Genomic DNA, 72,089 nt, shown 5'->3' with positions numbered 1-72,089 from the left:
AATAAGAACGAAGGAGACAAAAAATGAGAGAGAGAGAAAATAAAGGAGAAAATGAGAGAGAGAATGAAAGAGAGAATGAGAGAGAGAGAGAGAGAGAGAGAGAGAGAGAGAGAGAGAGAGAGAGAGAGAGAGAGAGAGAGAGAGAGAGAGAGGGGGGGAGGGAGGGAGAGGAGGGGGAAGAAAGAAAGAGAGAGAGGGGGGGAGAGAGGAGAGGTGGAGATAGAGGATGGAGAGAGAGAGGGGGGAAAGAGAGGGAGGGCGAGAGAGAGAAATTAAAGAAAGAAAAGAAGGAACAAAAAGGAGAAAAGAGAAAGAAAAGATTACATTAAAATTATCTGACTGGTCATCAATATTGACAGTAACCCATACATTTAGTTTCCTCTTACTTTGTTTTTTTTAATTAGCCCACAAATGTGCACTTGTTTCTGCTGTTCTAAATCAGATCTAAAAGGCAAAGAGCTTTGGAGGAAAGAGGGATCCACAAAAGTCAGACTGTCCATCCAGAAGAGAGATGACCCTATATCTATGTCCTGCATCTGGTGTCATATTCTCCGCTATGGGGGAGTTGAAAATACCTATTCTTGCAGCAACAGCGACATCTTGTGGTTATTTCAGAGAATGACTGTTAACTCACCAATCTGAGTCTAAAATAGCATAAAGGGCGTCAGGGTGCCATCTGGTGTCACAAAATGGGTACTACATTCAGATGTAAAGTTTAATTACAATTAATTTATTTATTCATTGTTCTTATTTACAGACTCCTGATTTCCTCAGTCTATGGTACAAAAGGATATCGGGGACCCATGGGATCCTTTCTCCTCCGGCACCTGATGCTGCACCCAATGGTCTCTTCTGTTATAAAAGCTTCTCCCGGTCTGTCAGCATCATAAGCAACTCAGATGACATTTTTGGCACCCCTCTAAAGGTTGCCATAATGTGCTAATATACAGTGAAAATAAACATCCACTTTAAAGATATATAATTTGATGAATTATTAAAAAAAAAAAAAAAAAAAATGTTGAATGGTTGCCTTAAAATATCCCACCTGAAGGGTTCAAATATGTAAATGCAATATACGGTGCATATCAGCAAATTACGACTAACAGCACCTATTTAATAGAAAAAAAAAATAGCAAAGTTTAATTCCCCTTTAAAAGTAATAATAAAAAACATTAAATGCATTAAAAATCTAAAAAAAAATAAAAACAAAAACAAGTAAACCTTAAAAATACAAAAATATATATTTTCACATTTTTGTGCCTTGGTCAGCCTATATATATATATATATATATATATATATATATATATATATATATATATATATATATATATATACACTATATAAAAGTTCTCTAAAACTGTACCAAAAAAAAAAACCTTAAATATATGTATATAAATGACTAAAAGTTACTGTTATAATAACCGATGCATGCTGATGCTGCTATATTTGACCACTTGCCGTGGGGTGGGGGGGGGTGGGGGGCACGCTCTCTGATCACAATGCCTTTGGGACACTGCTGATCACAGATTGAGGTAGAGAGCCAGTTAGCGGCTCTTTACCATGTGATCAGCTGTGTCCAATCACAGCTGATCACAAAGTAAACAGAAGCGTTCCTTTCCTCGTGCTGATAGTGTAAAGGAAGGGAGAAGAGAGATGATAACCAGCTTCTATAAAAGGGACATCTACACTCAGTGTCCTGATTATCAGTGCAGTCCCAACAGTGCCCACCAGTGCTGCCAATTAGTGCCCATCAGTGTCTCCTCATCAGTATCACCTATCATTGCCCCCTGCCAGTGCCCATCATTGCCACTTAGATGAAGAGAAATCACCTAAGAGTTCATTCCCAAAGAACTCCTACCACATCCCATATTACAACACTTTTGGAAAGAGGTACCTTTGCATTCATCCCCCACTTACACTCCTATCCGTACAATCCTTTAAGGACATCTCTTTCCAAAATCAGTGCCCATCAGTGCCACCTCTCAATGCCCATAAGTGCCACCTCTCAGTGCCCATCAGTGTCGCCTATCAGTACCCATCAGTGCCACCTCTCAGTGTCCATCAGTGTCGCCTATCAGTGCGGCCTATCAGTGTTCATCAGTGCCACCTCCTAGTGTCCATCAGTGTCGCCTCTCAGTGCCCATCAGTGCCGCCTCTCAGTGCCCATCAGTGTTCATCAGTGCCACCTCCTAGTGCCCATCAGTGCGGCCTATCAGTGTTCATCAGTGCCACCTCCTAGTGCCCATCAGTGCCGCCTCTCAGTGCCCATCAGTGTCGCCTCTCAGTGCCCATCAGTGTCGCCTCTCAGTGCCCATCAGTGTCGCCTATCAGTACCCATCAGTGCCACCTCTCAATGCCCATAAGTGCCACCTCTCAGTGCCCATAAGTGCCACCTCTCAGTGCCCATCAGTGTCGCCTATCAGTACCCATCAGTGCCGCCTCTCAGTGTCCATCAGTGTCGCCTATCAGTGCGGCCTATCAGTGTTCATCAGTGCCACCTCCTAGTGTCCATCAGTGTCGCCTCTCAGTGCCCATCAGTGCCGCCTCTCAGTGCCCATCAGTGCCGCCTCTCAGTGCCCATCAGTGTTCATCAGTGCCACCTCCTAGTGCCCATCAGTGCGGCCTATCAGTGTTCATCAGTGCCACCTCCTAGTGCCCATCAGTGCCGCCTCTCAGTGCCCATCAGTGTCGCCTCTCAGTGCGGCCTATCAGTGTTCAGTGCCACCTCCTAGTGCCCATCAGTGTCGCCTCTCAGTGCCGCCTCTCAGTGCCCATCAGTGTCGCCTCTCAGTGCCCATCAGTGTTCATCAGTGCCACCTCCTAGTGCCCATCAGTGCGGCCTATCAGTGTTCATCAGTGCCACCTCCTAGTGCCCATCAGTGTCGCCTCTCAGTGCCCATCAGTGCCGCCTCTCAGTGCCCATCAGTGTCGCCTCTCAGTGCCCATCAGTGTTCATCAGTGCCACCTCCTAGTGCCCATCAGTGTCGCCTCTCAGTGCCCATCAGTGCCGCCTCTCAGTGCCCATCAGTGCCGCCTCTCAGTGCCCATCAGTGTCGCCTCTCAGTGCCCATCAGTGTCGCCTCTCAGTGCCCATCAGTGTTCATCAGTGCCACCTCCTAGTGCCCATCAGTGTCGCCTCTCAGTGCCCATCAGTGCCGCCTCTCAGTGCCCATCAGTGCCGCCTCTCAGTGCCCATCAGTGCCGCCTCTCAGTGCCCATCAGTGTCGCCTCTCAGTGCCCATCAGTGTTCATCAGTGCCACCTCCTAGTGCCCATCAGCACACATCAGTGAAGGAGAAAAATTATCTGTTTGCAAAATGTTATAACAAACCATGAAAAAGTTTTTTGTTTTGTTTTTTTTTTTTCAAAATTTTCAGTCTTTTTTCATTTATTTAAAAAAAAAAATAAAACCCCCCAGAGGTGATCAAATACCAACAAGAGAAAGCTCTATTTGTGACCTCCCAGCAACCACCCCATAGACAAGATGATTGGACAGATGGTCTCTGTCCACACCCCTTTGATCCCGAAGAAAAGGGAGATGCCGGGACAGTTCTCATCTACCATCCAATCAGGAACATCGGTCAAGACTCATCGATTGAACTCTGATAACACCAGAGACAGCTGCAAGTATATACTTCCTTCCCAGCCCTGTGCTCTTCCTCTGATGATGGATTATGTCTGGTTCCTGGAGACGCCCCTGATTTCTGTAACATCATTATATGTGCGCCCACTTTATAATGTTACAGAAAAAGTGTTGTTTTTAACTTTACCTAGACGCTGGTCTTTAACTGTGCGATGGAAACCAAACAAATCCCCGTCCCTAGAAGAGTTCTACTATAGTATAAATCTCTGACCGTTCCTGTCTGTGGTGACATTTATTCTAAAATCAGAATTGGAATTTCTAAGGTGAGGAGTTTCCACCTCTCTGTTAAAAGGTGGTGGTGGTAGTGAAAGGGTTATTTGTTTAACCACTTCAGTACTGGGCACTCCCCCCCCCTCCTGCCCAGGACAATGTCCACCTTTCAGCGCTGTCGCTGTTTGAATGACAATTGCGCGGTCATACAACACTGTACACAAACTACATTTTTATCATTTTCTTCCCACAAATTGAGATTTCTTTTGGTGACATTTGCATTTTTTTTTAATTTTTTTTATTTATTTATTTTTTTTAAAGACAGAAAGAAAGAAAAACTTACTTATTTCAAAATTTTCAGTTATAAAATTTTGTAAATAAGTAAGTTTTCTCCTTCACTGATGGGCACTGATGAGGCTGCACTGATGGGCACTGATAAGGTGGCACTGATGAGCATGGATGAGGTGGCACTGATGGGCACTGATACGTGGCACTGCTTTGCAGCACAGATGGGCACTCATAGGTGGCACAGATGGGCACTCACAGGCGGCACAGATGGGCACTCATAGGCAGCACAGATGGGCACTCATAGGCGGCACAGATGGGCACTCATAGGTGGCACAGATGGGCACTCACAGGCGGCACAGATGGGCACTCATAGGCAGCACAGATGGGCACTCATAGGCGGCACAGATGGGCACTCACAGGCAGCACAGATGGGCACTCATAGGCAGCACAGATGGGCACTCACAGGCGGCACAGATGGGCACTCATAGGCAGCACAGATGGGCACTCATAGGCGGCACAGATGGGCACTCATAGGCGGCACAGATGGGCACTCACAGGCGGCACAGATGGGCACTCATAGGCAGCACAGATGGGCACTCATAGGCGGCACAGATGGGCACTCACAGGCGGCACAGATGGGCACTCACAGGCGGCACAGATGGGCACTCATAGGCGGCACAGATGGGCACTCATAGGCAGCACAGATGGGCACTAAAAAGGCAGCACTGATGGGCACTTATGGTTAACACTTATGGGCACTGAAAGGTTGGCACTGATGGGCATGGATGGGTGGATGGGCACTGATATGTGGCACTGATAGACACTGATGAGTGGCACTGATTGGCATCACTGATTAAGGCACTGGCAGGTATTGCTGGTGGGCACTGATTGGCATCATGTGTGGGCACACATTACCACCCATGGCCACCAGGGATGCCATACCTGGTAGTCATCAGTGGTGGCATCCCTAGTGGTTCTGGGTGGGCATCCAATGGGGGGGGGGGCTGTGCTGATAAACAATCAGCGCAGACCCCCTTCCTGTCAGGAGAGCCGCCGATCGTCTCTCCTCTACTCGTGTCTATCAGAAGCGAGCGAGGAAAAGCCGATCAACAGCTCCTCCTGTTTTACATTGTGATCAGCCGTGATTGGACACGACTGATCACGTGGTAAAGAGTCTCCGTCAGAGGCTCTTTACCGAGATCGGAGTTGCTGTGTGTCAGACCGACGCGCCGCAACAACGATCATCGTGCAGCAGCTCGTTATCCTGACCGCGCCGTATGACGTCCAGTAAGGATATCGCGACCACTTTGCCAACGTCATGTTGCTATATGGCGGGCGGCAAGTGGTTAATTAACATAGCCCAGTGACAATCGCTCTCAGGCTGCTGGCACCTAGATTGCAGTCCCGCAAGCTGGAAAATCTTTGTGCCGGGTCCAGCTCAGGGTGGCATTGCTACGCAAGTGACGGCGCAGTGTGAGATTGGCCAGTCCTTCATCTCGAGTTAGTGAGAAAGGAAGAGATCTGATCAGCAGCGGCCCGAGCCCACCCCCCATCCATGTGTCCGGCCCCCTAATCTACATGCAGCGCACCGGATGCATGGACTCCAATTTTTTTTGTTTGTTTGTTTGTTTTTTTAACCACTTCAGCCCCAGACCATTTTGCTGGCCAAAGACCAGAGTACTTTTTGCGATTTGGCACTGCGTTGCTTTAACTGACAATTGCGCGGTCGTGCGACATTGTACCCAAACAAAATTGACGTCCTTTTTTTCCCACAAATAGAGCTTTCTTTTGGTGGAATGTGATCGCCTCTGCGGTTTTTATTTCTTGCACTATAAACGAAAAGATTGCGTTTTTTTTCAAAATTGTCGCTTTTTTTTTTACTTTTTGCTATAATAAGTATCCCCCAAAAAATATATAAAAGAAACATTTTTTCTTTTTCCTCAGTTTAGGCCGATTACAGGGAGCTATGATCAGTGTCCTGTCACTAGGCAGAACGGGGAAATGCTTGTTTACATTAGCATCTCCCCATTCTTCCTCTCCGTGAGACGATCGCGGGTATCCCTGCGAACATCGAGTCCGCGGGACCCACGATCACGCTCACGGAGGTTGCGGGGGCGGGCGTGTGCACCCGCATACTGCTCCTTAAAGGGCAACGTACAGGTACATTAATCTGCCTGTACGTGCCCTTCTGCCGACGTATATCGGCGCGAGCCGGTCAGCAAGCGGTTAAACACGTGATTAGAGCCAAAGGCTCCAATTGGCTTCAAAACATGGTGGGCTGCTCTGTTCTCCGAGCCCACCCAGTCGCAGGGCCGTCTTTAATCGCAGGGCCAAAGGGGCAGCTGCCCCGGGCCCAGTCATTGTTGTGGGGGCCCAAAGTAGCTACCCCTTGAGCCCGCAAATAGTTGATCACTGGATTCGGGAGGGCCCAAGAAAACGTTGGCCCAGGGTCCAATCCATAATAAAGACAGCCCTGCCTAGTCGCGTGACAACAGCAAATTTAATATTTGCTATCGTCACACTGATTCTCCCCCTGGCCGTTCAGGAGGCGGGTCCCGAGACCCGTCACCCCATTGGCTGAAAGGACAGGCGATCCTATTGGACGCCTTAGGAGGAGGAGGGAAGAGACGCATGGCGGAAGCCGCCGTGATGCAGAGGAGGAGGAGACGCAATGGAAGCCCCCACCCGTAGGAGAGCTGCCCGCCTAGATGAGATAAGTGCGGGGGTGGATGACCGACCACGTTGGGTGCCGGTGACCCGACCAACAGCGTGAGGGGGGTTGCCGCCCCAGCAAAAAAAAAAACAGCCGCCGCCGCCGCGTCTGTCATGCCCCTGACTTAGAGGGTCGCAGGCCTGGAACATGTATGCAGGTCAGGACTCTTTCCTGGCTTTTTCCCATGAAACCAATGAGCAATGAACGGGCACTGCCAACAATCAGATCCCTTAATCATTTACTACATTGGATCAAAGGTAGAAGGGAGCTGTATCTTGACCATGCAAGTGATAAAGAGGAGAAGAGAAATCCAGACACGGGCTATCCGAAGGACGCACACTTAAAGGGAACCACATCGAACGTCGTCCTCGGGACCCTTCACAGGTCTGTCAACACACACACAAAGATCCCCCATTACATACAATCTGAAGAGTCATAAAATAGATGTAGATGGGATGACATTTAGTCTGCTATGCTTTGTATCGTATATATATATTGATTTGCTTTATTCTAATATTATCCTATTGTAAAGAATGCTATCCCCCCCCCCCCCCCCAATAATATATCTATTTCTAGGAAATGCAGTACTGTGCAAAAGTTTTAGGCAGGTGGGAAGAAATGCTGTAAAGTTATGCCGCGTGCATACGATCGGAATTTCCATCGGAAAAAAAACATAGATTTTTTTTTCCGACGGGATTCCGCTCAAGCTTGCCTTGCATACACACGGTCAACACAAAAGTTCTCCGAACTTTCGACCGTCAAGAACGCGGTGACGTACAAACACTGCGGCGAGCCGAGAAAAAATGAAGTTCGATGCTTCCCGAGCGTGCATCGAATTTGTTTCCCGAGGGCTTTCACACTGAAGCGGTGAAGCGGTGCGCTGGCAAAAAACTCCTGCAAACCGTATCTTTGGAGCGGTGAAGGAGCGGTGTATTCACCGCTCCTGCCCATTGAAATCAATGGGGCAGCGCGGCTATACCGCGCTATGCGAGCGGTTTTAACCCTTTTTCGGCCGCCAGCGGGGGTTAAAACCGCACCGCTAGCGGCCGAATACCGCCGCAAAAACGACGGTAAAGCGGCGCTAAAAATAGCGCTGTTTTACCGCCAACGCCCCCACCGCCCCAGTGTGAAAGCAGCCTAACTCTAAACTGGTAACCTGTAAAAATTTTCAAAGTGTCGCCTATGGAGATTTTTAAGTACCGAAGTTTGGCGCCATTCCACGAGTGTGCGCAATTTTAAAGTGTGACACGTTAGGCATCTATTTACTCAGCGCAACATCTTCTTTCATATTATACAAAAAAAAAAAAAATCGGGCTAACTTTAAATCGGGCTAAAAAAGGCGTTTGAAAAATTATTGCGCAAATACCGTGCGAGATAAAAAAAGTTGCAATGACCGCCATTTTATTCCCCAGGGTGTCTGCTAAAAAAAAAACAAAAAAAAAAAAAAAAAACATATATAATGTTTGGGGGTTCTGAGTAATTTTCTAGCAAAAAAAAAAAAAAATGCTGATTTACATGTAGGAGAGAAGTGCCAGAATAGGGCCCGGTATGGAAGTGGTTAAGGATGCACATTAGTGTTGCATGGCCAGGAGTGAAAAATGTGGGTGGAGCTCCGCTTTAAGGGTGGGAATGAGGGAGGAAGGAGGTTGGAAAAATAGTAGAGTGGTGTGAGGATAACGATCTGTTCTTGAACACAGGAAAGACCAAAAGCAGGTGATAATAGATTTTAGGAAGAAAAAAAAAACTGTTTTGGCACCACTCTATATTAACGAAGAATCGGTAAAGCAAGTCCCTGTTTTAAAATTCTTAGGTGTTCATATCACAGAGAACTTATCTTTGTCTGTGAATGTAAGAGCCGTCACTAAAGGGTGTCAGAAACGTTTGTATTTTTTTTTTTCCCCAAAAAACAATTAAAGTGGTGTTCCGGCCGAAATGATACTTTTTAAATAAAAATCCCCCTATAATACACAAGCTTAATGTATTCTAGTAAAGTTAGTCTGTAAACTAAGGTCTGTTTTGTTAGTTTATAGCAGTAGTTTGTTATTTTATAAACTTACAGGAGGCCGTGGCCATCTTAAGTGTGGGCATCTGAAACCAGACTATATTTCTTCCTGGATCTCATCCTTGCAGATCTCGCACATGCTCAGTGCAGCACAAGCAGTGTAATAGGTTTCAGGTCAGGTTTCCATAGCAACAGCAGTGTCAGAGGAAGTTGCCGCCCCTTCCCAGAAGGCATTGCAAACAGGAAATGATGCGATGGGCTGCGGCCAGGGAGGAGGAAGTGAAAAATGAATACAGCAGATATACAGTAGGTGCTGAGAAAAAAAATTTAAAAATATCCAATTCGTTTACAGTGCACGGTTTAGTTGTAAAAGTGGGTGGAACTCCACTTTAAGGCTGGCCATACACAGGTTGAATTTTGAAAGAATTTTCTTAAGAAAAATCTGAAAATTAGTGCGTTAATGTGATCCGATGGTGCCACCATTGTTTTCGAAATTCGGCCAACCAAGTATAAGGAGGCACTAATGAAGCGGCACTGATGGGAACTGATGAGGAAGCACTAATGAGGCGTCACTGATGGGAACTGATGAGGAAGCACTAATGAGGCGTCACTGATGGGAACTGATGAGGAAGCACTAATGAGGCGGCACTGATGGGAACTGATGAGGAAGCACTAATGAGGCGGCACTGATGGGAACTGATGAGGAAGCACTAATGAGGCGGCACTGATGGGAACTGATGAGGAAGCACTAATGAGGCGGCACTGATGGGAACTGATGAGGAAGCACTAATGAGGCGGCACTGATGGGAACTGATAGGTGGAACTGATGAGGAGGTACTGATGAGTAAGGATGAGCTGAACACCCCCCGGTTCAGTTCGCATCAGAACATGCGAATAGGCAAAAAAATTCGGACAAACACTGTTAAAGTCTATGGGACACAAACATGAATAATCAAAAGTGCTCATTTTAAAGGCTTGTATGCAAGTTATTGTCATAAAAAGTGTTTGGGGACCCGGGTCCTGCCCCAGGGGACATGGATCAATGCAAAAAAAGTTTTAAAAACGGACAATTTTTTGGGAGCAGTGATTTTAATAATGCTTAAAGTGAAACAATAAAAATGAAATATTCCTTTAAATATTGTGCCTGCGGCGTTCCGAAGCCTGCTGGGCTCGGGAGAACTCGTACACGCTTGGCCGGGTGCCATGGACGGGAGCATGCGCAGTGATGTAATGTCGCTGCCTGGCGCCATTTTTGAATGGCCGGCGCTCATTCTCGGTGGCGCCTCACTGCAGCAGGTCGATGATGCCTGTGCCTGGCCTGGATAGGATTCCGGAACGGAGCACTGACTGACCATACATCCATCCAGGTCAGTCAGACCTCGGATGTGTATTGTGCTGACCTACCTATACTGAGCCAAGTATGGAGGAGGAGGAGGGAGGACAGAGCGACTGAGCAGGAGCATAGCTATCCACAGAGACAGACCCCCTCCTGTACCATGTCCATTGTCTGCACAGCCCCTGACCCCCCTGTACCATGTAAATGAAGAAATATGACAGCACAGCAAAATTACATTTCTAAAGGAAAAAAGTCATTTAAAACTGATCGCGGCTGTGATGTATTGTCGGTCCTGGCAATATAGATAAAACTCAATGAAAAAAATGGCATGCCCCCCCAATCCATTACCAGGCCCTTTGGGTCTGGTATAAATTTTAAGGGGAACCCGGAACCAAATTTTTTTTTAAAAATTGGGTGGGGGGGTCCCCCCAAAATCCATACCAGGCCCTTCAGGTCTGGTATAGAAATTAAGGGGAACCCCGCGCCAAATAAAAAAAAAAAATCCATACCAGACCCTTATCCAAGCATGCAACCTGGCAGGCCGCAGGAAAAGAGGGGGGGCGAGAGAGCGCCCCTCCTGAACCGTACCAGGCCACATGCCCTCAACATGGGGAGGGTTCTTTGGAGTAGCCCCCAAAAGCACCTTGTCCCCATGTTAATGGGGACAAGGGCCTCATCCCCACAACCCTTGCCCGGTCGTTGTGGAGGTATGCGGACGGGGGGGCTTATCGGAATCCGGAAGCCCCCTTTAACGAGGGGACCCCCAGATCCCGGCCCCCCCCCATGTGAAATGGTAACGGGGTACATTGTACCCCTACCATTTCACAAAAAAAGTGTCAAAAATAGTAAAAAAAGACAGGAGACACTTTGGGACAAGATCTTTATTAAAAGATAAAATAAAAATGCCCTACGATGTAAATCCATCCTTGGAAAGGAATGGATGAGCCGTCACACACATTACTGAAGCTGCTAGCAGTGGATATCCAGAGGGGATTTTTTGACACTTCAAGGGACAGGTAGTCCCCACCTCTCTATGTGTACAGCTGGTTTTCTGGATTGGGGCAGCGTGGAAGGAAATTGACACCCACGGGACGGTATTGACAGGATTAACAGTATACGCTCGTACCCCTGCAGGGGTGGAGCACTCCGGTGAGTGCAACCACATTGGGGGGATCATTAGTTGCTACAGCACGGCACTTTATCACTCAAAGAAGAACTTTTGTTGCACTATTTCTATGAACATTTTTGCACTGAATAACATATGGTTTTTTGATTTTTTAGCTGTGACTTTTTAGTTTGCGATTTTCTATCTGCGATTTTGACACATTATTAATGATTTCTTTACTGCGTATGATTACTGCACATTTATATATTGCTGTTTGATAATCACTGCTTCGGGCATTTATCACTTTACACTTATCAAATATGTAAATGTATTTATATTTTATGGTGTTGTTTAAGATTTGCGATTTTTTGCACATATAGAAGCATTTTTTCACTTACTAAGGTGTTTTCACTATAATAAGAATAGTTTTTTCTGTTAAAAAACTTCTGGATCATACCAAAAAATTATTTAAATTAATTCATACATTCAAAAAATTTTTTTTAAATTCCAGTTACACTCCTAACACAGCGCCACTCCCTATACCTTGTACTGTACTATTTGGGGGATCACATAGGTGTCCCCTTCCCATTTAGGGGGGCTGCAGGTGTTAGTTAGTCTAGAAGCGCGGATCCGTTGATATATTTTGCTTTTTCTCGATGACAGCCGTTATGTAGCTGAGTAATATAAACCAAGAAACCAGAATATGCCGCGCTGTCAAAAAAACGTGACAAAGCAGCCAGCACAACAGTGTAAAATGTGACAATAAAAGGAAAGAAAAAAGATGCCGCGCTATAAACAGACTGATGTCGAAAATAATAATTATCAACAATATTGAGAATAAAAATGGTCAAAAAAAAAAAAAATGTGAAAATATTGTCAGTGACAAAATCAATGGAAAATATAATGACATATAATCAATATAAAAAATATATAAAAATATTGAAAAATACAATGATATAATTCAATAATAGGGATGAGCTTCGAGTCAAACTCATGTTCGCCTCGAACATGGGCTGTTCGCCAGTTCGCCAAACAGCAAACAATTTGGGGTGTTCGCGGCAAATTCGAATGCCGCGGAACACCCTTTAAAAGTCTATGGGAGAAATCAAAAGTGCTAATTTAAAGGCTTATATGCAAGTTATTGTCATAAAAAGTGTTTGGGGACCTGGGTCCTGCCCCAGGGGACATGGATCAATGCAAAAAAAAGTTTTAAAAACGGCCATTTTTTCGGGAGCAGTGATTTTCATAATGCTTAAAGTCAAACAATAAAAGTGTAATATCCCTTTAAATTTCATACCTGGGGGGTGTCTATAGTATGCCTGTAAAGGGGCGCATGTTTCCCGTGTTTAGAACAGTCTGACAGCAAAATGACATTTCAAAGGAAAAAAAGTCATTTAAAACTACTCGCGGCTATTAATGAATTGCCGGTCCGACAATACACATAAAAGTTCATTGATAAAAACGGCATGGGAATTCCCCACAGGGGAACCCCAAACCAAAATTAAAAAAAAAAAAAATGACGTGGGGGGTCCCCCTGAATTTCATACCAGGCCCTTCAGGTCTAGTATGGATATTAAGGGGAACCCCGGCCAGAATAAAAAAAAAAAAAAATGCGTGGGGTCCCCCTCAAAATCTATACCAGACCCTTCAGGTCTGGTATGGATTTTAAGGGAAACCCCGCACCAAGATTTAAAAATAAAATGGCGTGGGGTACCCTCAAAAATCCACACCAGACCCTTATCCGAGCAAGCAACCTGGCAGGCCGCAGTAAAAGAGGGGGGGACGAGAGATCGCCCCCCCCCCCGAACCGTACCAGGCCACATGCCCTCAACATTGGGAGGGTGCTTTGAGGTAGCCCCCCAAAACACCTTGTCCCCATGTTGATGGGGACAAGGGCCTCATCCCCACAATCCTTGCCCGGTGGTTGTGGGGGTCTGCGGGCGGGGGGCTTATCGGAATCTGGAAGCCCCCTTTAACAAGGGGACCCCCCGATCCCCGCCCTCCCCCCTGTGAGAAATGGTAAGGGGGTACAAAAGTACCCCTACCATTTCACAAAAAAATGTCAAAAATGTTAAAAATGACAAGAGACAGTTTTTGACAATTCCTTTATTTAAATGCTTCTTCTTTCTTCTATCTACTTTCTTCTGTCTTCTATCTTCCTTCAGTTTCTTCCTCCATCTTCTTCTTCTTCTGGTTCTTATGGAAAATGGGAAACCCCCTAACGGGGCTTTAATGCAGCCAATGATGTGATGTGATGTAATGCGAAGTAGATAGATAATCAAAAGTAATTTTTATTAGTACAAAAAGTATGGATAATAAATTCTGACATTAAAAAGTCAGGACATGAACTGGAGTACAAATTTAATATCCATGACAGGTGGCAGTGTACAATAAAATAAACCATAGGCAACAAAGATGTAATAGCACAAAGTATAAAATGTAGAAACTGATGCGTTTTGACCCCAGTGGGTCTTCTTCAGAGGATAGGTATATAACAACTGTAGGGATGTAAACATGCATCAAAAAATCTTTCAAAACAAAACAAGAGAATATATATATTATTATATGCATGAACGTATCCATATAATACATCATTACCAGTCACGTTGCACTTAATGATTATAAGCGGCCATGGTATGAAGGAGTTGCCCTCTCGTATATCCTTAATTTCCCAGAAAAGTGGGCCGGTCCCATGGGGAGTAGGTATCGAGCACGTGTGCCTTACGAGGGATCACACATAGATGACCCCCAGGAGTTGGAGGAGAGGAGGGGCGTGCACTGCACCTGCAATAAGGTAAAAATTGTACTAAGTAAAGGATTCAAGCAAGGAGGTTTTTTCCCAAGGCAATGGGGGGAGTAGCATAATATAATGATTTTTGGAATATAAACAAGCATGGGTTGAGAGTGGGTCCATAAATACAACACACAAGGAACGCAATACAGGTGGGGTAAGGGAAGAAATGGGAAGGAATAATGGGGAAGGAAAGAGGGGGGTAGGATAGAAAAAAAAAAAGGGGAGAAAAGGAGGGAGGGGAGGGAAAACTAGGAAGGTGAAAGGGAGAAGAGAAAGGACCGTGGGGAATCATGAGTGACTAGGGGGGGGAATAAGGGGAGAACCCAGGAAAAGCAGTGCAGCAAAAGTGACACAAACAAGGACATAGACAAAGAAAAAATGTGTGTATATACATATGGACCAACTCCCATCATGATGGGTAATGACGATGGTTATAAGTGTATAATAGTGAAATGCCACAAAATCAATCAGGTGTAGGGGAGGCCCAGCGTCAAGCCGGGGGGGGGGGGGGGGTAGGGGTGGAACACGTGACTAAGTAAAAAAAGGGGAGGTAAACCAAACAAACAAAACCAAACAATGCCAGAGTGTGGAGAGTGAGGTGTGAGTGACACATGGTTAAGGCGGGACAAGTTACCTTAGATATAGAGTACAGTCAATCGAATCAGAAAGCGGAATAGGCGAATTTCTGAAACATTATAAGTGTATAAGGGTCAAAAATGGTTGAATGAGAGCGAGGAGTGAGATAAACATGATGTGAACCACACATCAAAGGGGATGTGTGAAAGGTACATGAATTCCTACGGGTCAATCTGTAGAGCTGCAGCACAGGAGCGTCCAGTGGGAACAAGCAGTACCACTGAACCTCCCATGCCGCCGAAGTAATTTATGGGGAAACTAATTGCCCAAAGGTATCGCAGGTGCAGGCACTTGTCCCCTCCCATGTCTAATCCCCCAATTGGGGGGGGGGGGAAGCGACGCATTGGCGGCACTCCCTGTGTGACCCCCCCCGGCATTCCGGAGGAGTATTCCTCCCGGATCTACCGTCACTTCTGCCGCATATGCACAGGCACTGTGACGTCGCGCGCGCGTGAGCACGGCGTCCGGAAGGGATCCAGAATGCTGCTGGCAGGGCAGAAGATAGCGCCCAATCCTGGTGCTGCCACCTGGTCATCTGGGGTGCTGGTCACCCAAAATCGCTGTCTAAATATAGATATGTGAAGCCCCCTAATGAGCAACAGCTCTGGCGTTCGTATACAGTTCATCTGTGTTTACTTCTGGTTTCGGGCAAGATGGTTGAAAAGATTTGGTTGTCCGCCCCGCGGATAAAGGGGGGGTATTGTTGTACAAGACCAACTTGATTATGTTAATGAGATGTACCGGATACCTAACAATCACGACACTTTTAAGGAATTACCCAACAATCTAACTTCAGTACAGTATTCAAAAAAGAATTGGATCAATTGATTTTAAAGGGTTTTAACTCACATATTTTAAATCATAAAGAGAGAGCTTACCTTGTACCGATTGCACCTAGGATTCCAATTATGTATTACTTGCCAGAGATCCATAAGGATTCTTCCCACCCACCTGGACGCCCAATCATAAGTGGGATTGAATCGGTCGCTATGTGGATTTCTATCTCCAAGCTATTGTGAAACGTACTGCTTCATATCTGAAATACACTACGGACACTCTTAGACTTTTGGAGAATATTAAAATACAGGATGATCTGATATTGGCCACTGCTGATGTGGCGTCCCTGTATACTTCATGCCAGAGGTATAGAGGCACACATTTCCTTTGACGCGAGGACTCCCTCACTGATCAACAGAAGGAATATGTGGTGGAACTATTATGCCGCGTACACACGGTCGGACTTTTCGTCTACAAAAGTCCAACGGACGCTGACGGACTAAAGCTGGCTGGTAATCCGATCGTGTGTGGGCTTCTCCGGACTTTCAACGGACTTTTTTAGCCTCAAATCCGACGGACTTTAGATTTGAAACATGCTTCAAATCTTTACGTCGTAAGTACGACGGACCCCGAAATCCGCTCGTCTGTGTGCTAGTCCGACGGACAAAAACCCATGCTAGGGCAGCTATTGGCTACTGGCTATGAACTTCCTTATTTTAGTCCGGTGTACGTCATCACGTACGAATCCGTCGGACTTTTGTGTGGTCGTGTGTAGGCAAGTCCGTTCGTAAGAAAGTCTGCCGCAAGTCCGCCGAAGGTACGTCGGAAGTCTGTTGGACAGGCTGTCGGACTTTTGTAGACGAAAAGTCCGACCGTGTGTACGCGGCATTAGAATTTGCTACAACACACAATTACTTCTGGTTCAACCAGAAGTTATTTCTACAACAAAAAGGCGTTGCGATGGGGGCTAAATTCGCCCACAGCCTCGCTAATCTTTTCATGGCCAAATGGGAGGAGGATGTCGTCTATTCGGAACACAGACCCTCTCTTGTTCTGTGGGCCAGATATATAGACGACATCCTCCTCCTATGGAAAGGCACCCCTGAATCTCTGCATGATTTCTTTACTGCTCCTAATGATAATGACCGTGGCATCTCATTGTCTTATGAGTCTAGTTCTACGAAAATACACTTTCTAGATCTTGTGATTGAAATCTGTTCAGGACAGTTTAAGTTTCAGATTTATTTTAAGAGCACAGATCGAAACAGCTTTATCCCTATGGACAGCTGTCATCACCGATCATGGCTCAAATCTGTCCCTTGCAGCCAATTCCTTAGGCTACGTAGAAATTGTACTGATGTCAATACATATCTAGTTCAAGCATCCACTCTCAAACAGAGGTTCATTGAAAAGGGATATGATGAGGTATCACTCAATTCCGAAATACAACAGGTGGCAATGATAAATAGATGCTCTCTCCTTACACCTAAACCAGGCTCCATGTGAATTAGACGATTCATATATCAAGTATTCTATGCTTACTACATTTTCTGTTCAGCATAAGGAAATATTGAACATCATTAATTGTCATTGGGGCATTCTTAGACATGACCATATTTTGTAAACATTGCTCCCTGAACGACCTAAAGTGATCTTTAGAGACGTACCCTCACTCCAAGCCAAAATTGCTCCTAATACCATCAATCCCCCCACAGGTCCCTCCTTTTTTCATAATACGGTCGGATATTTTCCTTGCAAAAAATGTGTGGCCTGCCAACATAATGTCTGTGGGAGACGTAAAAGTTCACAATTTAAATCTAATGTCACTAATAAAACTTATTCCATCAAATCATTTTGCATCTGTGCCACTACACACATTGTATATATGATTACCTGCCCTTGCGGAAAACAATACGTGGAACGCACTATTTGTGCATTTTCCGTAAGGGTAGGAGAACACGTTGCAAGGATTAAGGGTGGTGACACCAAAAATAATCTACCCAGGCATTACAGAAAACATCACGGTCGAGACCCTAGAGGTTCCCAATTTGTCATTATTGATAAATATACTCCCCCATGGAGAGGGGGCGCAGAAACTAGGGGTGTTTCCCGTCTGTTATTATACTTGATCACTTCCTGTTCCGGCTCATCATAATGAGGCTTGGAACACAGGCGGCCGCGCTATCTTGCCTCAATACCCGGAAGTGGTCTAGATAACAGCCTGGTTATACTTCCGGTTTCCAGAACGGGGCTTGAGACGCACACGGCGGCGCCATCTTGCCCGAAACCGGAAGTAAACACAGATGAACTGCATACGAACGCCAGAGCAGTTGCTCATTAGGGGGCTTCACATATCTATATATAGACAGCAATTGTGGGCGACCAGCACCCCAGATGATGCCTGTTTAGGCGAAACGCGTCGGATTCCACGCTGGTCCACAGTTACTGTCTCTCTTTAAAGCGCTTGTTATCTCATTGGCAAATGTAAGTGCAATTCTTATGTTTTTATCCTAAATAAATATCCGCTACAGAATCACGCTGTGTGCCCCGTTTTTCCTCTTTACCCATGATTTGGCTAACCTGCCTCTGTATGTAAGCTACATTCACCCTGTTGAATCCATCACTTCCGAATGTCCACCCGGAGGCTGCATCCTACGAATCGAATTGGTGCCTTCCTGGTTACCTTCCAAGCCTGATTGGCTTATCAGGTGTATACCTGTATAAGTCCAATCTTTCTGGTAAGAGATTGGTACTTCTGGTGGTGGATTCCTTATGTTACTCACCATTCACTCTGACGCTCGATCAAGATCTTAGTGATTTTCACGTATTTGTCTTGGATCACTCATATTTGGAACTTATTGGGATCTTATATGGTCCCTCATTATCACATATGGACACTCACCTTTATTGAATTATATCATTGTATTTTTATATATTTTTTATATTGATTATATGTCATTATATTTTCCGTTTATTTTGTCACTGACAATATTTTCACAATTTTTTTTTTTTTTACCATTTTTATTCTCAATATCGTCGATAATTATTATTCTCAACATCAGTCTGTTTATGCACATTTTTTTTACTTTTATTGTTATATAGTTGAGGGCGGGGCCACTCAGTGATGTAAATGGGTGACCCCGCCATGTGACATCAGAGGAAGGTGGGGTCGCCCGTTTACGTTACCAAGTGGCCCCGCCCTCAACTATATAGCGGCTGTCATCGAGAGGAAGCGTCACTCAGCGGGAGCCTCCCACGGAGGCAGAGCTGTTGCGGCTTTTTTTTTTTTTTGTTTCTTTTTTCGGCTTGCGGGCGGCGTGAGATGGATTTACACCTTCCCGGCCAGAAGAACACAATGATTACTGCTAATAGCTATGGCTGCCAACAGCAATCAAATGTAAACAAAATCCGACAGGCTGACTGTACCCAAGTCGACCGATGGGTACAATCAGCCTGCCCGTACATGGATTAAATCTTAGCCAGGCACCTGCTGAACTGAATTAATTCTGATCTATTCATGCCCGGCTTTACACCTCCCCCCTAATGGACAGTCCGGATGCAGTCAACAGCACAATATGGGATCACAGTCAGAATCACAGCGATTCTGCCCGCATTCCCAAATCACAGCGATTCTGCCCACATTCCCAAATCACAGCGATTCTGCCCACATTCCCAAATCACAGCGATTCTGCCCACATTCCCAAATCACAGCGATTCTGCCCACATTCCCAAATCAAAGAGATTCTGCCCACATTCCCAAATCACAGCGATTCTGCCCACATTCCCAAATCAAAGAGATTCTGCCCGCTTTCCCAAATTGTGTAGCAATTGCAGCACAACGTGATGTGATTCTGCCACGATTGTCACATGCCAAACCGTATCTTTATAAATTGCATGAAGCTTGTCGCCGAAAAAGGAACAGGAGCTGGGCCACCCCATGCAGAATCGTGCAAAAATCACTTGTGAGCGGGTACTAATGCACAATGAGAAGCTGAGATGGTCACAGATAGGAAGGATTCCCACTCTGCAGGTGTCTTACAGCCAACAACTCCGACTCCCTGCCTTTCAGCTGGAGTCAGTGCAGGACTTGAAGGTCGCACATATGGAGATAGGCGGAGGGAGGGCTGCACACCTCCCAGAATACCAACTAATATGTCAAGGACAGCAATACACACAGAAAGGGACTTTACCCCCTACTTCTAATCAAATGCTAGGAAGGAGGCTGAGCAGTCACATGACTGCAGAATCGTACATCACAAAAAGGTAATAAACATTTCGTTTTCACAAAACCTTAACATGAATAGTGTTATTATGTAATATTTCCTGGATTTATCAATGTTTTTGTTTCAGTGCGTTACCTTGAACCACTTGCTGCACAATCACATAGATATATATAATAATATAAATGAGCTGCGGATGAGGTGTACAGGGGGTGCAGAGATGAGCAGCGGATGAGGTGTACAGGGGGTGCAGAGCTGAGTGGTGGAGGAGGTGTACAGGGGGTGCAGAGATGAGTTGTGGAGGAGGTATACAAGGGGTGCAGAGCTGAGTGGTGGAGGAGGTGTACAGGGGGTGCAGAGCTGAGTGGTGGAGGAGGTGTACAGGGGGTGCAGAGCTGAGTGGTGGAGGAGGTGTACAGGGGGTGCAGAGATGAGCAGTGGATGGGGGTACAGAGATGAGCAGCGGATGAGGTGTACAGGGGGTGCAGAGATGAGCAGCGGATGAGGTGTACAGGGGGTGCAGAGATGAGCAGCGGATGAGGTGTACAGGGGGTGCAGAGCTAAGTTGTGGAGGAGGTGTACAGGGGGTGCAGAGATGAGTTGTGGAGGAGGTGTACAGGGGGTGCAGAGCTGAGTGGTGGATGAGGTGTACAGGGGGTGCAGAGCTGAGTTGTGGAGGAGGTGTACAGGGGGTGCAGAGCTGAGTTGTGGAGGAGGTGTACAGGGGGTGCAGAGCTGAGTTGTGGATGAGGTGTACAGCAGGTGCAGAGCTGAGTTGTGGAGGAGGTGTACAGGGGGTGCAGAGATGAGCGGCGGATGAGGTGTAAAGGGGGTGCAGAGCTGAGTGGTGGAGGAGGTGTACAGGGGGTGCAGAGCTGAGTTGTGGAGGAGGTGTACAGGGGGTGCAGAGCTGAGTGGTGGATGAGGTGTACAGCAGGTGCAGAGCTGAGTTGTGGAGGAGGTGTACAGGGGGTGCAGAGCTGAGTGGTGGATGAGGTGTACAGCAGGTGCAGAGCTGAGTTGTGGAGGAGGTGTACAGGGGGTGCAGAGCTGAGTGGTGGATGAGGTGTACAGGGGGTGCAGAGCTGAGTTGTGGAGGAGGTGTACAGGGGGTGCAGAGATGAGTGGTGGATGAGGTGTACAGGGGGTGCAGAGCTGAGTTGTGGAGGAGGTGTACAGGGGGTGCAGAGATGAGCGGCGGATGAGGTGTAAAGGGGGTGCAGAGCTGAGTGGTGGAGGAGGTGTACAGGGGGTGCAGAGCTGAGTTGTGGAGGAGGTGTACAGGGGGTGCAGAGCTGAGTTGTGGAGGAGGTGTACAGGGGGTGCAGAGCTGAGTTGTGGAGGAGGTGTACAGGGGGTGCAGAGCTGAGTTGTGGAGGAGGTGTACAGGGGGTGCAGAGCTGAGTGGTGGATGAGGTGTACAGCAGGTGCAGAGCTGAGTTGTGGAGGAGGTGTACAGGGGGTGCAGAGCTGAGTGGTGGATGAGGTGTACAGCAGGTGCAGAGCTGAGTTGTGGAGGAGGTGTACAGGGGGTGCAGAGCTGAGTGGTGGATGAGGTGTACAGGGGGTGCAGAGCTGAGTTGTGGAGGAGGTGTACAGGGGGTGCAGAGATGAGTGGTGGATGAGGTGTACAGGGGGTGCAGAGCTGAGTTGTGGAGGAGGTGTACAGGGGGTGCAGAGATGAGCGGCGGATGAGGTGTAAAGGGGGTGCAGAGCTGAGTGGTGGAGGAGGTGTACAGGGGGTGCAGAGCTGAGTTGTGGAGGAGGTGTACAGGGGGTGCAGAGCTGAGTTGTGGAGGAGGTGTACAGGGGGTGCAGAGCTGAGTTGTGGAGGAGGTGTACAGGGGGTGCAGAGCTGAGTTGTGGAGGAGGTGTACAGGGGGTGCAGAGATGAGTTGTGGAGGAGGTGTACAGGGGGTGCAGAGCTGAGTGGTGGAGGAGGTGTACAGGGGGTGCAGAGATGAGCAGCGGATGGGGGGTACAGAGATGAGCAGCGGATGAGGTGTACAGGGGGTGCAGAGATGAGCAGCGGATGAGGTGTACAGGGGTGCAGAGCTGAGTGGTAGAGGAGGTGTACAGGACAGAGGCAAATATTGGACGGGGAGTGCAGAGCTCATTGAGAGAACAATCTGTTTGTCATGTCTATTTAAAAAAAAAAAGTTTATTCCAAGTAATCCAGCCAATTCTAACAACATTTTATCTTTATATACAGAGAGGTAACATGTCAGATTACCACATCCGGCTCTACAAGGACTCTGATTATGACACAGTGAGGGACATCTTTGCTCGGGGTTATTCAGAACCTTACCCCGTGTCCTTTCGTCATACGCTCAGTCTTCCCCGAGTTTGGATCCTCCTTCTTGCCGTGTTCCTCCTTGCCCTGGTGACCACAGGCTCTTGTACAGTCTCGTGTATAGTGGTGACCACGGTCATACTTGCCTTGTTGCTCATGAACCGGGATGTATTCTTTTCCTATGCTAGGAGATGCCTGGCTGCTGACATGTTGGATATCAGGAAAAATTATCTTCAGCGGGATGGTTGCTGCTTCTGGGTGGCAGAATCAGGAGGAGAAATTGTGGGCATAGTGGGGGCTGCCCCATTTCCCCATCCTGGCGGACAGAACCAAGTGGAGCTCAAAAGGCTGTCGGTTCCCAAGAAACATCGGGGTAGAGGCATCGGCAAAGCTTTGGTTAACACCGTCATTGACTTTGCACAGATGTCTGGATATCAGGCCATCATCTTGGAAACTACAATGTTCCATATGGATCCTGTACGTCTGTACAAGAGGCTGGGCTTCAGGATAATGGACATCCTTCATCCAAATGAGTATTTTGCCAGATTTATAGACTTTAAAGACATTTTTTTCCTGTATGATCTTTCCAAACAGCAATAAAGATATCATATCTTCTGTTTCTTACAAAGAATCAAGTACAACTGTGTATCCTCAATGTGTGCCGGGCACATGGGCTCCAACGGGGATGGGGTCCACCGTGCACTCACTGACTGCACACACTGTGAATTGGCTACTTGCGGTCTTTGTGTCTTCCCCATTCAGTCTCCAGCACAATTCCCAATCCATCAGTTTCAAGAACTCCGAGGGGCTCAGACATAAAGAGAAAACTCTGGTGTAAGGGGGAGCAGGGCCATCTTAACACACGGGCACCCCTGGGCAGTGCCCAGAGGCCCCAGGTGTATGGGGGTGTCTGCAGTTTCTGGCACTTTGTAGGGGTTACGGGCATCTTACTACTGCCACCACTTGTATGGACGGAATGCGTATGGCTCCAATCCCTGCTGGTCCTCCCCTCCTATTTATACCCTGTGATTGGAGGAGTATGCATCCTGCCCACACAAGAAGCAGCAGTACAATGCTCCACCTCGGGGGTTTTCCTTTAACCCCTGCAAGGTGCCAACACCTGTGTGTGGAGGGTGGGGGTAGGTAGAGAGGGAAATGTAATTTTGATTGTACATTTATCACCCTGACAGAGTGCCAGAAGAGTGAAGATCTGTGACAGCAGCTTCCCAGCGCTGCTATGCTGGAGGAGACCATCTTCGTATTATACTCTTCTGCTCCCCCTGTACTGGGCCCTCTTGACCCCCCCCCCCCTATACAGGGCCGTCCTGATTCCCCTGTACAGGGCCCTTCTGACCGCACCTGTACTGAGCCCTCCTGATTCCCCTGTACAGGGCCCTTCTGACCGCACCTGTACTGAGCCCTCCTGATTCCCCTGTACAGGGCCCTTCTGACCCCCCCTGTACTGAGCCCTCCTGATTCCCCTGTACAGGGCCCTTCTGACCCCCCCTGTACTGAGCCCTCCTGATTCCCCTGTACAGGGCCCTTCTGACCCCCCCTGTACTGAGCCCTCCTGATTCCCCTGTACTGGGCCCTTCTGACCCCCCCCTGTACTGGGGCCCTCCTGATTCCCCTGTACAGGGCCCTTCTGACCCCCCCCTGTACTGGGGCCCTCCTGATTCCCCTGTACAGGGCCCTTCTGACCCCCCCTGTACTGAGCCCTCCTGATTCCCCTGTACTGGGCCCTCCTGATTCCCCTGTACTGGGCCCTCCTGATTCCCCTGTACTGGGCCCTTCTGACCCCCCCTGTACTGAGCCCTCCTGATTCCCCTGTACTGGGCCCTTCTGACCCCCCCTGTACTGAGCCCTCCTGATTCCCCTGTACAGGGCCCTTCTGACCCCCCCTGTACTGAGCCCTCCTGATTCCCCTGTACTAGGCCCTCCCGACCCCCCCCCGTACAGGGCCCTCCTGCTCCCCCCCGCTATACTGGGCCCTCCTGACCCCCCCCGCTATACTAGGCCCTCCTGTTCCACCCATACTGACCCCCCCCCCGTATGGTGCCCACCTGACTTCCCTGTACTGTGCCCTCTTGACTGCTGTACTGTACAGATATGAAAGGGGGACTCTATTGAGGGGTGGGTTCTGATGTGAAAGGGGGCTTGGTTGCTGGGATGCTTTGGTGTGAAGGCGGGGTTTGATGTGCAGGGGGGCTCTGGTGTGAAGGGGGGGGGCACTCTGGTGTGAAGGTTGCTTGGTTGTCTCTGGTTTGCTGCTTGGTTGCTAAGTATTTTTTGATGATGTTATGCATAAGGTAGGTTGAAAAGCATATTTAATGGAAGGGTTTTATTTTATTTTTTAAAATGATTGTGCTGAGTGTTGTTGAGGTCTGTTAGACTCAGTTTGTATTTAACCATGTCCCTTTAAGACCTTTGAACTGTTGAAGATGTGGCCACACCCAGCATTTGGCGTGGCATGCTGCACGCTCCTCTTTATTACTAAGAATATTTTTATTGTATAGGGGTGTTAATAATAAGCATACATGTAGGTGACTGGGGTGTGCCATTTTGTGGGTTCACAGGGGGCCCAACTTCTGATTCTGTACACAAGCCCACCGCATTCAGAAAATACCTCCTGAAATGAAAGTAGCTTGCCTTTAGGTCTTTCCCCTTCACTTGACTGCAGTACATTAAAATTGACATTCCTGGATAGAAGCTGAGGATTTATGTTTTGGAGACTACAGATCACTGCACACCCGCTGGGACAATGTAGATGGAAAGCATCTTCTAAAACTTGGAAATAGGACCATGACCAAGGAGGAGAGCTGACACTCAAATACTATGAGAAGCTTGTAGGCAGGTGCAGTCTGTACTCCCTACTGTAGGTGGCGCTTAACCGAAGCGGCGATGCAGAAGGGGAAGGAGGGCATGAAGAACTTACTTTCCTCTATGACCTCCTGTGTTCACCAAGGAGACAGCTGTCTGACTGGGCGCTGGTGCCCCACGTGACCTTGGTGGCCATCTTGGGTCAGGGCGCAGACTATTTAAAGTGGAGTTCCACCCAAAAATGGAACTTCCACTTTTTGGAATCCTCCCCCCCTCCGGTGTCACATTTGGCACCTTTCAGGGGGGAGGAGGAAGCAGATACCTGTCTAATACAGGTATTTGCTCCCACTTCCTGGCATAAATCACCGCGGTGACCTGCGCCACTTCTGGCGCCTACTCTGTCCTCCCCCGCTGTCTTCTGGGAGAAACACAGGTCCCAGAAGACAGCAGGGACCAGTGAGGATGCGCAGCACGACTCGCGCATGCGCAGTAGGGAACCAGGAAGTGAAGCCGCACAGCTTCACTTCCTGATTCCCTTACCGAGGATGGCGGTGGCAGCAGCCGAAAGCTGACAGACAGATTGGCTTCGACTGCCGACATCGCGGGCTCCCTGGACAGGTAAGTGTCCATATATTAAAAGTCAGCAGCTGCAGTATTTGTAGCTGCTGGCTTTTAATATATTTATTTTTTTCGGCGGACCTCCGCTTTAAGACTCTGGCTCCCAGGTTTGGTGCGCTTTGTGAACGTGGTTAGTGTAAGGACAGGACGCCTGGGAGGGGGAGTGCATAGCGGCAGGGAAAGGCTCCTGAGGAGTAGAAATAGCGCAGGCACTATACTATCTCAATGTAGTAAGCCTCAAGTTTGTGTGTGGATTGGCCAGGCTGCATTACAGCTCCCCGCTGCAGAAGCTGTCAACATCATTTCAAGATCATGATACTCTGCTACTGTTTGTATGTGGCTCCAGATGGCTGTGCCTACCAACTGGGCTTGATTGTACATTGCTGGAACTCTCTCAGTATAATGCTCTCATCCACCTTGGTCTCTGAGTGTATTCTTTGCTGCCGTTGCACCCTACCCACAAGTTAGCAAAAAATGACTTTCACTTTAGACATTTTATGAGGAACACAATAAATAGTTACCCCATATGGCCAAACAATCCTTTACATCTATACCTTGCATTGTGATATGGCTCACCATTGTGTTTGCTTCTGTTTTTCATAAATTCCTGCCAGCCGTGGCCTACAGAACTTTATACCCACCAGTTTCTGAGAGCTGGGTGGCCCCTGGTTTTCAAAGAGCAGATACGGCTACTCAACTACCCAACCCTGTCAGCTACCTGCCCCTTGCATGCCAACAATTGTGGATCATTGGTTACTGTGTTTCTGTGTGTAGCACCCTCTACCTTAGGTAGGTGCTAGAGTGAGATTTTTCTCTGCAGTGCAGGCAAATTTAAGCAGGCCTAGCCAAAATCTAGGCCTGTTTGTTTTGATCTGTGGGCTGGAAGTGGCCTAAAGTAAGCTGGTGACTCACAGCTAGTTTTACCTTTCGGTTTCCTCCCTTCTGCTTCTAGAGGCTTCTAGAAGGACGGTGGGCAATAAATGTGGAGATGTCTGGGGTGTTCTATGGAGCCCTGACCAATCCCCAACCTAGATTGGCAGGGGCAGGCCTCCTTAAATACCTAGAGTCAGCCCAGCTGGGGAGGAGTTGTTCGGGTGGAAGAACTGGAGATGGGGAATTAGGCTGTCACGGGCTTTGAGAAAGCTCCCCAGTCTAGGGGGGTGGTGACCTTGGGCCAGGGGCTCGGAGCTGAACAGGAACCCCATACAACCCAAGGGGTGTCCTAAACAAGAGCAGGAGAAGACAGCAGGGAATAATGCCAGGCAAGTCTCCAGGAGGGATCCACCAGGTGTCGGTGAGTGACAGGCACAGTCGGGAGAGCTGAGAGAGGCATGCCGGAGCAGACTGGGAGTGTGCAGTCCGAGATGGATGTGGAGCCAGTGGGAGAGACTGTGATGTTACTGGCAGTGAAGTCGGGCCGCTGCAGTTGGGAGGACTGTCAGGGCCTGCAGAGGGCTGACTGTGATCAGTAGTCCACCAAAGCGGGCAGCTAGCACCAGAAATTTCTTTGCTACACCATAGGGGCCCGCGGTCCCTGCCTGTGATAAGGTACTTTTGCTAAGGCCTGGCTGGAACCAGTGTAAGGCCTAGCCATGTGCTAGCTGCACCTGAAGAATTGTGCTGGAGGGAGAAGGAGAGATAATCTGCAGCAGGTGTTGTGCAGGAGGAGAGTATCTACATCGTCCCAAGCCATTCCAGAATCTTTCTGGGCATCCCATAAATTCCTTAACACCATCCAAGTTTAATCAGTCGATAAAATACAAAAACAAAGCTGATGGACTTTTCATTGTCTTGGAGTGTCTGCAAGTGAATGTCGGGCTGGGCAGGGTGACAGGTGGGCCATATCACTCGGCAGCCCCTACGGGGGTACCGCTACATGTGTTTGAGATGTAGTGGGCATTATTGTGTGCAGCACATTTTGATTCCTCCCACCCAATGATGCCCCATTGACATGAATGACATTTCAGAGGCACCTGTCAACACACTTGAGCTAAAAGCAAAAGAGGTGGAGGAACAAAATTGTCAGGTAAGACTCAAAAAGGCAGTTCTGGTTTGCAAGATGCCATGCCCAAGAGTTCACTGTAACCCCTCCTATATTAAAATATGATCATCTATGCCCGATAAACACCCACATGGGGTTTCTATAAGAACAGAACATGCACAGAGCAGAAATGCACTACTAAAAAATGATTAAAACAAGGACCAGCAATATTGGAGGTCTGGGTGTTGAATTGTACATTGTATATTGCTGCAAAGAATATGCTAAGACTTAAAGGCCCATAGCCTGCCCATAGGTTTACCTTCTGGCTCAGTTTCAGGCACACCAAAAACACTGCCTCCCAGCTCTATTTAACCACTTGCTTACAGGGCACTTAAACCCCCCTCCTATCCAGACCAATTTTCAGCTTTCAGCGCTGACGCACTTTGAATGGCAATTGCGCGGTCATACAACACTGTACCCAAATGGAATTTTTATCATTTTTTTCACCACAAATAGAGCTTTCTTTTGGTGGTATTTGATCACCTGTGCAGTTTTTACTTTTTGTTAAAAAAATGTAAAAAACTGAATTTTATTTTTTTTTTTTTAATTTATTTTTTTATATTTTGTTATAAAAAATTTAAAACGGGTCATTTTTCTCCTTCATTGATGTACGCTGATGAGGCGACAGTGATGGGCACTGATGGGCGGCAGTGATGGGCACTGATGGGCGGCAGTGATGGGCAGCACTGCCGGGTGGCACTGATTGGCACTACAGGTAGGCATTGATAGGTGGCACTTGTGGGTATTGATAGGTGGCACTTGTTGGCATTGATAGGTGGCACTTGTGGGCACTGTTAGGTAGCACTGTGGGCAGTGTTAGGTAGCACTGTGGGCAGTGTTAGGTGGCACTGATGAGGCAGATGTGCCTCTTCCACTTGGGGACCGATGTCCCTGACATCCGAGCCGGTGACGCTGTCAGCGCGAGTAAAAAAAAAAAAAAACGATTACCGATCTTTTGTTTACATCATGTGATCAGCTGTCATTGGCTGATAGCTGATCACATGGTAAGAGGCCGGGACCGGCCACTTACAAGGATTGGTGATCAGCCGAGTCTCAGTGACCGGCGCAATGCTTTGCTTAATGTCCGCCACACAGTTCACCCAACATGTAGCAATTAGCAGGTAAGAAGCCTGCCGAGTGCTACACAGTCAAGTAAAAGTCATAAATGCCCCAGAAACGCATGCAATGCACATGGTTGCGACACGTTTGCTAGCAAGAATGGGGTTAACACAGGTGATGAGGAGGCTTCTTGTCACTTTCTTACTGCCTGTCAGTAGCCTTTGGAGTGCAATCTGAATTATGATTGGGCTTCAGCAGCAAGGGAGATTTAGTTGCATGTCTAGTTAGTCTTAGTTCTGCACTCCTGGTGGATGTTAGAGACCTTGCGATCCTCCACCTTCTATTTGAAGATGCCCCACAGATGCTCAATAGGGTTCAGGTCTGGATACATGCTTGGCCAATCCATCACCTTTACCCTCAGCTTCTTTAGCAAGGCAGTGGTCATCTTGGAGGTGTGTTTGGGGTCGTTATCATGTTGGAATACTGCCCTGCGGCCCAGTCTCCGAAGGGAGGGGATCATGCTCTGCTTCAGTATGTCACAGTACATGTTGGCATTCATGGTTCCCTCAATGATCTGTAGCTCCCCAGTGCTGGCAGCACTCATGCAGCCCCAGACCATGACACTCCCACCACCATGCTTGACTGTAGACAAAACACACTTGTCTTTGTACTCCTCACCTGGTTTCCACCACACACGCTTGTCACCATCTGAACCAAATAAGTTTATCTTGGTCTCATCAGACCACAGGACATGGTTCCAGTAATCCATGTCCTTAGTCTGCTTGTCTTCAGCAAACTGTTTGCGCTTTCTTGTGCATCATCTTTAGAAGAGGCTTCCTTCTGGGATGACAGCCATGCAGACCAATTTGATGCAGTGTGCGGCGTATGGTCTGAGCACTGACAGGCTGACCCCCCACCCCTTCAAATTCTGGCAGCACTCATACGTTTATTTCCCAAAGACAACCTCTGGATATGACGCTGAGCACGTGCACTCAACTCAGTTTCAGGGTCTTGGCAATCTTCTTATAGCCTAGGACAGTGATGGCGAACCTTGGCACCCCAGATGTTTTGGAACTACATTTCCCATGATGCTCAACTACACTGCAGAGTGCTTGAGCATCATGGGAAATGTAGTTCCAAAACATCTGGGGTGCCAAGGTTCGCCATCGCTGGCCTAGGCCATCTTTATGTAGAGCAACAATTCTTTTTTTTAGATCCTCAGAGAGTTCTTTGCCATGAGGTGCCATGTTGAACTTCCAGTGACCAGTATGAGAGAGTGAGAGCGATAACACCAAATTTAACACACCTGCTCCCCATTCACACCTGATCCCTATTCATACCTGAGACCTTGTAACACTAACAAGTCACATGACACCGGGGAGGGGAAATGTCTAATTGGGCCCAATTTGGACATTTTCACTTAGGGGTGTACTCACTTTTGTTGCCAGCGGTTTAGACATTAATGGCTGTGTGTTGAGTTATTTTGAGGTGACAGCAAATTTACACTGTTATACAAGCTGTACACTCACTACTTTACATTGTAGACAAGTGTCATTTCTTCAGTGTTGTCACATGAAAAGATAGAAGAAAATATTTACAAAAATGTGAGGGGTGTACTCACTTTTGTGAGATGATGTATGTGCAGCAGGGCCTGGAGGGGTGGCCAGGATATTGGTAGTCAGTTCCCCTTTTAATTTTTTTGTGAAAATGTGAACTTACCATTTAAACACTTCCTACCCTGCCCATAGTCAAATGACATCCGCATGAGGGATCTCCCATCCTGGGTGGGCGTCATATGACATCCTCGGCTTCCCAGCCATCTAGAGGGCTCACGCGCCAGCCGCATCGGTCGGGAGCCGATGCGCGTGCCCAGCGGCGTCCACCAGACACCTGTGATTGCCGGTAACAGAGCAGGGGCGCACAGTAAACACACAGATCCATGTCCTGTCAGGAGAGAAGAGACAGATCGTGTGTTCCCAGTACAGAGGAACACCAATCGGTCTCCTACCCTTGCAAGTCCCCGCCCCCTACAGTTAGAACACACACCTAGGGAACATATTTAACCCCTTGATCGCCCCCTAGTGTTAACCCCTTCCCTGCCAGTGACATTTATACAGTAATCAGTGCATATTTAAAGCACTGATCGCTGTATAAATGTGAATAGTCCCAAAATAGTGTCAAAAGCGTACGATCTGTCCGCCGCAATGTCGCGGTCACAATAAAAATCACAGATCGCCGCCATTACTAGTAAAAAAAAAAAAAAATAAAATTACCATAAATCTATTCCCTATTTTGTAGATGCTATAACTTTTGTGCAAACCAATCAATATACGCTTATTGCGATTTTTTTTTTTTTTTACCAAAAATATGTAGAAGAATACATATCGGCCTAAACTGAGAAAAAACGTTTTTTTTTTTTTAAATTGGGATATTTATTATAGCAAAAAGTAAAAAATATCGTGTTTTTTTTCAAACTTGTCACTCTTTTTTTTTTTTGCTTATAGCGCAAGAAATAAAAACCGCAGAGGTGATCAAATACCACCAAAAAAAGCTCTATTTGTGGGGAAAAAAAAAAAAAATATCATATGGGTACAGTGTTGCATGACTGCGTAATTGTCATTCGAAATGCGACAGCGCTGAAAACTGAAAATTGGCCTGGGCAGGAAGGGGGGTGAAAATGTCCAATATTGAAGTGGTTAACCACTTCAGCCCCGGAAGGATTTACCCCCTTCCTGACCAGAGCACTTTTTACAATTTGGCACTGCGTCGCTTTAACTGCTAATTGCGCGGTCATGCAATGCTGTAACCAAACGAAATTTGCGTCCTTTTCTTCCCACAAATAGAGCTTTCTTTTGATGGTATTTGATCACCTCTGCCGTTTTTATTTTTTGCGCTATACACGGAAAAAGACCGAAAATTTTGAAAAAAAATGATATTTTCTACTTTTTGTTCTAAAAAAAATCCAATAAACTCAATTTTAGTCATACATTTAGGCCAAAATGTATTTGGCCACATGTCTTTGGTAAAAAAAATGTCAATAAGTGTATATTTATTGGTTTGCGCAAAAGTTATAGCGCCTACAAACTAGGGTACATTTTCTGGAATTTACACAGTCTTTAATTTATGACTGCCTATGTCATTTCTTGAGGTGCTAAAATGACAGGGCAGTACAAAACCCCCACAAATGACCCCATTTTGGAAAGTAGACACCCCAAGGAAATTGCTGAGAGGCATGTTGAGCCCATTGAATATTCATTTTTTTTGTCCCAAGTGATTGAATAATGAAAAAAAAAAAAACAAAAAAACAAAATTACAAAAAGTTGTCACTAAATGATATATTGCTCACACAGGCCATGGGCCTATGTGGAATTGCACCCCAAAATACATTTAGCTGCTTCTCCTGAGTATGGGGATACCACATGTGTGGGACTTTTTGGGAGCCTAGCCGCATACGGGGCCCCGAAAACCAATCACTGCCTTCAGGATTTCTAAGGGCGTACATTTTTGATTTTACTCCTCACTACCTATCACAGTTTTGAAGGCCATAAAATGCCCAGATGGCACAAACCCCCCCCAAATGACCCCATTTTGGAAAGTAGACACCCCAAGCTATTTGCTGAGAGGCATGTTGAGTCCATGGAATATTTTATATTTTGACACAAGTTGCGGGAAAGTGACAATTTATTTTTTTTTTTTTTTTTTTTTTGCACAAAGTTGTCACTAAATGATATATTGCTCACACAGGTCATGGGCATATGTGGAATTGCACCCCAAAATACATTTAGCTGCTTCTCCTGAGTATGGGGATACCACATGTGTGGGACTTTTTGGGAGCCTAGCCGCGTACGGGACCCCGAAAACCAATCACCGCCTTCAGGATTTCTAAGGGTGTACATTTTTGATTTCACTCTTCACTGCCTATCACAGTTTCGGAGGCCATGGAATGCCCAGGTGGCACAAAACCCCCCCAAATGACCCCATTTTGGAAAGTAGACACCCCAAGCTATTTGCTGAGAGGCATGGTGAGTATTTTGCAGCTCTCATTTGTTTTTGAAAATGAAGAAAGACAAAAAAAAAAATTTTTTTTTTCTTTTTTTAATTTTCAAAACTTTGTGACAAAAAGTGAGGTCTGCAAAATACTCACTATACCTCTCAGCAAATAGCTTGGGGTGTCTACTTTCCAAAATGGGGTCATTTGGGGGGGGGTTTGTGCCACCTGGGCATTCCATGGCCTCCGAGACTGTGATAGGCAGTGAAGAGTGAAATCAAAAATTTACGCCCTTAGAAAGCCTGAAGGCGGTGCTTGGTTTTCGGGGTCCCATACGTGGCTAGGCTCCCAAAAAGTCTCACACATGTGGTATCCCCGTACTCAGGAGAAGCAACAGAATGTATTTTGGGGTGTAATTTCACATATTCCCATGGCATGTTTGAGCAATATATCATTTAGTGACAACTTTGTGCAAAAAAAAAAAAAAATAATAATAATTTGTCTCTTTCCCGCAACTTGTGTCACAATATAAAATATTCCATGGACTCGACATGCCTCTCAGCAAATAGCTTGGGGTGTCTACTTTCCAAAATGGGGTCATTTGGGGGGGTTTGAACTGTCCTGGCATTTTATGCACAACATTTAGAAGCTTATGTCACACATCACCCACTCTTCTAACCACTTGAAGACAAAGCCCTTTCTGACACTTTTTGATTACATGAAAAAATTATTTTTTTTTGCAAGAAAATTACTTTGAACCCCCACACATTATATATTTTTTTAAAGCAAATGCCCTACAGATTAAAATGGTGGGTGTTTAATTTTTTTTTTTCACACAGTATTTGCGCAGCGATTTTTCAAACGCATTTTTTGGGGAAAAAACACACTTTTTTACATTTTAATGCACTAAAACACACTATATTGCCCAAATGTTTGATGAAATAAAAAAGATGATCTTAGGCCGAGTACATGGATACCAAACATGACATGCTTTACAACTGTGCACAAACGTGCAGTGACAACAAAATAAATACATTTTTAAAAGCCTTTAAAAGCCTTTACAGGTTACCACTTTAGATTTACAGAGGAGGTCTACTGCTAAAATTACTGCCCTCGATCTGACCGTCGCGGTGATACCTCACATGCATGGTGCAATTGCTGTTTACATTTGACGCCAGACCGACGCTTGCGTTCGCCTTAGCGCGAGAGCAGGGGGGACAGGGGTGCTTTTTTTTTTTTTTTTTTTTTTTCTTTATTATTTTTTTGCTTTTTTATCTTATTTTAAAACTGTTCCTTTCATTTTTTTTTTTTTTTTAATCACTTTTATTGTTATCTCAGGGAATGTAAATATCCCCTATGATAGCAATAGGTAGTGACAGGTACTCTTTTTTGAAAAAATTGGGGTCTATTAGACCCTAGATTTCTCCTCTGCCCTCAAAGCATCTGACCACACCAAGATCGGTGTGATAAAATGCTTCCCCAATTTCCCAATGGCGCTATTTACATCCGGCGAAATCTAAGTCATAAAATGCTCGTAGCTTCCGGTTTCTTAGGCCATAGAGATGTTTGGAGCCACTCTCGTCTCTGATCAGCTCTATGGTCAGCTGGCTGAATCACCGGCTGCATTCTCAGGTTCCCTGTTGAGACAGGAGAGCCAGAGAAAAACACGGAAGACGATGGGGGGGGGGGGGGGGGGGCATTCTCTCTGCTTGTAAAAGCAGTCTAGAGGCTAATTAGCCGCTAGGATTGCTTTTACATGAAAGCCGACCGCTGGCTGAAAAGAATGATACCAAGATGATACCTAAACCTGCAAGCATCATTCTGGTATAACCACTCAAAGTCGTGAATGCTGTACCTGAAGACAAAAATATGGCTAACAATAAAGCACAGTAAACGGTAAAGTATAAAAAACTGCATACCTGAAAAGCAAACATGATAAAACATAATAACAATAAAACATTGCAGAATAGAATACAGTAAAAAAGAGCAGAACAATAGAGAGAATAGAGAGAGAGAGAATAGAGAGAGAACAATAAAACGACAACTATTATTTTTTATTTTATATTTTTGTTTGTGTTTTTTTTTTTTTTTTTTTACACTTTTTTTGTAACTGTACCTTTTGTAACTGTAACCGGTTCCAGGTTCGGGTCTCTCAAAATGCGATGGCATCTTGGGAGACCCTGTGAAAGTGTTCCTAGTCTGTGCAATGCTGTACCGTACGCTAATACTCAACTAGTGAATGGTAGCGTTCAAAACATTCACCAATGCAAAGACCAGGATTGTCAGGACAGGAGGGACAATAATAGTGGGTGTCATGCCTATATCCGCGCTTGCTGCAGACACAACATCTTTTTTGGGGGGTTCGTTGGGTAGGGGTACTCGGGAGGACATAAAAATGCCTCTCATGCAGCCGACTGCATTTGGTTGGGGATGTGAATGGGGGAAGTACGGGCGCTGCAGAAGCGGTAGGTTCCCAATTAGGATTGGCGAATGCAGCAGGAAGGGCATTATGGGCACGACGGGCCTGTGTTTGTCTTTTTGGTGGCAGCCGGACACTACTTGTGCTTGCCACCTCACCAGCTTGAACTGCACTTATGGGACTCGCCACGTCACCAAGTGTTACTGCAGTGCTGGTTTGACTACGACCGGGGTGTACTAGGCCGCTGGCGCTTGCCAGTTCACCAAAACGCTACCAAAAAAACTGTTAACGATCGCAGGGATCAGGCCTGACTCTGCGAACGCTGCAGTTATGCATTTAGTGTTTTGTAAGTGACAGTGATCGATCGATACTGCACTTGGGTGGGCTGGGCTGGGCCGGGCGGAGGGGCAAAACGCAGGTGCTAGCAGGTATCTGGGCTGATCCCGCTAACACTGCGTTTTTGGGAACCCTAAACTGCTGGGGACGCCAGTATAGATCTGATCGGATCAGATATTGATCAGTTCAGATACTATACCACTAAGGGAGGTGTACAGTGCGTGCGTGGGTGTTAGCGCTACTGGCACTAACCTGACGCTGCCTGGGGCTGGTGCTTGCCAGTTCACCAAAACGCTACAAAAAAAACTGTTAGCGATCGCAGGGATCAGGCCTGACTCTGCGAACGCTGCAGTTATGCGTTTAGTGTTTTGTAAGTGACAGTGATCGATCGATACTGCACTTGGGTGGGCTGGGCTGGGCCGGGCGGAGGGGTAAAACGCAGTTGCTAGCAGGTATCTGGGCTGATCCCGCTAACACTGCGTTTGTGGGAACCCTAAACTGCTGGGGACGCTAGTATAGATCTGATCGGATCAGATATTGATGCGTTCAGATACTATACCACTAAGGGAGGTGTACGGTGCGTGGGTGTTAGCGGTACTGGCACTAACCTGACGCTGCCTGGGGCTGGTGCTTGCCATTTCACCAAAATGCTACCAAAAAAACTGTTAGCGATCGCAGGGATCAGGCCTGACTCAGCGAACGCTGCAGTTATGCGTTTAGTGTTTTGTAAGTGACAGTGATCGATCGATACTGCACTTGGGTGGGCTGGGCCGAGCTGGGCGGAGGGGCAAAACGCAGGTGCTAGCAGGTATCTGGGCTGATCCCGCTAACACTGTGTTTTTGGGAACCCTAAACTGCTGGGGACGCTAGTATAGATCTGATCGGATCAGATATTGATGCGATCAGATACTATACCACTAAGGGAGGCGTATGCTGCGTGCGTGGGTGTTAGCGGTACTGGCGCTAATCTGACCCTGCCTGGGGCGACGCATATCACCGTCGGGCGATCAGGGGGCTAAATCTTTATTCGGTAATAAACGGCGGGTGCCCTGACACTATAAAAAATAAACAAACTAACCAGCGTCACCCGTAACGGTTATACAGTGATCAGTGGTGAAAGGGTTAACTAGGGGGCAATCAAGGGGTTAAAACATTTATTAGATAGTATATGGGGGTCCCTGTCGCTATAAAACTCTGACGGCGAACCTAAATATTTACGTCCCTAACTAGCGTCACCAGCGACACTAATACAGCGATCAGAAAAATGATCGCTTAGCGACACTGGTGACAGGGGGTGATCAAGGGGTTAAAACTTTATTAGGGGGGGTTAGGGGGGTACCTTAGACCTACAGGGGGCCTAACACTCACTGCCCTGACACTGTAACTGTCACAAACTGACACCAATACAGTAATCAGAAAAAAAAAAAAAAAAAAAAAAACCTGCTGGTGTCAGTTTGTGACGGGGGGGGGGGTGATTGGGGGGGGATCGGGGGGCGATCGGGGGGGGGATCGGGGTGTTTTGTGTGCCTGGCATGTTCTACTGTGTGTGTAGTGTTGGTGCACTTACATTGCAGTCTTCTCTCCTCGGCCCGGAACGGAAAATACCGAGCCGAGGAGAGATGACATCATTTCCTCTGCCTCTGTGTACAATACAGAGGCAGGGAAATGATCCCATTGGCTGAGAGCGATCGCGAGGGGGGGGCCACGAATGGATGGCCTCCCCCTCACCTCCGATCGCCGGGGGAGATTTGCCGACCGCCGCAGGCACCGGGGGGGGGTCCGATCGGACCCCCCACCCGCGGGCAGGCAAGGACGTACATATACGTCCTTTTGCCTGCCCGTGCCGCTCTGTCGACGTATATAGTCGTGCGGCGGTCGGCAAGTGGTTAAAAGAGAAGTTATTTTTTTTTTTTTTTTAGATTGATACTTACCTGGGTAGATGCTGCATCTGTCCTCGGCGGCAATGTCACAGTCACGATAAAAATCGCAGATCGCCGCCATTAATAGTAAAAAAAAAAAAAAAATACATAAATATGCCATAAATCTATTCCCTATTTTGTAGACGTGATATTTTTTTGCGCAAACCAATCTATATACGCTTTTTGCATTTTTTTTTTTTTGTTTTTTTTTTAACAAAAATATGTAGAAAAATAAATATCAGCCTAAACTGAGTAAAAACTTTTTTTTTTCTTTTTTTTTAATTGGGATATTTATTATAGCAAAAAGTACAAAATATTGTGGTTTTTTTTCAAACTCCCATTTCTAAGCTGCATCCATCAACACTAACCACACACACTGCATACCGCATACTGAGCATTAAAGTAGTTAATCATTTTTGATACATCAACATTTGTTTTATCATTTACAAGATTTATTATGTATAGAAAAATAACACTGACTTTAAAAGATATAAATCTCCACCACCTGTATATAAGATTACTATTGTCCAGATGTAGTCTGACACCTAGTGTTGGTTTAGGGTCACTACAATTGGTTTACTTCTGTGATTTGGTATCTCTCTTTCTGTTTAATGTTAGTAAATTCAGTCCTAGCTGGACCCCTCCCTGTTTTTTTTTTCCATGTTCCCTCAGTCAGTGTTAGTTCTTTGCAGAGATAGGGATTAAACAAAGTCATTGTCTTCCTATGCTTCACAAAACTGGATATCTTAACTGGATTTAAGTACAACCCGTGTGCTTCATTTAAAGTCCCAAACTCCCCCTCTATTATTCTACATTAACTGGATTTAAACCCTCGTTTTTATGTTTTTTTTAAAATAACAAACATATAATACAAACCTCCTTTGTGCAGTTGGTTTTGCACAGAGTGGCCCCCCGATCCTCCTCTTCTGGGGTCCCTCAGTGGGGCGCTCGTGGCTCCTCCTCTTCTGGAGTGCCCCCGTTGGAGAAGCGCTCTCCTACGGGACACAGACAGCAGGACTCAGCCCCGCCCCCATGTCATTGGATTTGATTGACAGCAGCGGGAGCCAACGGCTGTGCTGCTATCAATCTATCCAATCAGGACATGGGACACAGGCCCGGAGCTGGTGCGCTTGTTGCCGTTGTGGGAATTACGGGGCTCGGGGGGGCAGCTGCTGCATGAAAGGAGGTTTTTCACCTTAACGCATAGAATGCATTAAGGTTAAAAACCTTGAAGGTTTACAACCCCTTTAACGTCAATGTCTTACTGAAGGGTTAAAGTGTTAATAAACCCAGGAGCCTGCATTCACTATATCTGGTCCCCCCCAGAACACGAAAATACAATTATTTTAGTAAATATAAACCGCTAAATACCTTTTCTCATCAGCAGTCTTGTGACTTCCATCAGTGTCTTGTTAAAACTTGTAGGAGGAGTTTTCATTCTACTCTGACTGTCCTATGAGGCTGCAGGACCCCTGACCCTCTGTCTGGACAGTGCTGATTGGCCCTGTGCTGATCACATGCACTCTTCAAGGATAAAAAACAAAAAACAAAACAACACTCTAGCAATACACACCAGACTGAGCATGTGCAGAGTGCCCCCAATGCTCTGTCTTATCAGGAGATGGATTGGGGACAGTGGAAGAAGGGGAGGATCAGAGAAGACAGGATCAAACAGCCTTTTTTTTACACAATGCAGAGGATTAACCCCTTTAGGTTCCACAGTGAGTATAACAAGCATGCTTTACTGCACATACAGACTAATTATACTGTTGTGGGTTTAGTAACACTTTAACCACTTGCCAACCGCTGCATATACGTCGGCACAATGGCAGCGGTGGGCAAATGGACATCCCCTTTAATTGGCGGGGCTAGTGGGTGCATGCGCACCCGCCACTTACAGCGTGACCGTGCCCGCAGGCACAATGTCCGCCGGTGTCCCGCGATCGTGTCACGGAGAGGAAGAATAGGGAGATGTCTATGTAAACAAGGCATTTCCCCGTTCTGCCTAGTGACATGACAGGGATCTACTGCTCCCTGTCATCGGGGTCAGTGTTCGCTGTCATGTGAGTTGAAGCCCATCCCCCCCACAGTTAGAATCACTCCCTAGGACACACTTAACCCCTTGATCGCCCCCCTAGTGTTTAACCCCTTCACTGCCAGTGTCATTTGCATAGTAATCAGTGCATTTTTATAGCACTAATCGCTGTATAAATGACAATGGTCCCAAAATAGTTGCAAAAGTGTCCGATGTGTCTGCCACAATATGAAAGAAAAATTGCAGCTCAAAAAGCTCCAGACCCGTTGAAGATACCCGCCCTAATACGATCCTGCAGGTGCTGGCCCTGCTCCAATGTAAAAGAAAATTAAAAAATCCTGGACGGCCGCACGCCGCTAAAGGCATCTTTATTGAACAATTAAAATCCAAAAACAGTCATATCCTGTGCATAGAAAACAGGGAAAAACAGCTAAATAGTGTCCGCCATAATGTCGCAGTCACGATAAAAATCGCAGATCGCCGCCATTTAAAAAAAAAAAATAATAATAAAAATGCCATAAAACTATCCCCTATTTTGTAGACGCTATAACTTTTGCGCAAACCAATCAACATGCGCTTATTGCCATTTTTTTTACCAAAAATATGTAGAAGAAGAATACGTATCGGCCTGAACTGAGAAATAATTTTTTTTTTTATATATTTTTTGGGGATATTTGTTATAGCAAAAAGTACAAAATGTGTTTTGTTCCAAAATTGTTGCTCTTTTTTTGTTTATAGTGCAAAAAATAAAAACCGCAGAGGTGATCAAATACCACCAAAAAAAAAACTCCATTCGTGGGAAAAAAAAAAAGTATGTCAATTTTGTTTAGGTGCAACGTCACACGGCCGCGCAACTGTCAGTTTAAAGCGGCATAGTGCCGAATCGCAGGAAGGGGGTAAAATCTTCCGGGGTTGAATCAGTTAAGCTGCCTGTGGATGGTGCCAAGTCAGCGGGTGACCAACTTGTCCTGATGGACTTCATCAATGGAGGTATGTCAATACATAAAGCGGCATTTGAAACAGAACAAACAAGAATGACACTGGCTGTATAAATAGTGACAAATATTACAGTCAGTCACAATGAAAAGGTAGCAGAAATCTACAATAAATATATTTTTACATCCAAAAGAAACCTATGAGAATAGAAATGTAGATAACATTGCTTATATTAAAGCTGAAGGATCCAAGGCTGTCCTTCAAATCCTGGCTTCGTTACCTAGTCTGTCAATGACCCCAAACAAGCATAAAGTCATTAAAATCAGAACTCCTGAATCCTTGTTCTATGCCCGTAGACATACTATGTAATAGAGAGGATCAGGATGAAGAAGACAGGTCTGAATCCATCAGCTTTACAAACAGGTCAATGATGGTAGCTCCTGTCCACTGCTAGCTGAGTATTCCACCAATATCACCATCTCTGGGCAGACCTCTAATGCCCCGTACACATGATCGGACTTTCCGACAACAAAACCGCGGATTTTTTTTCCGACGGATGCTGGCTCAAACTTGTCTCCCATACACACGGTCACACAAATGTTGTCGGAAATTCCGAACGTCAAGAACGCGGTGACGTACAACACATACGACGAGCTGAGAAAAATTAAGTTCAATAGCCGGTGCGGTTCTTCTGCTTGATTCCGAGCATGCGTGGAACTTTTGTGCGTCGGACTTGTGTACACACGCTCGGAATTTCCGACAGCAAATTTTGTTGTCGGAAAATTTGAGAACCTGCTCTCAAACATTTGTTGGCGGAAAGTCCGACAGCAAATGTTCTATTGGACTTTCCGACAACAAGCTCACATCCAACATTTGTTGTGGGAAAGTCTGATCGTGTGTACGGAGCATTACACTGTGTTCCCCCCAGATATCTTTATACAACCTTCCAATACATATAACCCAGCATGGAGGGGCTCAGTGAAGGTGGTGGTGAAGGTGTGGAGGTGTCGGATCGGGACACACAGATCATAAAAGGAGATCCTCCCAGCCTCATAATCCAGATCTATCCTGACTATGTTACTGGAAACATTGCTGAATAATCGGATCCCCTTCCCATCATGTGTTGCTAAGTACTGATTATTCCATAACCTCTCCAAACACCAGGACTTGCTATTATAGCCCATCCCTGACTGAGGCCATCCCCTCCTGTCCATACTGGGGTAACACATCCCAACTCTCCAGTACTCTGCCCCCCTGACATCTACATCCCAGAAATGTTGCCCAGAGGAGAAACTCTGCCTGCTTAACACCTGAGGATACTGAAATCTGTTTGCTGTTTCTGGACGGTTTTGTCCGTCTTCTGACCAGGTTGCAGTTTTCCCATCATCTGATATATGAAGATCATTACCAGCAGTGTTTACATCCAGTAATGAGTCTGTAAACCCCGACAGCCCTGATGGTTGATGTACAACCCCAATATTTGGTCCTCCAGCCTGCCAGTGTGAGTGTTGTACAGTAGAGGCTGGTTGGTGGTGTTGCCTGGATGGTCCATCTTGTTGGTGGTATGGTCTGGATGGTTCATCTGGTTGGTGGTATGGTCTGGATGGTTCATCTGGTTGGTGGTATGGTCTAGATGGTCCATCTTGTTGGTGGTATGGTCTGGATGGTCCATCTTGTTGGTGGTATGGTCTGGATGGTCCACCTGGTTGGTGGTATGGTCTGGACGGCCTATCTGTTTGGTGGGGTGGTCTGGATGGTTCAGCTGATTTGTGATGTGGCCTGGATGGTTCGGCAGCATTGTGAGCCTTTTTCTTTGGACTAGAATGTGGATAGACATGTGTGCCTGTACATGTTTGTACATTTACCCCAGACATTATATCAGATAAACCCGTCTGTAATGTGTGTGAGATCCCCGCCACATCCAGATCTTCTCCATCCTGGAGTTTATCACATCTCTCATCTCCATCCTCAGGATCACATAGGTTACCTGTGTCTGAATTCTGTAAGAAACTCACTGGGTCAGTCATGTTACACAGATTCTTAATGTGAGCCATCTTCTTGGACAGCTCATCCTTCTTTTTTTCCAGCTGCCCAATCACATCAGACAATGAAAGGCAGACCCGCTCTGTCTGCCCGCAGACCTCACTAAGGACTCTCTTCTCCAGGTCTTCCAGCTGTCTCCTGAGATCTCTGAACAGGGTAGTAATGCGCTCTATTTCATCATCTGCTTTTCCTTGTACTTTTCTCCTCTGTTCCTGCAGTCTCTGGACTCCGTTCCCAGTCTCCTCTGTTTTTCTCATTAGATTTGGCAGAACATTTCTCAATGTCTTCTTCTTCATCTCAAAGGCCACATCCAGAGACTCCACCTGGTGTCCCCGATGTTCTCCAACCAAAGAGCAGGACACACAGATACAGGTGGAGTCCTCAGTGCAGTAATACTTCAGTAGTTCCTTATGAATGGAGCATTTCCTGCTCTCCCAGGAAGTGTTGGGGTCACATAAGACATGTTCTGTTGATGTGCTGTGGACTCTCAGGTGATTGTCACACAGAGAAGCTTCACAATGCAGACAGGATTTAACAGCGGGTACAGGAGTGTGAATACAGTAAGTACAGAAGACCCCAGTGTCCTCCTGATCTGGATGGGTAGACTGGAAATTCTCCACTATATTACGCAGTTTCAGGTTCCTCTGAAGTGCAGGACGTTTCCTGAACCTTTGTTGACATTCAGGGCAGGAATAATCTCCAGACCCCTTCTGTGTAGCCAGCACACGATCAATACACTCCCGGCAGAAATTGTGTCCACAATTCAGTGTTACAGGGTCTGTATAAAAGTCCAGACAGATGGAACATTCCAACTCTTTCTTCAGATAAGCAGACGCCATTGCCGACAGCAGAAGAGAGAAATGAAACTGAAAGTATCTGACACTCATTAACCAGTCTGACTGCTTTTTTTACATTCATACGTAGGGGGAGGTTGAGACTCATATTCATAGGGGGAGGTTGAGACTTGTATTCATGGGGGGGGGGGGGGGGGTGATACTCATATTCATAGGAGTAGGATGAGACACGTACTCATTGGGGGAGGTTCAGACTTGTAAGGAGAAGGTAGAGACTTGTACTCATAGTGGGGAGGTTAAGACTCATATTCATAGGGAGAGGTTAAGACTCATATTCATAGGGAAAGGCTGAGACTCATATTCATAGGAGGAGGATGAGACACATACACATTGGGGGAAGTTCAGACTTGTATTCATAAAGAGAAGGTACAGACTCATACTCATAGGGGGGAGGTTGAGACTCGTATTCATAGGGGGAGGTTGAGACAAGTATTCATAGGGGGAGGTTTAGACTCGTACTTGTAGGAATCCTTATACGGAAGGACACAAATGTATATACATACAGTGAGGATAGAAAGTATTCAGACCCCCTTAAATTTTTCACTTTTTGTTATATTGCAGCCATTTGCTAAAATCATTTAAGTTCATTTTTTTCCTCATTAATGTACACACAGCACCCCATATTGACAGAAAAACACAGAATTGTTGACATTTTTGCAGATTTATTAAAAAAGAAAAACTGAAATATCACATGGTCCTAAGTATTCAGACCCTTTGCTCAGTATTTAGTAGAAGCCCCCTTTTGATCTAATACAGCCATGAGTCTTTTTGGGAAAGAGGCAACAAGTTTTTCACACCTGGATTTGGGGATCCTCTGCCATTCCTCCTTGCAGATCCTCTCCAGTTCTGTCAGGTTGGATGGTAAACATTGGTGGACAGCAATTTTTAGGTCACTCCAGAGATGCTCAATTGGGTTTAAGTCAGACCTCTGGCTGGGCCATTCAAGAACAGTCACAGAGTTGTTGTGAAGCCACTCCTTCATTATTTTAGCTGTGTGCTTAGGGTCATTGTCTTGTTGGAAGGTAAACCTTCGGCCCAGTCTGTGGTCCTGAGCACTCTGGAGAAGGTTTTTGTCCAGGATATCCCTGTACTTGGCCGCATTCATCTTTCCCTCGATTGCAACCAGTCGTCCTGTCCCTGCAGCTGAAAAACACCCCCACAGCATGATGCTGCCACCACCATGCTTCACTGTTGGGACTGTATTGGACAGGCGATGAGCAGTGCCTGGTTTTCTCCACACATACCGCTTAGAATTAAGGCCAAAAAGTTCTCTCGGTCTCATCAGACCAGAGAATCTTATTTCTCACCATCTTGGAGTCCTTCAGGTGTTTTTTAGCAAACTCCATGCAGGCTTTCATGTGTCTTGTACTGAGGAGAGGCTTCCGTCGAGCCACTCTGCCATAAAGCCCCGACTGGTGGAGGGCTGCAGTGATAGTTGACTTTTTTACAACTTTCTCCCATCTCCCGACTGCATCTCTGGAGCTCAGCCACAGTGATCTTTGGGTTCTTCTTTACCTCTCTCACCAAGGCTCTTCTCCCCCGATAGCTCAGTTTGGTCGGACGGCCAGCTCTAGGAAGGGTTCTGGTCGTCCCAAACGTCTTCCATTTAAGGATTATGGAGGCCACGGTGCTCTTAGGAACCTTAAGTGCAGCAGAAATTTTTTTGTAACCTTGGCCAGATCTGTGCCTTGCCACAATTCTGTCTCTGAGCTCTTCAGGCAGTTCCTTTACCTCATGATTCTCATTTGCTCTGACATGCTGGACTCAAATGAAGGCGTAGAACCAACTCAAGGATGATCAGAAGAAATGGACAACACCTGAGTTAAATATATGAGTGTCACGGCAAAGGGTCTGAATACTTAGGATGGGGTGATGTGTGTACATTAATGAGGAAAAAAAAATGAACTTAAATGATTTTAGCAAATGGCTGCAATATAACAAAGAGTGAAAAATTTAAGAGGGTCTGGATACTTTCCATCCCCACTGTATAGTATATATAGTCGTGGCCCTATGACTGAGAGAGATGTGGATCACATAAACACGTGACAAGACTTACAACATAAATAGACTTGAAGTATGCCTTGGTGGTCTGGTCAGTATGTGTCGGTAAAATTCCATTCTCTCACTGATCAGTCAACTCTGGTCATGTTGATTAGAAGACAGATTTATTACAAATGTATCGATACACAGGGGTGAGCTCTGTTCACAGCAAGGAATTTCAGCAGAGTCACACAGGAACCCTTTTACACATGTCATTTTATAACAGTATTTGGCAAGCTACCATTGGCTAAGGCACACTGGTGACTCATGGTGCATCGTCAGCTTTATTGTCAAAAACAGTGCCCTTTCACAATATGGCCTAATATGGTAAACTTTTGCTAGTTCTTTTAAGTATGGTTCAAGGTGTTAGTCGGAAATAAGCAGGTTGCATAAAAAATAAGTCAGCACCATTTTAGCTAGGAAAAAAGCATATAAGGAACAAGGCAAGTATCAATATCACTTGTAATTCTTTGCATATTTCTTATCATTCCCTCCTCTGATATCTATATGTGCTTCCTCAATTTATTACTTCAATGAGGGTCCGTTCCACAACTGGGTTTTCAGACCTTAGCAAGTCCTTGACCTTGGCAAGTCCAGTCCATTTCCCAAACCAATCTTCAAGCCAATTTGTGAATGGATCATCAGTACCTGAGTTTTCCGCTAATTCATTCGATAAAGCTGTCAATCCTTCGAGGGCTCTAGTCACGGTTCCTCCAGGAGCTGTAATGTTAGAAATAAAAAGTGAACCACATACTGTACTACCAAACATTTTACAGACCCCTCCTCTTTCTGCTAGGACCATATCTAATGCCATCCTATTCTGCCATGCCGTCAGAGAGGTAGGGGCTAATTGCTCTGTCAATCTCTTAACTGCATCCCTGGTGTAGTTTACAAACCTTTGTTGGTTATAATATATATATATATATATATATATATATATATATATATATATATATATAGTTAATCCAGTCAACATTTTTTTTGTTTACTGTCACCCACCAGAGAAGAGACTCAAATCCAGCTGCCACTTGATTCCTAGCTTTGAACTCGCTCGGCACTCCACGCGGAACCCCAATCTCATCTATATAGATCTGGGTCAAAAGACCCCGCAGGAGAGGTGTCCCTTCTGCTCCTCCTGTGACCCGTCTTCCAAGGGGACTCTGGCGGTAAGCGCAGAGGCATTGCCAGCTGTACCAGGGCACAATCCCCTCGAGAATTGGCTGGGATGCTCGCTCTGAGCCTCTTGTCTCCGCATAACCACCAGACGTCCGCCCTCTGGGTGTCGTGCTCAACCCAGTTGTCACCCTCTCCCTTTACTATTTTGTTAATCCTCTCCATGCAGTAGTCATCCGGTAAAGACCCCAAATTTTTGCCACTCTCATTCCCCGGAAGTGCAAAACAAGTAAAGTTGTCAGGGTATGCCGTGACAGCAGGGGGTATCTGAGGTCTCTGAACCTGGGGAAACAACAAACTTAATGTATGACAGGGAGTGTTGGAGTCAGGTTTGTATGTTTCTTGATATAGCTTTAGCATACACCCTAACCCATCTGGATCTATATTGTTATTTAAGGGAAAAAGCACTGTAGCCAGCTGGGGTCTGGCCCCTGCACAGACCAAGCAGTTCTCTTTTTTTTTTAGGATGTTAGCAGTATAGATTAACCATTTAAGCCATTCATTCTTATCCTGGTATCCTGTTTCTAATGTTATAGCTTCTTCCACTGTGAGATTGGTGAATCTCACTGTGGATCCTAATACCTTTAATTTAAGTCGGTCCTCATTATCGAATTCTTTCTTCTTGTTTGTCTCATTCTTTGGTTTGACTTCAAGAAAGAATTTTCCCAAAGGGTCAGTTCCTGATATCCAAGCTCCTATACGATATAACCTCTGATCTTCTAGTTTTGGGTCCTTCAGGGAAATCAATAATATATTACAATTCTTTGATTCTGTACAGGGAGAGTGGTCCGCTTTAGTTATGGTTAATCTATTCTTTAAATCTCCTGCTGCTGGGATCTCATATCCCCAATCCTGCTGCAGTTGTCCACATGACTGAATCCCAAATAGTACACCTGGTAGTTCCAGCCAGGTAGCACACGTATTTATCTGCCCAGGTCAGTTTACTTGCTTCTACCTTATCTCCACAATCTGTCATCTGGCAGAAATCCACCTATATAGTACTGGTGGTTCCTTCAACAAAGGTGAGGTTCAATGCTCTTCCTGTCTCTTCCCAATTGATTGGTTCCACTATCCTCCTGTGTCTCCTACCTCCCCGTATAGAGGCCTCTCCTAGAGTCACCAATACTCCCACAAGGAACAAAATCCCTACCATCCTATCTGAAGTGAGGGGGGCCTATATAGGGCCTTTTCTTCACCAAGGTTGAGACAAGCAGACCTTTTATCTGCCTCCCTTTGTATTTGGACTTTCCCCCTCCTTCAGTCTTTCTGTCCCTACTCTGCCTATATTTACCTTTTTACAGTGGGATTGGTGAATCCAGATAGTCCTTTCAGCAATTCTTACTGCAGTGGGAGTAGTAAGGAGTACTTGATATGGCCCGTCCCACTTAGGGGAGTGCCAATGCTTCTTTTTGATCACCTTGATGAGCACCCGATTTGTACTTTGTCTTCTCCTATGGGCTCTCCTTCTGGAATGGAACACTCTTGGTTAATTTGTTTCTGTTTTAATAACCTTGACATGTATTCTGCTAAGGTTCTCTCCCCTTCCTCTGTGTGGGTTTCATTTGGTAATAAAGGTATTTTATAAGGTCTACCATACATCATTTCAAATGGACTCAGCCCCTCTTTAGTGGGGGTGATGTGCATGCTTAAAATAGCTAGTGGGAGACAGTACATCCAATTTTTCCCTGTCTCTTCCATAGCCTTTTTTAGCTTGCTCTTTAATATCCCATTATGTCTTTCTACTAGCCCTGCTGACTGAGGGTGATATGCACAGTCGTTCTTTTACTTCTATACCCATCACTTCTGTTAGGTGTTTTATAGTCTGATTTACAAAATGTGGACCATTATCGCTATAAATCTTCTCTGGTATCCCAAATTGTGAAATGATATCTTTTAGTAAGGCTTTGGATACTGTTAAGGCGTCAGCACTTCCTGTGGGGAATATCTCTACCCATGTGGTCAATGCATCAATGATTTCCAAACAATATTTCTTCCTTTTCACATTTGTCTAATTCAATAAAATCCATGCAAATGTGTTGGAATGGATATTGCGGTGTGGGGAACTTCCCTTTTTGTGGTCTTATGCCTCCCTGAGCATTGTGTCTTGCACGTATAATGCATTGAGAACCAAAAGTTTTTTTTAGTAGTTTGTGAAGCCATAGGCTGTACATACCTTATTTAACATCTCAGTCATCCCCCTGTTTGACACATGAGTTACTCCATGTGTCAATACTGCTGCATACCTAAATAAGGATTTTGACAATACCAGCTTTCCTTCAGGTGATGTCTAGATGTTATCTATTATTGTACAACCGATATTGTTTCTCCCCAGGGGATACATTCTGCTGTATATCAGTAAGGACTGTATGATCTATCTCTATGATTTCCTGTTCTGTCATATGTCACTTCTGCATATCCAGTTACACTTGTGCCATCTGGATTTTTCGTACTGGAGCCATCAACAAAAAGTGTCATGTCAGGATTAGATAACGGTACTTTCCGATATTGTTAAGTGAGGTTGTCTCAAAAGTATTGTCCTACAGGAAAGGTGTCGTGCTGGGCTCAACTGTATGGACCAACGGGGCGCGGTCAGTATTGAATACCCAGAAATCCAAGCTCTACAAAAATTTGTCATGCCCAAAAAAAACATCATTTGTTTCTTTGTTTCTGGCTTCGGCACCTGGTGGAGGGCTCAAATTCTCTCCTCATCCAGGTGTCGACCTTCTTTTGAGATATTATACCCTAAGTATTTGACCTGCTGTTGCCACAACTGGAGTTTAGTTTTATTTACCTCATGCCCTTGATATAACTGCCTGGTTAACAGCTTGTAAATCCTGTACCATTCTATTGCAGGGGCTATACCCTCCTCTGCTTCCTTCTTAAGGGGGTATCTCCTTCATCACCTTGCACAAAAACTTTACTTTCCCATTTTTTTTTTCATCACTTTCAAATACTTCTCAGAATGCTTAACATATTGCAAAACATCTAAAACTGATGCAGTTCAGTAAGTAACCAAGTTTTTAACAATGTAATCCTTATGATCCTGTTTTAATCCATTAACAAAAGCTATCTTTAGCTGTTGTTGATATGCACCATTCACATCCTCAGCTTCGGGGAGCCCAGAGAACACTTTAAAAACTTCTCGTAGTTTATTTAGATAATCACTGACACTTTCCTTGTCTTCCTTTACAGTCATATTAATCTTTTGCCAGTCAGTTCGTTATACCCATCGGAGATTGCATCTCTGATAGAAGGCAGTCAATCTGTCTGTCAAATCTTTGCTATCAAGGGCCAGTGGTTCCCCTCTTTGTTGAGGGGGCACTGTGGCTACACAGGGGTCCCAATTTCCCTTTACTGATGCCCAATCTGATCCTAGAACCCTCCTTAACCACTTAAGGACCGCCTCACGCCGATTTACGTCGGCAAAGCGGCACGGGCAGACAAAATCACGTACATGTACGTGATTTGCCTCCCGCGGGTGGGGGGTCCGATCGGACCCCCCCCGGTGCCCGAGGCGGTCCCGTTCTGTTCCCCGGCGATCGGAGATGAGGGGGAGGCCATCCGTTCGTGGCCCCCCCCTCGCGATCGCCGCCGGCCAATGGGAACACTCCTTTGCTGCTGTATGCTAAACAGCAGCAAAGGAAATGATGTCATCTCCCCTCGGCTCGGTAGTTTCCGTTCCGGCCCGAGGGGAGAAGACATCACTGTGAGTGCACAACACTACACACACACAGTAGAACATGCCAGGCATACAAAACACCCCAATCCCCCCCCCGATCCCCCCCCAATCACCCCCCCCCCTGTCACAAACTGACACCAAGCAGGTTTTTTTTTTTTTTTTTTTCTGATTACTGCATTGGTGTCAGTTTGTGACAGTTACAGTGTTGGGACAGTTAGTATTACCCCCCTTTAGGTATAGGATACCCCCCTAACCCCCCCTAATAAAGTTTTAACCCCTTGATCACCCCCTGTCACCAGTGTCACTAAGCGATCATTTTTCTGATCGCTGTATTAGTGTCACTGGTGACGCTAGTTAGGGACGTAAATATTTAGGTTCGCCGTCAGCGTTTTATAGCGTCAGGGACCCCCATATACTACCGAATAAATGTTTTAACCCCTTGATTGCCCCCTAGTTAACCCTTTCACCACTGATCACCGTATAACCGTTACGGGTGACGCAGGTTAGTTCGTTTATTTTTTATAGTGTCAGGGCACCCGCCGTTTATTACCGAATACAGGTTTAGCCCCCTGATCGCCCGGCGGTGATATGCGTCGCCCCAGGCAGCGTCAGATTAGCGCCAGTACCGCTAACACCACGCACGCGCCTCCCTTAGTGGTATAGTATCTGAACGCATCAATATCTGATCCGATCAGATCTATACTAGCGTCCCCAGCAGTTTAGGGTTCCCAAAAACGCAGTGTTAGCGGGATCAGCCCAGATACCTGCTAGCACCTGCGTTTTGCCCCTCCGCCCGGCCCAGCCCGGCCCAGCCCACCCAAGTGCAGTATCGATCGATCACTGTCCCTTACAAAACACTAAACCCAGATACCTGCTAGCACCTGCGTTTTGCCCCTCCGCCCGGCCCAGCCCAGCCCACCCAAGTGCAGTATCGATCAATAACTGTCACTTACAAAACACTAAACGCATAACTGCAGCGTTCGCAGAGTCAGGCCTGATCCCTGCGATCACTAACAGTTTTTTTGGTAGCGTTTTGGTGAACTGGCAAGCACCAGTGGCCTAGTACACCCCGGTCGTAGTCAAACCAGCACTGCAGCAACACTTGGTGACGTGGCGAGTCCCATAAGTGCAGTTCAAGCTGGTGTGGTGGCAAGCACAAGTAGTGTCCCGCTGCCACCAAAAAGACAAACACAGGCCCGTCGTGCCCATAGTGCCCTTCCTGCTGCATTCGCCAATCCTAATTGGGAACCCACCACTTCTGCAGCGCCCGTACTTCCCCCATTCACATCCCCAACCAAATGCAGTCGGCTGCATGAGAGGCATTTTCTTTATGTCCTCCCGAGTACCCCTACCCAACGAGCCCCCCAAAAAAGATGTCGTGTCTGCAGCAAGCGCGGATATAGGCGTGACACCCGCTATTATTGTCCCTCCTGTCCTGACAATCCTGGTCTTTGCATTGGTGAATGTTTTGAACGCTACCATTCACTAGTTGAGTATTAGCGTAGGGTACAGCATTGCACAGACTAGGCACACTTTCACAGGGTCTCCCAAGATGCCATCGCATTTTGTGAGACCCGAACCTGGAACCGGTTACAGTTACAAAAAAAGTGTCAAAAAAAATATATATATAAAATAAAAAAAAATAGTTGTCGATTTTAAAGCATGTCATGTTTGGTATCCATGTACTCGGCCTAAGATCATCTTTTTTATTTCATCAAACATTTGGGCAATATAGTGTGTTTTAGTGCATTAAAATTTAAAAAAGTGTGTTTTTTTTCCCCAAAAAATGCGTTTGAAAAATCGCTGCGCAAATATTGTGTGAAAAAAAAAAATGAAACACCCACCATTTTAATCTGTAGGGCATTTGCTTTAAAAAAATATATAATGTTTGGGGGTTCAAAGTAATTTTTTTGCAAAAAAAAATAACTTTTTCATGTAAACAATAAGTGTCAGAAAGGGCTTTGTCTTCAAGTGGTTAGAAGAGTGGGTGATGTGTGACATAAGCTTCTAAATGTTGTGCATAAAATGCCAGGACAGTTCAAAACCCCCCCAAATGACCCCATTTTGGAAAGTAGACACCCCAAGCTATTTGCTGAGAGGCATGTCGAGTCCATGGAATATTTTATATTGCGACACAAGTTGCGGGAAAGAGACAAATTTTTTTTTTTTTTTGCACAAAGTTGTCACTAAATGATATATTGCTCAAACATGCCATGGGAATATGTGAAATTACACCCAAAAATACATTCTGTTGCTTCTCCTGAGTACGGGGATACCACATGTGTGAGACTTTTTGGGAGCCTAGCCGCGCACGGGACCCCGAAAACCAAGCACCGCCTTCAGGCTTTCTAAGGGCGTGAATTTTTGATTTCACTCTTCACTGCCTATCACAGTTTCGGAGGCCATGGAATGCCCAGGTGGCACAAACCCCCCCCAAATGACCCCATTTTGGAAAGTAGACACCCCAAGCTATTTGATGAGAGGTATAGTGAGTATTTTGCAGACCTCACTTTTTGTCACAAAGTTTTGAAAATTGAAAAAAGAAAAAAAAAAAAAAGTTTTTTCTTGTCTTTCTTCATTTTCAAAAACAAATGAGAGCTGCAAAATACTCACCATGCCTCTCAGCAAATAGCTTTGGGTGTCTACTTTCCAAAATGGGGTCATTTGGGGGGGTTTTGTGCCACCTGGGCATTCCATGGCCTCCGAAACTGTGATAGGCAGTGAAGAGTGAAATCAAAAATTTTCACCCTTAGAAATCCTGAAGGCGGTAATTGGATTTCGGGGCCCCGTACGCGGCTAGGCTCCCAAAAAGTCCCACACATGTGGTATCCCCATACTCAGGAGAAGCAGATAAATGTATTTTGGGGTGTAATTTCACATATGCCCATGGCCTGTGTGAGCAATATATCATTTAGTGACAACTTTATGCAAAAAAAAAAAAAAAGTGTCACTTTCCCACAACTTGTGTCAAAATATAAAATATTCCATGGACTCAATATGCCTCTCAGCAAATAGCTTGGGGTGTCTACTTTCCAAAATGGGGTCATTTTGGGGGGTTTTGTGCCACCTGGGCATTCCATGGCCTCCGAAACTGTGATAGGTAGTGAGGAGTAAAATCAAAAATTGACACCCTTAGAAATCCTGAAGGCAGTGATTGGTTTTCGGGGCCCCGTACGCGGCTAAGCTCCCAAAAAGTCCCACACATGTGGTATCCCCATACTCAGGAGAAGCAGCTGAATGTATTTTGGGGTGCAATTCCACATAGGCCCATGGCCTGTGTGAGCAATATATCATTTAGTGACAACTTTTTGTAAATATTTTTTTTTTTTTTGTCATTATTCAATCACTTGGGACAAAAAAAATAAATATTCAATGGGTTCAACATGCCTCTCAGCAATTTCCTTGGGGTGTCTACTTTCCAAAATGGGGTCATTTGGGGGGGTTTTGTACTGCCCTGCCATTTTAGCACCTCAAGAAATGACATAGGCAGTCATAAACTAAAAGCTGTGTAAATTACAGAAAATGTACCCTAGTTTGTAGACGCTATAACTTTTGCGTAAACCAATAAATATACGCTTATTGACATTTTTTTTACCAAAGACATGTGGCCGAATACATTTTTGCCTAAATGTATGACTAAAATTTAGTTTATTGGATTTTTTTTATAACAAAAAGTAGAAAATATCATTTTTTTTCAAAATTTTCGGTCTTTTTCCATTTATAGCGCAAAAAATAAAAACCGCAGAGGTGATCAAATACCATCAAAAGAAAGCTCTATTTGTGGGAAGAAAAGGACGCAAATTTCGTTTGGGTACAGCATTGCATGACCGCGCAATTAGCAGTTAAAGCGACGCAGTGCCAAATTGGAAAAAGACCTCTGGTCCTTAGGCAGCATAATGGTCCGGAGCTCAAGTGGTTAAGGCCCTTTCCACTTCGACCCCGTTAAGCCTATAACTGTTCCTCAGACCTTCCATATTTTCAATGATTTCTGGGGCCCCAAACTTAGGATGTTTAATATGCTCGGTAGCCTTCTGCACGTCACTCTCAGTCCATGGTTTAAAAACAGTCATAGTTAGGGGCTGACCGTTTTGTCTGCCTCTTTGTCCACTAGGGGCAGTTGGGCTTGGCATTTCTTTTTTGTTCTCCTTCCTTCTACTCTAATTCTAACGTGCTCAAACCAGTATTCCGCCATTTCTAATCTTTTACTTCTTTTTTTTTTTTTTTTTTCTGTCTTTAGGTCCTAACAATTTAAGCTTATCCACCAACTCCTGACACCCTTTCACAGTTAGTTTACCATTGAATCCCAACTTCCTTTCCCACTTAGCACAATATTTAACAGATTTTGGTTATTTGCTATGCATACATTTCTTATCTCCTTCTAATGGGGAAACTATTCCCCATGTCTCTATTTTTTTTCCTTGAGTTTAGAATACAAGACTGGTAATTCTACTCTCGAACTTTGCCAGAATCTATATAAAACAGCAAACAAAGTCTAAACTCTCCAAACAGGAAATAAACATATATATGTGAGTGAGTCCAGTTTTTTTTTTTTTTTTAACCACAAGTTTGCAGCCAGACAGATCATAAAGCAGGCCTTTTATCAACCTGTAAACCACCAGACTAGCAACCCTTGGATCACAGAAAAGCAAAAATATCAAGTTAGCAGTTATGTTAAACATGAGGAGGAAAGAGTGAGAGTTAGCCTCATGATTTAACAAATGCAGTACAGTGCCGGCATACTTAATAAAAACCCAAATCACCTCAAGTAGAAGAGAAAAGAAAAGAAAAGAAGAGAAAAGAAAAAAAATCTGTCTTACCTTTCACAGACTCGGAGGACCAGGGCTGGACTGGGACAAAAATTTGGCCCTGGACTTCACCCAGAGCAGCCCACTTTAATTTTGCAAACATGCACAAAGACAGTATATAAAACTATACGCAGTTGCTCGATATGAATACTTATTGAGTTTGGGATGGATTTGAGGGAAGCGGTGCGGCCTTTGTATGGGCCATCAGAGCGACCTGGGGGAAAATTGACACCTTGCCCCTCAGTAGGGTGACCATATTTCCAGACTGCCATTCAGGGACAATTTTGCCAAGGACCAGGGGGGGAGGTAGTCTCAGGGTTGACGGGGAATTTAGCGGTGGGGGTGATTTGTCGGGTAAATGGCTGGTGCTGAAAACATCCTGACACCATGCTTAATATGGTGTCAGGATGATCAAATCACATTATTTCTATTACTACATTGTAATACATAATGAAATAGTTCAACTCACCAGAATGCAGAATCAGTGGGAACCATTGCTTGTTACCAGATGAAGCATGTCATTTGCCACCGCCACCAGATGCAGCGTGTCACTTTCCACCATCGCCTGCCACCAGATGCTGCATATCACTTGCCACCACATGCAGTGTGTCACATGCCACGTCAGAGAGAGAGAGAGAGAGAGAGAGAGAGAGAGAGAGAGAGAGAGAGAGAGAGAGAGAGAGAGAGAGAGAGAGAGAAAGTGGAAGGGGCAGAGAGAGAGAGAGGGGGGGCAGGCAGAGAGAGAGGGGGGGGCAGGCAGAGAGAGAGGGGGGTGGAAAGAGAGAGAGAGGGGGGAGAGAGGGAGAGGCAAATAGAGAGAGAGAAGAGGACATGCAGAGAGAGGGGGGACAGGGAGAGAGAGAGGGGGGACAGGGAGAGAGAGAGAGAGGGGACAGGGAGGGAGGGAGGGAGAGAGTGAGAGAGAGAGAGAGAGAGGACAGGGAGAGAGAGGGAGGGGGACAGAGAGAGAGAGAGAGAGAGAAAGAGAGGGGAGGGGGGGCAGGGAGAGAGAGAGAGAGAGAGAAAGAGAGGGGGACATGGAGAGAGAGGGGGAGGGGGATAGGCAGAGAGAGAGGGGGACAGGGAGAGAGAGGGAGGGGGACAGAGAGAGAGGGGGGAACAGGGAGAGAGAGGGGGGCAGGGAGAAAGAGAGAGAGGGGGGCAGGGAGAGAGAGGGGGGCAGGGAGAGAGAGAGAGAGAGGGAGAGAGAGAGGGGTGAACAGGGAGAGAGAGGGGGAACAGGGGGAGAGAGAGAGGGGAACAGGGGGAGAGAGAGAGGGGAACAGGGAGAGGGAGGGGGAACAGGGAGAGAGAGGGGAGGGGGCAGAGAGAGGGGTCCGGGTCTGGTCAGTGACAGTGCTCAGCTCACTCACTTGAATGGTGCAGGAGGGGCTTTAATGTGGCTGTTGACTACTTGTTTAATCTTCCCGCTCCTCTTGCTCTTCATCGATGTAACGCACAGGCAGGGAGAGAGGGGCGGGAAGCAGTGTGTCACAAGCTGGCTCATTTACAGCTGAACATAGCAGTGTGCGAACCCCCTCTTCTAGGGCAGCTGTACCTAGTCGCTGCCTACACACTGACACCAGGGATGTTCCGGAGGATGCAGCGGCCGTCGGAGGACTTCTGTCCCCGCCCACCAGCGTGACCTTTCAGACGCCTATTGCAGCAGCAGAGCCTATCGGCTCTGTGCAACAGGTGGTGGGCGGACCGGAAACAGAAACAGTGATACACTGAAGCACTATCCCGACCCAGTCCACTCCTGAATTGCCGCCCCGGTCCCATGGTAGGGCCAGCCCTGGGCAGTGCAGCAGTGCTCAAAATAATGGCTGTGCGGGCTGCGCATCCATTATTTTGACAGGCTGTCAGTGATACTGGCCCACTGAGCCATCGGCCCACCGGGAAACTCCCGGTAGTCCCGATGGCCAGTACATGCCTGCGGAGGACTGAATCAGAAGTCCAGGAGTAGAAGTCAGGTGTGGATCCCGGAACCGACCAGCCTCTTTTTACCACTTAATTTGAGTGGGAGGACCTAGGTCTCGGCGAGAGGGAGTCTGATACTCACCGATATTTTGGACGGAATCGTTCGATCCACCACCTAATCCTTACTTCCGGCACGAAAGGACCATGATGTCGGTAAAATTCCATTCTCTCACTGATCAGTCAACTCAGGTCATGTTGATTAGAAGACAGGTTTATTACAAATGTATCGATACACAGGGGTGAGCTCTGTTCACAGCAAGGAATTTCAGCAGAGTCACACAGGAACCCTTTTACACATGTCATTTTATAACAGTATTTGGCAAGCTACCATTGGCTAAGGCACACTGGTGACTCATGGTGCATCCTCAGCTTTATTGTCAAAAACAGTGCCCTTTCACAATATGGCCTAATATGGTAAACTTTTGCTAGTTCTTTTAAGTATGGTTCAAGGCGTTAGTCCGAAATAAGCAGGTTGCATAAACAATAAGTCAGCGCCATTTGTGCTAGGAAAAAAGCATATAAGGAACAAGGCAAATATCGATATCACTTGTAATTCTTTGCATATTTCTTATCAGTATGCCAAGAAAAGGGGGCATACCCAAGGTAAGTAATGAAGAAGGATGTGCTGAGAAGTGCCCTGAAAAAGGGCGGGAGGGTTTCGCACACTGGAACCCGACAAAGAACATGGGCGAGTGGGCTGCTTAAATACCCTCCTGGCTCCTCCCATAAATTCAGGCCACCATACTGGCCTTCTTATTTATGGTTGTGGCCCTATGACTGAGAGACTGGATCACATAAACACGCGACAAGGCTTACAACATAAATAGACCTGAAGTGTGCCTTGGTGGTCTGGTCGGTATATGCCAAGAAAAGGCAAAACACTCAGATAGGGGAATAACTCTTTATTGATTCTTGTGGTTATTGAGCCAGACTTCCACCAGCCTAGTTTCTTGATTACGTGGTCTGGTGAGGCTGCTCCAAACTAGGAGGAATGTCCAGAGAACTGATTGGGGTTGAAGCCCAAGTTGCTTAGGAGGATCCTGACATGATTGATAATCTGGCTGCCACTCAGAGGGCTGGTTAGAAAGGGTAGCAATGAGCTACCATCAGATTGGCTGGGTAGATGGGACAGTAGTCGGTCGAGCATCATCACTGGGCACCAGGAGTTGTTAGTCTAAAACAGGGCCAGTTTGTTGCATTTTGCAGACTGTGAGATGATGGGTGTAATGGTTCGGAAAGGGAGTCAGGTGGCGTCGGAGGAGTGTCTGACTGCCGGAGGCAATGACGGTAAATTCACTAGGTCATAGGAAACCGTAGAAGGCCTGGTAGATGGCCCGCTTGGATGACTAGGCTGGGCAAAGCCCCAAACGGAGAATGAGTAAGGATTTCAGACATGTCCCTGCAGCGGGCACTTGTGATAGGTAGGCGTTTGCCACCGACTATGGGTTGGTGCTTCATTATGCCCCAGAGGAGGGACTTGACTGCATGAGCTGAGAATACTGATAGTATTGTGAGAAAGGGCCATCTGCGTGTGGCAATACGATATAAAGGCTAGGACGTGTCCAGTGGCGTGCGATCCACGCCTCGTGCTGAATATGGTAGTAGTAGGAAAGTCACATATGGGCCCCGGAAATGACAAATCTCTGCTCCGACGTACGTTTCACCATACTGGCGTCATCAGGAAGTCCAAATAAAATTAATAGGTTAACGATATGCTTCTTGTAGAACCACACCCATTTTAAATGAATGCCCTTCTCTAATTGAAGTGCATGCTCCACCTACAGCGGCTTTCTAGACACACAGAAAAGGTGTCCCTAAACGTTTTTGAATTGCTGGCAACTATGATAATGTACAGGAGGTGGAGCTGGAGGTGGGTGAGCAGGTGGAAAGGATGGACTTTAGGTGAAGAGATGGACTTTGTTTGTTAATGTTTACACCAGAGCTTATAATAGAGTTATGACAGTACTGTATTTTATGACTTCAGCTATAGAGGTTCTCCTTCTAAAAATACTGGTTGCCTGCCTGTCATGCTGATCCTCCGGCCTCATTACCAGGGCTGGACTGGGACAAAAATTTGGCCCTGGACTTCATCCAGATAGGCCTACTTTAATTTTGCAAACACACACAAAAACAGTATCCTGTGAACCTGCGCAAGAGTCATCACGGCCCGGCTATCCACACAGCAGGACCACGCAAACCCAGAGGGAAGACCGGGTGAAGGGGGAAGCCCCCCGGCAGCAGTGACAGCACGCTGCTGGAGGGCTTCACTTCTCTGGGTAGTGTGATCCCACTTCCTTCCGCCTTTCACAAGTGGGATCACACTACCCAGGGTTTTTTTTTTCTTGCACTGGGACACTTTAGTCTTACTGCTTTGATTGCATATTTTGCACAGTTTTTTTTTTTCTCTGCACATTCAAAGAGACTAATTTGCACATTTTTTTGCACTCTTTATGCACTTTACAACCATGGGTAGGGATGGGCTTTATGTTCGGGTCGAACATGAGCTGTTCGCCGAATAGCGAACAATTTGGGGTGTTCGCGGCAAATTCGAAAGCTGCGGCACACCCTTTAAAAGTCTATGGGAGAAATCAAAAGTGCTAATTTTAAAGGTTAATATGCAAGTTATTGTCATAAAAAGTGTTTGGGGACCCTGGGTCCTGCCCCAGGGGACATGGATCAATGCAAAAAAAATGTTTAAAAATGGCCGTTTTTTCGGGAGCAGTGATTTTAACCACTTGCTTACTGGGCACTTAAACCCCCCTCCTATCCAGACCAATTTTCAGCTTTCAGCGCTGATGCACTTTGAATGACAATTGCGCGGTCATACAACACTGTACCCAAATGAAATTTTTATCATTTTTTCACCACAAATAGAGCTTTCTTTTGGTGGTATTTGATCACCTGTGCAGTTTTTACTTTTTGTTAAAAAAATGTAAAAAACTGAATTTAAAAAAAAAAAAAAAAAAATTATTTTTTTATATTTTGTTTTAAAAAATTTAAAACGGGTCATTTTTCTCCTTCATTGATGTACGCTGATGAGGCGGCAGTGATGGGCACTGATAGCCGGCAGTGATGGGCAGCACTGCCAGGTGGCACTGATTGGCACTACAGGTGGGCATTGATAGGTGGCACTTGTTGGCATTGATAGGTGGCACTGTTAGGTGACACTGTGGGCACTGAGGGCTCTTTTATTTGGCACTAGTAGATGGCACTGATGAGGCAGATGTGCCTCTTCCATCCCAGCCGGTGATCGGCTTTTTTTTTCTACTCACGCTGTCAGCGAGAGTAAAAAAAAAAAAAAACGATTACCGATCTTTTGTTTACATCATGTGATCAGCTGTCATTGGCTGACAGCTGATCACATGGTAAGGGGCCGGGACCGGCCCCTTACTCGGATCGGTGATCAGCCGAGTCTCAGTGACTCGGTGATCACAGCGCGCCTGGCGCGCGCAGGGAGCGTGCACAGGGGAGGCCGTCATATGACAGCCTCCCGGGAATTCAGGTCCGCACTGTGGCCGTCATTCGGCCATAGCGCGGACGTCAGGTGGTTAATAATGCTTAAACTGAAACAATAAAAGTGTAATATTCCTTTAAATTTCGTACCTGGGGGGGGGGGGGTGTCTATAGTATGCCTGTAAAGTGGTGCATGTTTCCCATATTTAGAACAGTCCGAGAGCAAAACAACATTTCTAAAGGAAAAAAGTCATTTACAAGTACTTGCGGCTATAATGAATTGTCGGTCCCGGCAATACACATAAAAGTTCATTGATAAAAACGGCATGGGATTTCCCCACAGGGGAACCCTGAACCAAAATTAAAAAAAAAAAAAAATGCGTGGGGGTCCCCCCAAATTCCATACCAGGCCCTTCAGGTCTGGTATGGATATTAAGGGGAACCCCGCGCCAAAATTTAAAAAAAAAATGGCGTAGGGGTCCCCCTCTAAATCCATACCAGACCCTTCAGGGGTGTGTTAGAACTGTGAATGAATATTCGCTTTCCTAACACTGAACCGCCTCTCCGCCAATCAGGTGCTCGGGTTTGTTACCCATCACCTAATTAGCTGAAATGACAGGTGCTGTGATTGGACGCCTATCAGTCGTTCAATCGCCTATAGGGGAGGACAGGAGGAGAGGACGGGAGAAGACGCATGGAGGACACCGCTTGTCGCTGTCACCCGCTGCCCCACTGTCTCCCTCGTCCACTCTGGGGACCTTTCTGCCTATCAGCTGCTCTCAGGGCGTCACACAGGCGGCTCTGGCTTAAACTCACAGCGACCATTACTGCTGAAGGTTGCGGGAGATAGGCGAAGAGCTGTCGGAGAGGAGGGGGGGCGGGGGAAATTGAGCCGTGACGGAAAAGGACGGGCGCGGGCCAGAGGTGGAACGAAGATGTGTGCAGTGTCGGGAAAGAGCCGAGTGGGGGGGGGAGCCGAGCTGCGCTGAGCCCGGCAGTACATCGGTGCTCAAATTAACACTGAAACCGGCCCACTGAGCCATCGGCCCACCGGGAAAATCCCGGTACATCCCCGCTCGTTACCATGAGTCATTAGCACAGAACACATATACAGATCAGGAGGTCTCCCTGGCTTTCTGATCTGAGCACTTGTTACAGGGCATATACTGTATATTACTTTGTATTGCTTATTATACCATTAATACACATAACAGCCAGGCAATCAGCAATTTTTGAAAGGGGGATCAGCAAGATAATTTTTTTTCTCATGATAGGTTTACTTACAAAAAGCTCTCTTGTAGTGCCTCTTTATGTCGGGAGGTATGCTTTTCTTAACATAAAACTACAAATAGTGACCAATGAACTGGCACTGCCAGTAACTGAGTCCCTTAATGATTTACTATATTTGATCAAAGGTAAATGCGATCCATACAGTGATGAGGAGGAAGAAGAGTCAGTGGAGCCGGAGAAAATTACAGGATATTCGAAGGACGCACTTCCAAAGGGAATCACATCGACTGTCCCCAGGATCCCTCCGAGGTCTGTCAACACACAAAGATCCACCATTACACATGATTGGCCAATCTAAAGATTGATTTAAGTACATGTAAACTCTAATTGAATGCAAGTAGTCTGACATGCTGTGTGTCTTTCTAAACAAAGGGCCAGTTTACTGTTTTTCCAGACTTTAGGGGGGCCAGAGTGTGACCAGCGGGAGTAGAAAATGTCCTGGCATTAGTGGGGTTAAACAATGCCCCGTCCTTAGTATTAGGAGGAGAAATAGTGCCCCATTATTGTTATCAGTGGGAGGAATAGTGCCCCATCATTGGTATAAGTGGGGTTATAGTGCCCCATTGTTGGTATCAGTGGGAGGAATAGTGCCCATTATTGGTGTCAGTGGGAGGAATAGTGCCCCATTATTGGTGTCAGTGGGAGGAATAGTGCCCATTATTGGTGTCAGTGGGAGGAATAGTGCCCCATTATTGGTGTCAGTGGGAGGAATAGTGCCCCATTATTGGTGTCAGTGGGAGGAATAGTGCCCCATCACTTACCTACTCTATGTAATAGTTTTGCACAGAGCAGCCTGGATCCTGCTCTTCTTGGGTCCCACACCGGTGCTCCTCCCTCCTGCAGTGGTAAGTGATCCAGAGATGAGAAGTCAGGGGTAATCGAGCCAGAGGTGAGAGTTCGGTGGTAAGCGACCAGAGGTGAGAGGTCAGGAGTAATCAAGCCAGGAGTGAGAGATCAGTGGTACGGCGAGCCAGAGGTGAGAGATCAAGCGAACCAGAGCTCAAAGCACACCCTTAAAGTGATTATTTTTATAGGAAAAAAAAAAAAACAAGCCTTTGCAAACATGTTATACTTACCTCCTCTGTGTAATGGTTTTGCACAGAGCAGCCCAGATCCTCCTCTTCTCGGGTCCCTCTTCTGCTCTCCTGGCCCCTCCCTCCTGTTTAGTGCTCCCACAGCAAGCAGCTTGTTATGGGGGCACCCGAGCTGAGTCACAGCTCCCTGTGTCCATTCAGACATGGAGCCCCGGCCCCGCCCCCTCTCCCCCCTGATTGGCCGGTGACTTTGGCTGAGGCACAGCAGTGGCGCCATTGGCTCCTGATGCTGTCAATCAATCAAGAAGCAGAATCTTAGAAGGCTGAGACATTCATGGATATCGCTGGAACAAGATGGACCTCAAGTAAGTATTAGGGGGGCTGAGGGGCTGCTGCACACAGAAGGCTTAATGCATAGAATGCATTAGGATTTAAAAAAAACTGCTTTAAGCGCACTTTTTTTGTGTTTGTGTTTTCACATTCACCTTTTTTTTTCACTCAATGGTTTTGGCTTTTTTTCGCACCCCCATGGGTTAAAGAAACAAAAACAATGTACTAGCCACCAATTGGCCTCCCTGGACAATTGGAAGGGACAAGAGAAGGTCCAGAGCGATATTAAAAAATTGTTTTTTTTTTAATACCAAACATGTTATACTTACTTGCTCTGTGTAATGGTTTTGCACAGAGCAGCCCGGATCCTCCCCTTCTCAGGTCCCACGCCGGTGCTCCTGGCCCCTCCCTCCTGCTGGCTACACCCACAGGAAGCAGCTTGCTCTGAGGGCACCCAAGCAGGCGTGCTCCTGGGCCACGGCTCTGTGTGTCCATGCACACGCGGAGCTGCAGCACGGCCCCGCCCCGTCTGATTGTCTCAGTGGCTGTAATTGACAGCAGAGGGAGCCAATGGCTCCCGCTGCTGCCAAAAGTCAGTCAGGAGTGCCAGTTCCCGGAGAGGCAAGTCTCTCATGGACATCGCTGGATGGAGAGAGGGCTCATGGAAGTAATAGGGGAGGCTGGGGCTCCTGCACACAGAAGGTTTTTTACCTTCATGCATAGAATGCATGAAGGTAAAAAAAAAAAATATGTTTTCTTTTTTTGGCACCACCGTGGATTTAAAAAAAAAAAAATAAAAAAAAAAAAACAAATTATAATGCATTAGCCACCAATTGGCCTCTCTGGACAATTGGAAGGCACAAGAGAAGGGCCAGAGCATAACTTCAGAAGATATGGCAACAGTTCAAAAATTGGCATTTTTTTTGAATTACTCTTCCAAGATCATCCAAGGATGGACACTGGTCATTGGTTATACAGTACATGGTGCCTCCATAACTGGGAAAGCTGAGGTCAAAGGTTCACTTGAAGGGAAACAGAGTCTAGTTAGAATAAAATCATTATGTTCTACATAGACATGCTAGAATCAATTGTTCCCTCATTAACAACCAGTTAAAATGATCCAAACAAATCTTCATAACACACCAAAACATCTTCACTTTCTATCTTCATAAACAGGGAGGTAACGACATGTCAGATTACCACATCCGTCTCTATAAAGACTCAGATTACGATATGGTGAGGGACCTCTTTGTTCGTGGGATTACAGAACCTTACCCCGTGTCCTTCTGTCGTACATTCAGCCTTCCACGAGTTTGGATCCTCCTTCTTGCCGTGTTCCTCCTTGCCCTGATGACCACAGGCTCTTCTACAGTCTCGTGTATAGTGGTGACCACGGTCATACTTGCCTTGTTGCTCATGAACCGAGATGTATTCTTTTCCTATGCTAGGGAATGCCTGGCTGGTGACATGTCGGATATCAGGAAAAATTATCTTCAGCGGGATGGTTGCTGCTTTTGGGTGGCAGAGTCAGGAGGAGAAATTGTGGGCATAGTGGGGGCTGCCCCATTTCCCCATCCTGGCGGACAGAACCAAGTGGAGCTCAAAAGGCTGTCGGTTCCCAAGAAACATCGGGGCAGAGGCATCGGCAAGGCTTTGTGTAAAACAGTGATTGAATTTGCACAGAAGTCTGGATATCAGGCCATAGTCTTGGAGTCCTCAGTGTTTCGGATGGATTCTTTGCACCTGTACAAGAGCCTGGGCTTCAGGATAACTGGCACCTACCATCAAAATCACTATTTCAAAAAATTTATAGACTACATTGATATTTCACTCCAGTATGATCTTTCATAAAATGCTATGCTTCACCACTGTCATGTTGCCTAGGATTTCATCCCCTCTATTCCTTTCAATTAATCAAGTCTACTGCATTTGGAAAATGTCTCTGAAGCACAACCATGGCTTTTCTTGTCCCAAGTGCCTCCCGAAATGGTCTTTTCACTTCTCTTTACTTCATTCCATGTTGGACATACAGAATACATAAGACATTGCATACTATATGCCCTCATCCTTATAAGGCAGTATAACATAGAGAACTGATGACATGGTCTTTTTTTAGTGATATATAGAGAAAAGCGAAAACACTGATATAAAAAGAACAACATTTTATTGTTTGACATCTTCCCACCGGGCCAGGCGGGACTTTACTCCTTCAGGAGTGGACGTCATAGGACTTCCTCTCAGAAGGCACCTGCCACGCAGTGGCACAGTCTGTGACCGGCTGTGCCCACCAGATACAGCTGGTGACTAGTCACTATACCAGCCCGCTGCCGCTAACCCTAGAATTAGTACCCCTAGGAGGGGTGGAGACAATTTTAGGATTGTATGCAAATGAGAAATAAATGGATTTTTAAAACAGCTTACCTGTAAAATCCTTTTCTTGGAGTACATCACGGGACACAGAGCACCATAATAATGACTATGTGGGTTATACGCTTACCTTTAGGTGATTGGACACTGGCAACCAATAGTAAGACGGTTCCTCCCATATAACCCCTCCCACACCGGAAAGACCTCAGTTTTGTAGCAAGCAATGACGATCCCAGAAAGAGGGGAGGGACCTCTGTGTCCCGTGATGTACTCCAAGAAAAGGATTTTACAGGTAAGCTGTTTTAAAAATCCACTTTTCTTTATCGTACATCACGGGACACAGAGCACCATAATAATGACTACGGGACACAGAGCACCATAATAATGACTATGTGGGGTGTCCTAAAGCAATGCATCTGAGGGGGAGGGAACACATCATCCCTAGACCCAACGGATCTGAGATTATAAAGCAGCCTGCAACACGCTGTGGCCAAAACCAGTCTCACTTTCAGATTTCACATCCACCTGGTAAAACCTGGTGAACGTATGAACTGAAGACCAAACGGCTGCTTTGCAAACCTGAGCCATAGACACCTGCTGGCGTACTGCCCATGATGCACTAACCCCTCTAGTGGAGTGTGCTCTTAAATCCCAGGGTGGAACCCTGCGCTTTAATCCATAGGCCTGGACAATAGTCTGGCAAATCCACCTGGATATAGATGAACTTGTTGCCGGCTGTCCTCTTTTAGGACCCTCAGGCAAGACAAAAAAACAGTCAGTTTTCCGAAAGGGAGCTGACATTTCCAAGTAAACCTTTATCGCTCTCACCACATCCAGTGAGTGAAGCAACCTTTCCTCCCTAGTCTTAGGGTTAGGAAAAAGGAAGGTAAAATGATATCCTGATTCAAATGAAATTTGGAAACTACCTTTGGTAGAAAATCTGGACGAGGATGCATGACCACCCTGACCTGATGAAGAACCATGAAAGGTTCCTTGCAAGAAAGGGCGGCCAATTCTGACACCCTTCTAGCCGATGTTATAGCTATTAAGAAAGCTAACTTCCTGGTCAATAGGACAAAAGGAATATGCCTAATAGGTTCAAAGGGCTGACTCTGTAAGGTTGAAAGCACCAAATTTAGGTCCCAAGGACATAAAGGTGGTTTAAGCGGTGGCCTCAGGTGCGTTACTCCCTTCACAAAGGTTCGCACCAAAGAATGGGATGCAATTGGTCACTGGAAAAAAAACGATAATGCCAAAATTTGTCCCTTAATTGTCCCTAAAGCGAGCTGCAAGTCTACTCCTGTTTGAAGAAAAGTGAGAACTCTTCCAATCATATACCTACAAGGGTCCCATTTCCTTTTCTCACACCAAGAAATGTATGACTTCCATACTCTGTAATAGATAGCTCTAGAAACTGACTTTCTAGCATTTATCAAAGTGGACAAGACTGAACCCATAATACCACGGTCTTTCAATAGTCTGGTCTCAATAGCCAGGCCATCAAATTCAGCAACCGTAAAGAAGGATGGAATATGGGCCATTGAGACAACAGGTCTGGGCGGCAAGGAAAGACTAACGGGTCCCCTACTGCCAATTTCACCGGCTTCTGTTCCTCCCGTATCCTGCGCAGTAAGTGCGGCAGGATCTGGATCGGAGGGAAGGCATATATCAGGGAATACTGATCCCAAGGAACCACTAACGCGTCCTCCGAGTACCACGACCTCCTGGGCCATGCTGGGGCCACTAAGATGACCATCACCTTCAAGACAATGGCAAAAAAACTGAGGTCCTTCCGGTGTGGGAGGGGTTATATGGGAGGAACCGTCTTACTATTGGTTGCCAGTGTCCAATCACCTATAGGTAAGCGTATAACCCATATAGTCATTATTATGGTGCTCTGTGTCCCGTGATGTACGATAAAGAAATTCTGGATTTTTTTCCTTACAAACAAGGATACCAGGAAGTTTGAATTTTAAATGGAATTTAAAACATTTTATGACTTGATCCTTTGCTTTGGTTTCATTGTTTTATTATTCATTTTATTGTATTTGTAGTGGCGATGTAGCATTGGGATAGGATTGTTTAGTCTATGGTGTACATACTCCTATTATAGGGAGGAGTGCTGTATCTCTTTTTTTATTTTTATTTATTTTTTTCTCATTTACATTTTTTTGTCCCCTATTTTGTTTCTGACATGTAATTATATCTTTTTTCTGTAGATGCTATTTTTCTACATCTGAGAAGCACACTATGATCATTAATGTGTTTTTAGAATGGGAACAAATAAACTATGAGGGTCCAATTACTGAAGTGATTACACCTGTTTTGTATTAATTTTGTCTCTATGTAAAAATGTGTTCTTCCATATATTAATGTGCAGGTAGTTGTACCCAATATGACGAAGCGCGCTAGTCATGTGAAACCTGTTACCTTTCATTCCCTGCCTATGCCACATGTCATTGTGCTTGCTTTTATTGTTATCTCCTGAATAAACCTATTGCATGGGAGGGCGGACATGCACTTCTTTTTTTTTATAACTCATCACTATACCAGCCTGCTGCCATTGTCATGTGATAGCTGTGACAGCAGATCACATGACCATTGTATACAATGGATGGCATGAAAGGAAGCCATCCATTGTTTACAATTGTGTTGCCGGCTGTGATTGGTCACAGTGATCAATCAAAGCCCATCTGTACCATGTGATTAGCTGCGGCCAATCACAGCTGGCAACACAATTGTATATAATGGATGGTATAAAAGGAAGTCATCCATTGTTTACAGCTGTCATGTGATCTGCTGTGATTGGTCATAGCTATCACATGACACTGGCAGCGGGCTGGTATAGTGGCTAGGTCACAGTGGACACAGGACAATTGGTCACAGTGACCAATCACAGCCCATCTGTACCATGTGATTAGCTGTGGCCAATCACAGCTAATCACAACAAAAAACACTGAATGAACCTGTTTTATTCAGTAAAAATGGTTGCTTATACCAGTGAAATCCATTGGTATAAGCAATCATAATGTGTAAAAAAATAAATACAAATAAATACTGATCACTTTCCCAAAGTAGTACAGTGTTACTATGGTAACACTAAATTGCTCTAGTCACAGTGTGTTAATAAAAAAAAAAATTGTAAACAAAAAAAATGTAATGATAAATAAAAAAATTTAAATATTTTTTATATTTTTACATGCTGTCACCAGTCAGTGTCCCTGATGACCGTTACACCAGTTATATAATAACATTGTACTGCACTGGTGACAGTATGTAAAAAAAAATTAGATTTTTTTAATTTTTCATTTTTCAAAAAACTCTGACAAAAAATTACAACTTCAAAGAAAAAACTTGCCATGCCTCTTACTAAATACCTTGGATTGTCTACTTTCCAAAAAGGGGGTCATTTGGGGGGTATTTGTACTGACTGTCCTGGCGTTTTTTTGCCTCAAGAAATGGGATAAGCCGTCAGTACATCAGGATTGATCAATTTTTCATTTCAATATTTCTTTATCGATTTATAAAAAGGTATAGACCAGGGGTAGGCAACCTGGGGCCCTCCAGCTATTGTGGAACTACATTTCCCATGAGGCATTGCAAGGCTGGCAGTTACAATTACTCCCAGAGGCATGATAGGACTTGTAGTTCTGCAACAACTGGAGGGCCCCAGGTTGCCTACCCCTGGTATAGACAATACAACAGAGAAGGACATTTGAGGTACCTTGACTGAGTACAATTGATATACAATGGTGCACATACAAAGTAAGGCATTCAGTTTCCTTACGTCAAATGATACCACTCTTGGGTCTATGTATTACATCTAAAAATGTCCTTACACAAAATTAGAGTTTGTGGTTAGGGTGTAAGAAAAACCATAGGTAACAAGATTATGTTACAAAACAACAAAACAGCACAGTCAATGGGTTTGAGTCGAGTTTCGAACTCTGTACAGTCCGTAGAGAATGTGTTGTACCAGTCAAACCATATTTTCCACTAAGAGTTAGCAGTTTGATATCTACCCTATATAGAGGCGAACAACTCATATGTGGCATGCATGTGGGCGGTCAGTACGGCAACTTCTATTGGGGGTTTGAGGCTGATGAACTTGGCTTGAGCTAGCATACCAGGGCTAATGGTATGATATAGTTGAAGGTTTTAGGTTGTCATATCATCAGGAGGGTCAAAGTCATCCCAATCCCCACGGTTATGATTCTGGACTTGATGACGTTGAGGGCACTGTACTAATGGGTCTAGGATGTTCTTTCTCTTTTCGTACCCTGGATGAAGGCTTAGCACTGCTGAGAGAATGGATCTGTTGCCCTTCGTGATCACCAGTTTTACCAGGTGGCCCCACTTCTATGGGATCTAATGGTTGCGGAGGGGTTTGGTTATAGTAGAAAGATTCTTTCATTGAAGCATAGTGTATTTTGACAGGTCAGCGAAGAAAGCTAAGTTGGCATATATTTGGGGATAAATAGCCAGATTCTTTGTGACGCTGATGAGGTTTTCTTTCACGTGGTAAAAACTGAATACAGACTATCGTATCCCTTGGAATGGTTTCTGGTAGATGAGGCGGTTTGGGTAGTCGGTGTATGTGATCAATTATCAGTTCCCCTCCGTGTCAGGAAGAAATGCCTTCATGAGTTGGGTGAAATATCCCTTTAAAGCGGTTGGCTGGATTGATTCTGCTATGCATAGGCCTTCATAGGGTGTGGTACAACCCGGCGTTCTAAGATGCAAAGTTTTCGGTTTACAGTATTCTTCTGGTGAAGTCTCTAGGTTGAGATCTTCCCGCATGAGGATGCCTGTGGGAGAGGTAGTGTTTTGTTTTTACAGCCAGTGAAGGTAAATTTAGGCAGGCCTAGCAGTGAGTTAAGCCTGTTTATTTTGATCTAGGGGGCTGGGAGTGGTTCAGAGTAGCAGCAGGTGACTGACATGCACTTTATCTCTCTGGCACCTCCTCTGTTTCTAGAGGGTTCTGGAAAAGAGGCAGGGCAGAGGATTGGAGTGGCATGGAGTGTATCTGGGAGCCCTGACCAATCCCCAACTAGGATTGGCAGGGGGACGGCCTCCTATATATACCCAGGGTCAGCCTTCTGGGAGAGGAGTTGTTGGGTGTAAGAACTGAGTGATGGAGTGTTAGGCTGTCATGGCCTTTGAGGAAGCCCCCTTTCTGGGGGGGTGACCTTGGGCCTGGATGTCGGGAGCTGGGAAAGAACCCCTTCATACAACCCTATCTTGGGGTGTCCTGAGCAGGAAGAGGACAGCTGGGAACATTGCCAGGTAAGTCATTCAGGAGGGATCCATTCTGGGTTGGCGAGAGGCATGTCAGGAGTGGATGTGAAGCCAGAGAGAGAGACTGTGATTTCACCAGTGTTTGAGTCAAGTTGCTGCAGCCAGGAGGGTTGGCAGGACTTGCACAGGACTTTCTGGGACCAGTAGTCCACCAAAATTCAGTTAGGACAAAGGTACCTTTTCTTTGCTATTGGTTGCTACACCAAAGAGGACTGCAGACCCCTGCCAGCAAATGGTGGATATTGAACAGTTGGGACTTATTCAGAGTGAGACCTAACCATGTGCTAACGGTGACAGGAATCTAGGATTGTGCAGTAGAGAAAGTGAAGTTGACCCAAGTAATGTGCTGGAGGAGTAAGGAGCTTTAGAGACTGCCAATATAGAATCAATAATCTTATGTTCAAACTAACCAGATCAATTATCTGGGCATCTCATGTCCCTTGTCCCCCATCCAAGTTTAATCCCCTAAATATAAGCAACAAAAACAAGCTGATGGAATGTTCATTGTCTAGCAACGTGTGACTGGAAGTGAATGCCAGGCCGCTCAGGGTGACTACTACTACTACTACTACACTCAGCGACCCCGCTACATATATAAAACTGTAATCTCATTGGCAAACCTCCAGTTTCCTGGAAAGGCACAGACATTTTGGATTAACGTTCCAAAACCAGAGAAGGGTAACTTGTACCTGGATGCAGCTCACTGCTGATCAGGTTAATTAAGGGGTGAGTTTGTGTCGGAGAGTGACTAAGATCTCCAGAGGGACAGCAATGTCATATTCCAGGTTTTTCAGGTTCAGCTGTGCTTCTAGGAATTTTTTTTGCAGTAACCATCCTCCATTCAGGTTCTACAGGTGGGACACTCCTAGGGGAATTAGGATGGTTGGCAGGTTCCGGGATTATCTGCCACTCCTTTAGGAATGATAGACCTTTTTCCAGTTAGTCTACTATGTATGTGGAACCTTAAGTGATGGTGATTTTTGTTGGATAACCTCATCTGTAGCTTATCCTGTGGCTTCTAAGAGCTTAAGTGATGGTAGTAAGACTTTTTCTCTTTTGGGGAGTGTTTTGCAATAGATCTGCAATGAATTGTAGATTTTGATACTGTGAAGGGATGTGCTCTTTATTACGCATCGCATCCATTCGTTTTTCTTTGGCATGGTAAATGTGCAAATGCAGTATCACATCTCTTGGTATCTGTTCTGTACAGTTCAATACAGAAGGGACAGGAGATGAGGAACCCTTTAAAAAGGGATGAAATTTATAGTACATTTCCTCTGTGTTCACTTTATTTATACTGATTTAAATAAACCTTTAATTGGTTTTCATATAGATTGTTTCACGGTTCCATCTACTGTATGCTGCAAGGATAAGCAAAAGTAGTGTGGCTTGATTCACTCTTCAATTTTGCCTCTTGTAACTTGAGACATTCTTTTGACCCAGCTCTGGCCCCCTTTTGATTGTTTAAGTTAAGATTTTCTTGCTCCCCACTCCCCCCACTTTTTTTCTTCCCCCCCAATTTCCCCTTTCTCCCCCCCCACCCCCTTCTTTCCTT

General features: G+C 45.8%; 3 protein-coding genes across 3 annotated transcripts; 2 read left to right on the top strand and 1 right to left on the bottom strand.

Moving 5' to 3' along the window:
• The first annotated feature begins 7,113 nt into the window (after positions 1 to 7,113).
• Positions 7,114 to 22,617, top strand: LOC141124171 (probable N-acetyltransferase CML1). Its single transcript, XM_073612248.1, has 2 exons — positions 7,114 to 7,238; positions 21,937 to 22,617. Exon 2 carries the CDS (start codon positions 21,946 to 21,948, stop codon positions 22,615 to 22,617), a length of 672 nt encoding a protein of 223 aa, XP_073468349.1. The 5' UTR covers positions 7,114 to 7,238; positions 21,937 to 21,945.
• Positions 22,618 to 37,647: 15,030 nt separating this feature from the next.
• LOC141130502 (E3 ubiquitin/ISG15 ligase TRIM25-like) lies at positions 37,648 to 43,129 on the bottom strand. The gene has a single exon (XM_073618140.1). The coding sequence runs from the start codon at positions 43,116 to 43,118 to the stop codon at positions 41,097 to 41,099; it is 2,022 nt and encodes a 673-aa protein (XP_073474241.1). The 5' UTR covers positions 43,119 to 43,129; the 3' UTR covers positions 37,648 to 41,096.
• Positions 42,598 to 65,329, top strand: LOC141130518 (putative N-acetyltransferase 8B). Its single transcript, XM_073618141.1, has 3 exons — positions 42,598 to 42,791; positions 61,631 to 61,754; positions 64,046 to 65,329. Exon 3 carries the CDS (start codon positions 64,058 to 64,060, stop codon positions 64,718 to 64,720), a length of 663 nt encoding a protein of 220 aa, XP_073474242.1. The 5' UTR covers positions 42,598 to 42,791; positions 61,631 to 61,754; positions 64,046 to 64,057; the 3' UTR covers positions 64,721 to 65,329.
• The last annotated feature ends 6,760 nt before the right edge of the window (positions 65,330 to 72,089 follow it).

The sequence above is a fragment of the Aquarana catesbeiana genome, linkage group LG01 (assembly GCF_042186555.1).
Source record: "Aquarana catesbeiana isolate 2022-GZ linkage group LG01, ASM4218655v1, whole genome shotgun sequence".
Lineage (NCBI taxonomy): Eukaryota > Metazoa > Chordata > Amphibia > Anura > Ranidae > Aquarana > Aquarana catesbeiana.
The sequence above is the reverse complement of the archived record's forward strand: the minus strand, read 5'-3'. Positions and strand labels throughout refer to the sequence as shown.

Excerpts from the sequence above, each read along its gene's own strand:
- LOC141130518 (XM_073618141.1), top strand. The coding sequence starts at position 64,058 with ATGTCAGATTACCACATCCGTCTCTATAAAGACTCAGATTACGATATG.
- LOC141130502 (XM_073618140.1), bottom strand. The coding sequence starts at position 43,118 with ATGAGTGTCAGATACTTTCAGTTTCATTTCTCTCTTCTGCTGTCGGCA.
- LOC141124171 (XM_073612248.1), top strand. The coding sequence starts at position 21,946 with ATGTCAGATTACCACATCCGGCTCTACAAGGACTCTGATTATGACACA.